The sequence below is a fragment of the Trichosurus vulpecula genome, chromosome 4 (genome assembly GCF_011100635.1).
Source record: "Trichosurus vulpecula isolate mTriVul1 chromosome 4, mTriVul1.pri, whole genome shotgun sequence".
Lineage (NCBI taxonomy): Eukaryota > Metazoa > Chordata > Mammalia > Diprotodontia > Phalangeridae > Trichosurus > Trichosurus vulpecula.
The window spans coordinates 282839200-282911288 of record NC_050576.1 but is presented as its reverse complement, the minus strand read 5'-3'; the positions used below and the strand labels follow the sequence as shown (position 1 = coordinate 282911288).

General features: G+C 39.7%; 1 long non-coding RNA gene across 7 annotated transcripts; it reads left to right on the top strand.

Annotated features, from left to right (window-relative positions):
* The first annotated feature begins 28555 nt into the window (after nt 1-28555).
* On the top strand, nt 28556-62559 carry LOC118848194. 7 transcript variants are annotated; one of them, XR_005010246.1, is made up of 6 exons: nt 28556-28968; nt 43416-43601; nt 53010-53086; nt 57319-57400; nt 58486-58879; nt 61142-62559. It is a non-coding gene; the product is annotated as an uncharacterized LOC118848194 (long non-coding RNA). The 7 variants fall into 7 exon arrangements; XR_005010243.1 differs by lacking the exon at nt 43416-43601 and having other exon boundaries at nt 58826-58879; XR_005010241.1 differs by lacking the exon at nt 43416-43601.
* The last annotated feature ends 9530 nt before the right edge of the window (nt 62560-72089 follow it).

The following is a 72089-nucleotide window of genomic DNA, read 5'->3' as shown; positions in this document are numbered from 1 at the left end:
TTTGCATGCCCGCATGTGCATAATCTAAACCAAATTGCTGGCTAACTCAGAGAGGAGAGAGGCAAAGGAAGGAAGGAGGGAGAGAATTTGGAACTCATTTTTTTCAATGAATGTTAAAACTGTTTTTACATGTAATTGGAAAAAATAAAATATTTTTTAAAAATGAGCAGGATGGTTTCAGAAAACCTAGGAAGACTCACATGAACTGATACAGAGTGAAATGAGCAGACCCAGGAGAACATTGTGCACAATAACAACAATATTGTATACTGATCAAGTGTGAATAACTTTTCTCAGCAATCCAAAACAATTCTGAAGGGCCTATGAAAATTGCAATCCATCTCCAGAGAAAGAACTAATGGCATGTGAATGCAGATAGAAGCATACTTTTTACATTCTTTATTTATTCTTTTTTTTTTCTTTTTTTGGTCTGTTTTTTCTTTTGCAACATGGCTAATAGGGAAATGTTTTGCATGACTATATATATATATATATATATATATATATATACATATATATAATCTGCATCAAATTCCTTACCTTCTCAAGTGGGGGAGGAGGTGAAGAGGAAGAGAATTTGAAACTCAATTTTTTAAATGAATGTTAGAATTTTTTGTTTACATGTTATTGAGAAAAATAAAATCAAAATTAAGTAAAAAAATACTATACATGTTTGTTTTTCTCCTGTTCTTGATTGAAGGCAGGGAGTGGGTAGGGGGTACAAATTGAGTTGGGAAGATGAGAAGTTAGATCTTGACTGATTAAAAAAAATGAAATCCTCTTTTTCTAAAAAAAGAAATTGTATGCAACCATTCTGGAAAACAATTAAATTATAAACAAACAGCATACCCTTTCACCCAGCTATACCACTGCTAGGCCTATACTCAAAAGGGATCAAAGAAATAAGGCAAGGTCCTATATGTGCAAGAATATTTATAGCAGTTATTTTCCCATTTGGGAAGAAAATGTAAAGTAATGGGATGCCCATTAATTGAGAAATGGTTGAGTGTTATATAATAGTGATGCTGGTGACGATGATGATAACTAGCACTTACGCAAGGTGTCCCAAAACTTAATTTTAACCTCTACTGCACCAAAAATTTTGGAAAACCTAGTACAGAATTTTGAGGTTTACAAATCCCTTTAGATATGTTATATCATTTGATCCTCCCAACAATCCTGTAAAGTAGATATGATGGGTGTTACTATCAAAGCCTTGCCTCCTGCGGGAAGCCTTTCCTGATTCTCCTTAATTCTAGCGTGTTCCCAAGTGATTATGTCCACCTTATCCTATAAATAGCTTCTTTGTACATAGTGGCTTCTAGGTTGTCTCCCCCATTAGACTGTGAGCTCCTTGAGCTTATGGACTGCCTTTTGTCTCTTTTTGTATCTCCAGTTCTTAGTACAGGGCCTACCACATAGTAAGTTTTCAGTAAATGTTTGTTGATTGAGTAGGCGTTTGCTCACTAGTGTTTAACAGGATAACGATGAGTATCCCGTATTACCAGGAGCAGACACCTGCTTCTTCCCTTTTTCATAAGCCATCTTGCTTGTTCAGAGATACCCCAAGACATTAACAGAACTAAAATGGATCCCCACCGTAATGGAGAAAAGAATAGCTCAGCCTCAAAAAAGACTATCGAAAGAAGGAAAAACATGGAAAGCTTCTTGAAGAAAACTCAGGCTAGATCTGGGACTGGTCGAGTAGATCTGAACACAGTGCCTGTATGAGATTTTCTTTTTAAACATTTAAAGCATGTGGACACTCTTTACACAAGAAACATGAGCATCATGGGAAAAAAGAGACAGTCAGCTTCTTTGCCAATTTTTAAAGGTTTTTCTCCCCTCCCTACTATTTTCTCACTTCATTGCTATAGGACTGGAGATTTATGTGGAAAGATATCTGGAAGCCTCCACCAACACCTTCTAGGGGAGGTTTGCTGGGAGTCTGGCTTCATCAAGCTTCAGAACAAAGTTTCTGAAAGGGCAGAGTAGTTACTAGAGGAACATCCATTACCCCGCTATGGTGCCTGGGACTTATGTTCATTTGTTGTAAAGATGCTACATTCTTTGTTCTATTGAATAGGAGGATAGAATTCTGCATTCATATCCTGAAGATCAACTTAGTGGACACTCACTTCTCCCACAGCTGATAAATAGTGAGTTCTCTTTGATGAAGGCCAATACATGTTGGGTATGGGCAGCTAGGTAGCACTGGATAGAGCATCAGGAAGATATGAGTTCAAATCCAGAGTCAGACACTGTGTGACCCTGGACAAGTCACTTAACCCTGTTTGCCTCAATTCTTCATCTGCAAAATGAGCTGGAGAAGGAAATGGCAAACCACTCCAGTATCTTTGCCAAGAAAACCCCAAATGGGGTCACAAAGAGTTGGACACAAGTGAACAACAACAACAAAATATATTACTTTTCCTGCCCCAGTCATGAGGCTTCCTGAATTTTTCTGGAAAGCCAGAAACTTCTGGAGTTTTTTTTGTTTGTTTTGTTTTGTTTTTTAATAGTTGCTTCTAAAACAAACACATGAATCATGTCTATATTATCAGCGTTACATTTGAGGGATTGGACAAATTTAAGATGGTGACCTTGTGGTCACAAACTGTCACAGAACCCCCTTGAGCCAGTTTTCTTTGGCCAGAATGGCAGTTGATGAAGACAGCCCTCAACTCTGCTATATAATCAGCCACAAAAAGAGAAAGGAAAGCAATGACCTGCAAATACAGACTCTCATGGAGGTTGCCTTGGTCTGCCAGCCTTCATTTGGACTTTGGTGCTGTTTAGATCTGACTCCAACATTTTAAATCTTCCTCATCCCACCCCACTGACATCTCTGGAACTCAGATGATCAGTTGCCTGTTTAGGGTCCACAATCAATACACATTGGATGGCTACCCCTCCTAGATCTGTTGGATTCACCTCAATTCCTGCCTTTGTTTGCATTTTCTAAACCAATTTCACTCTAAGACTAACTATATCTATTTAAACAAATAACTGAAAGTGGAAAGTAAATCACTCTTTGTCAAATCCTTCAGAGATGCCTGTGTTTAGGTCCAGTGCACCAGAGTCCTAGGAGAATTAGCATTGGTTTGCTGCTTTTAACTTTCTTGGACAAAGGCTTCATGAATAGGTTGCATCTTTTCTGTGCTGGACACACTGAATGTTCATTGTTTTTGTTTCTTGCCTTCCTTTTCCCTCCTCATCCACTCATTAATGCTGAAATAAATGAAAGTTATTAATTTAGTGGGGGAAAAGCAAAGAAAGTAAGAAAGACACTAGAATTGGGATCAGGAGAACTGGGTTCAGAACTTATTAACTTGATAGTACCCTCCAACCTTCAGTTTCCTCATCTGTAAGTCAGAGATAACAATCTTTTTACCATCTACTTCAGGGAGTATTTGTGAGAAAAGCACTTTGAGTGCTTGTTATTAAATCAAACACGAGGAAAAATGTGGACTTTTTTCTTTGAGTATAATGACCTTTGAGGAGATGACCGGCTCCTCGTGAAAAAGAACCTTGTCAACTCCTCTTTAGGGACAGATGCTGGGAGCAAACTGGGGGCTCAGAGTCTCCTGGTTGGGGCCCAGCTGATAAAATAAAAGGAGCTCTTTAAATGGGTCAGAGAATAATGAAGCCATTGTGATGCCTTGGTGTCTGGGGACTTCCTCTGACAATCTTAGGAGCAGACTACATTCCTCCTCTTAGAGCCTAATCCATCATCAGGAGCCTAGGCAGCCATGACATCAGAAGGGTCTTCTGTTGGCCAAGAGGAACTGGGGTGGAGGGGTAGGGAGGAGGGGGAATTGTCGAAGAGGGAGATGCTCTTACCGTCCCACATTGCCCTCTCCCCACCCTCGCCCTGTGTCATTAGATCTGTGCTCCTGACAAGATGACAAGCCCATTTGTAGACTCATCTTTTCTCTTTTTCTGTCCATTGGGAGAGTGTATGGCAGGTCAGAATTTCTCCAACCTTCATTTGTCTCTTGGCTTTGGGGAAAGGGAGAAGTTTCCTAGGCCTTGAGGCAATGATGATACTGAAGCATTGTTGATGGAAAAGCACTCTTGGCCTTCTCATCTGCCAGAACTTGACATTCCTTTACCACAGAATTAAATATCTTAGGTTCCAAGGACTGCCAAGCACCCGCACCCACAAGTGCCTAGATGTTTAATAAATACTTTTTAAATAAATGCATGAATAAATTTCCTTCATCTTCCTGACATCCAGAGCATTTAAGTGATCATACCACATACACTTGGGAATTTCCTGCTTTTGCTCAAACATTCAAATGTCTCCCCATTGCCCATCACATAAAGTAAATCCTTCTTATTCTGGCATTCAAGATATTCTGCAATGTGGTCCCAGGGTTAACTCATATTAATCTCCCAATACTCTTTGCCCCCCAATTTATAATCCAGCCAACCTGAACTACTAGCCATCATCCCAAAACATGCTAGGCTTTCCCCTCTCCAGTTCTCTGTCCACAGGAGTAGCTCTCTCCTCACCCCCCATTTCCTGGGCCCACTCTCACTCAGGATCTAAAATCCCCTAAACAAACCTTTCCACAAGTTCTAATAACCTTAGCCTGCTTTAAGTGAGACATAATGTTCTAAATGAGGAAAAACGTGGGCAGACTGCATTTATGGTCCGGGGTTCATTTGGGGTTCTTCATTTTAGGAAGGATGTCTTGATGAGCTGAAAAATATCCAGAAAAGGGAGAATAATGTCTTTCAGAATCATGTTATATGAGGACCAGCTGAAGGAACTGATGATGTTTAACCTGGAGAAGAGAAGATTTGGTGTCAGGAGAGGCATAATAACTGTCTTCAAGTATCTGTAAAAAGGGGTTTTCGTGTTGTAAGAAGGAGACCAGACACATATTCTGTCTGGCTTGAGAGCAGGGGTTCCCAGCTTTGGGTTCATTAACTTATTTTTTAATACTTTGATGACAGTATTACAGTATAACTGGTTTCCTTTAAAATCCTGTATATCTTATTTTGAATATTTAAACAAAATTTTAGGAAGATTCAACAGTTTTCACCTGATAGTCAGTGGGGTCCATGACACACACAAAAGTTTCAGAACCTCTGCTCTAGAGGAAAAATCTAGAAACAATAGGCAGAAATTGTAAAAGAGGCAGGTGTCGGCTTGAGATGGGGAAAAACTCCTTAAAGCAGAATATTGTGCTGAGGGAATTCATAGGATTGTAGGATTATAAATCTAGAGTTAGAAGGGCACTTGTTTTTCACCTAATCCAACCTTGTCATTTTATATATAAGAAAACTAGAAACTAGAAAACTTAAGTGGCTTTGAGTAACTTGCCTAATGTCACACAGATAATAACATGATAAATTTTCTCATCATTATTATCTCCAGGCAAAGGCTCAATGACCACTGTTTGGTTACACTATATGGCAGTAGTGTCAAACTCAAAGAGAAATGGGGGCCACTAAATGGTACATACAGATCCCTACTTGCCAAATACTAACTTAGAAAACCATCTATTCTCATTGCCTATGTTCTATTGTACTATTGTTTATTTTGTAAAGTACTACCCAATTACATTTTAATCTGGTTCGTCCACGGGGGTGTTTTGGTCCTTGAGTTTGACATCTGTACTGTAGGGGATGGAAGCCCTGAAAGCCCTTCTTCCAACTCAGATATTCTATGACTGGAATATCTCACCCTTGGGTATAGAGGAGAAACTGTCCTCTTTTTTTCCTGCCCCAGATCAATCAATCAGGTTCAGTGAGAATTCCTTTACTAAGCAAACAAATGGGTACTATTACAGGAGGACAGATGGATTTTGAAAATACTACATACAAGCTGAGCTTAAATACCAGCTGTCCTTGACACTTCTGTCAGTATGGGCTTTTCCTCCCCCACCTCATACAGCAAATATGCAATACCTCTTTGCATGTGCCTCTGTAATGTAATTCTACCTATCCATGTTGGTGTTACATCTTAATATTGCTCCTTATTGATCCTGTTGTCTTAATATAATATTCAGTGATTGCCTACAAAAAAAGTCCAATTACTTCCCCGCGATGTTTCTCCACACTAATCTTCAAGACATATCTCACATTCATTTGTGTCTCATTCCTTTGTTGTCGTTGAGTTGTTTCAGTCACATCTGACTCTCTGTGACCCCATTTGGGGTTTTCTTGGTGAAGATACTGGAGTGATTTGCCATTTCCTTGTCCAGCTTATTTTACAAATGAGAAACTACGGTAAATGGGGTTAAGTGATTTACCTGTGGTCATACAGCTAGTAAGTGTCTGAGGCTGGCTTTGAAGTCATGAGGATGAGTCTTCCTAATTCCAAGCCCAGTGCTCTATCCACTGCACCACCAAGCTGCCCTCTTATTCCCTTAGTAGCCTATGAATTTGTTGAGGGCAAGGACAGAATCTTATCTAAACTTTGAATTTCCTTCTATGTCCCTAGTAGGTAAGTCATACATTTTTGATAAATTGAATCTAACCCATCCCTGAATCTTTGATACAGAGGACAATCTTTCATTTCTGTAATCACTTTTGGGAGCATTGATCAGGCACAATTAATACAACTACAAAAAATAGAGGGATATGTTTTTTTGAAAGTGTACTAGTACTTCCAAGTTTCAAGGATGCCTTGGAGCATAACCTATTCTAGGAGATCCGGAATGAAAACAGATAGGCAACATTGCTTAGAGGCTAATGTGCTGGTCTTAGAATCAGGAAGATACGAGTTTGAATTCTGCCTTGGACTCCTGGGTAAGTAACTTAGCCTCTTTCAGCCTCGGCCTCCTCATTGTAAAATGAGGTTAATAATGTCTGCATCATAAGGTTGTTGTGAAGATCAAATGAGATGATAGTTACAAAGTGCTTTGCAAATCTCAAAGTGATATATAAATGTGAGGATACAAGATAGGGATTGGATTGGTCAATGGATCACTGGACCAGGAATTAGGAACACCCTGGTATGTGTACTAATGAACCAGCTCAATGGGCTGGCAACAAGTGACATGTTGTGGTCTGGATGGTAGACATTTTTCATGCTTTTCATTTTCCAGTATAGATTGTTAAGTCTTTTAAATAATTCAAATTATTTAATTAAATTAATTATTTAATTTATTATTACAATTATTATATAATGTAATAATAAACTATTAATTTAATTATTTAATTAGTTTAAATAATTATGAATCTCATTGATGAGAGTCAGCCGAACTCTGAGCTTTGGCACATAATATAATAATATGGCAGGTCACAAAGCTCTTTTTATGAATGAACAATATACACAAAATGTATTCATACAATCAACTCAAATAATTACCTGCTTTAACAATTTGTAAATGGTGCCTCGTAATTAAATACAAAAGCACCTTTATTTAAAGTGGCCAAACATATTTATAACACTTAGTTCTGCTGAGTCTTTGAGGGCCTCTTAGCTGTCACCCACCAGCCCTGGAAGTTTAGGAGTTGAGTGATTTACAAGTCTAGATACACTGAATTCACATAATTATAGGATTTAGAGCTGGAGGAACTTTACTCACATTTATGATACCAAGAGTTAATTTTGTTGTTTGTTGGTGTTGTTCTGAGCCTGTGTTTGATTAGTAAAGGGAATTCCAAATGAGAAGACTTCCTCCACCAATGCAAATCCACATCTGCTCTGCTAATTATACTTCAACTTTCCTGGGAGGTACTGAGAGGTTGGGTGACTTGCTCAAAATAGCAATATATTTCAGAGGTGCCACTTGTACCAAGGTCTACTTGATTCTGAGGCCAGCTCTCTACCCATTATGTCATGCAGATGCTCTTAATGCTTATAGATGGGTCCAAAACCTTGGTGATTTATTCTTTGCCACAATCCTAACATCATTATTTTAGAAGAAAAAGTTGGGGGAAAGGGAAGAAATGAGAGCCATTTTGTATTTTTCTGTTTCTTGAGTTTCCATAGAATATAATTTTGTAAGTTGCCTCATAGACATATTGTATATATCATTTTGCCATACAAATAATTTCATAGATAAAATGAGCTAGTCCTTTTTATAGGGGAGGGAAAATAGCTCTAGAATAATAGAATTTGGAATGAGGCCTCTATCTTATTTGGGAAGAGGACTCATCTGAGACTTGGTCACACAACTCGTTCATTAATTGTGAAAGACAGTCGATTGAGGGTCAGGAAACTGAGACAGACACTTATCACACTTTGGAACAAAGGAGTAGTTGCGGTCAGGTAGTGCATGTTACTAACGTCCTATGCTCCCAATTCCACACCCTGGTTGGAGTGTTGGGTAATTTTAGTTTTCTCATGGATTTGGTTTTTAGCTTGGACTTTGGAGGAACTAATACCTATGGATCTCACCCAACTGCTGCCTGGTCCTCATTCCTGGAATCTGATTCAGTAGGGGTTAAAGAGTTGTGGGATTTTTTAGGGGGGAGTTCCCTCCCACCAAGGCTGGATGAAAATCCACACCAAACCTAAAACTGGAACCTACAAGCCTGATTGCCAAAGTCCTACCCTTCTTAATGTGTATGCAACTCCCTGTGAAGTCAACGGGATTTTTGCATGAGTGATTGTGGGTGGATTTGGCCAGCAACAGCAAGCTATTTTTAGTATTGCCCTTCCAGGATTTGCTTGCTTTTCCCTAGGTTGCCTGTGCCTGGAACTTTGTCACATCCCCTAAATGTGAAATGAAAGTCAGGGTTCAACAGAGGAAATTGAAATGGATCATTAATACTCATAATAATGAGGTAACAGAATTCCAGAGGTCATCCCATCCATTCCCCTGCCTCAACACAGGTCAGCCTCTCATTATTTAAAAGCCATGGTGATCAGTGGGGTGTAAACCTGATGTCATTTCTATGCAGGAAAATGCTTTTTAATTGCCTTATAATGGCCCTGCATAAACCTTGAGCTGAGCAATGATTGATACTGCATCTTTTTCCTTTCAACTCTGTCTGGTCTGGCACAAATTTCATTGCCCTCTTCTCTAGCCCAGATCATATTAAGAAGACAAAGAGAAATCCTCAACCTCCCCACCCTAAATACACCCCTCTGGCTATCCTTGCCAATTATCTTTTGCCCACTGGGTTAGGGAGGAATTGAGGAAGGAGGTATAGAGGGAGGAGAGAGGAGGAAAGAAGCTTCTTCGAAGCTGTGTGTGTTTTCTCAACACTTGAAATTATAGTGAAGTAGTACCCTTCTGACTCTATCCCGATCTCTCCCAGCTGACTCTAATTATTCTATCTTTATCAAAGGATGTGAGGGTAGTAAGGATGGATGACATACACGGTTAATTCCCAGGTATTGTTTGGCTACTCCATACCTTTCACCAGCAGTGCTGATAAATGTATAAGTAGGAGTTTATTCCTCTCTCTCCTCCTCTTGGCAGCCCTCTCGTGGAATGGCTCCAGATTCAATTCAGTTCAACAACAAACATTTATTAAATACCTGGAAAGTGCAAATTACTACATCTAAAGACAGTGAAGGGGAAGAAGGGACAGTCTACATTCTGAATTTCTGAATTTCTACATTCTGAAATTCCTGACAGCCTACGTTCTGACCCCAAATAATAGAAAATCGGCCATAGGTGTCACATCTGTTATCTCCTCTGTCCATCACTATCTATTAATTTATTCATTTCACAGATATTTATTGAGCATCTCTAATGTGTAAGATAAAATACCAGGAATTTAAAGTTGAAAAAAGACAGAATTTCAGAGACCTCACAATCTAGTAGGAGAGATAAGCCAGGGATATGCATAATTATAATACAAGACAGAATGGAATACAAAAATGGATAAACAAAGAACCCTAGGAGAGAAGGGGCAGATTAGGATCCTTGCTTCTTGAATGAAGTGGAACATCCTTCTTAAAGATGTGGAAAGATGGTCAATTTGGAAGGTTAAATGAAAGGCCTCCGTCTATATGTTAAACTATGTAAAAAGACATGGACAAGAGAATCACATAATATAGTCAGGCATAGACTTACTGGGTTCTTCATTTTTGGAGAGGAAAACCCACATTGATAAAAAACAAAAGTGTATTAGAGAAAAAAATAGAGAGGAGATGAGCACATCCTGCTTGGTCAAGATAACAAAGACAAAAAAACTAAATGTAATCATTACATAGGTGAATATCTGTACCAAATTAGGATAGATTAACCAGGCCCCATGCCTAAATACAATTGTTGGGGGTAGGAAGTGGGCCATTATGAGTTGTGCAGAAAAGAGTATTAAGCAGAAATCTTAGGGAAATATGATATAATCATTAAAATCAAAGCCTGGAGATTCCAAAGACATGGACTTAAGTCGCATTTTCTGGCATTTACCTGCTGTGTGCAATCTCATTTCACCATTCTAAGCCTCAGTTTCTTCATCTGTAAGATGAAGAATTGTGATCTCCATCATCTCTTTCAGCTCTAAGAATCTGTGTTTCTATGTGTTAAATGAGTGAAGAAAAGGAAATCTTGGAGAAAAGCCAGAAATATAAAAGAAGATGATTTGATATTGGGGAATGAGTCTTTGGAATCCAGAACAATGATCACCAAATGTCTAGAGTAAACTAGCCAGAAAAATGCTTAGAAGGAAGCATTTTATTGATGGGAGAGTGTCCAAATGTAAAGACACAGAAATTCTGGAGAAAAAAAAGATGAAGAAGGAAGAGGAAGAGGAGGAGGATAAAAAGGAGGAGAAGGAGGAGGAGGAGAAGGAGGAAGAGGAAGAAGAGAAGGAGAAGAAGAAAGAGAAGGAAGAGAAGGAGGAGGAGGAGGAGAAGAGGAGGAGAAGGAGAAGAAGAAGAAGAAAGAGAAGGAGGAGAAGGAGGAGGAGAAGAAGGAGAAAAGAAGAAGTGGGAAGAATCCAGTAGAGAATTAAAACCCAGTTAGCAGGCATTCAGGTGACTACGGAGAGGGTGATTTTAATATAGAACAGAGAGCTAACAGAAAGCAAAATTTCAATCAGTCAAAAAGAATTTAAGAGCCTACTATGTGCCAGGCACTATGCCAAGTACTTGAGATACAGAGACAAAAATAAAAATTTCTACCCTCATGGAGTTTATAGTCAAATGAGAGAAAAGACATTAAAATACAAAAGTATATATGTAATGTATATGAAATTAATGCAAGGTGGTTTGGGGAGGAAAGGCACCAGCAACTGAGGGATGGGGGTGGTATTCAGAAAAGACTTCATGTAGAAAGCAATGCTTGAGCTGAGTCTTGAAAGAATCCAGGAACTCCAAAAGGCATTAACAAAGAGCAAGTGCATTCTAGGTGAAGAGGATAGTGTGAAGGCCCTAAGATGGAGAGCTGTGTATGTGGAATGGTGAATGAACTATTATGGCCAGACTGTAGAGTTGAGAGGGGCAGGGCAGAGGAGAAAGCAATGTGTAAAAAACTGAAAAGGGGTCAGTTTGTGAATGGCTTTAAACTGAGGAGTACGTGTTGAATCCTGAAGGCAATAGGGAACCTTTGAAGTGTGCTGAATGAAGGAGTGTCATGGGAACTTTTGTGTGCACTAAAGTTGGAAGTTGGAAGTTGGTAATAAATGCTAGCCAGTTGGTCTCTGTTGATATCACTGATTGGTTAGCTCCCTGTCCAGTGGGATATAACTACTCCTATGAATCTAAGAAATAGATTGGGCAGCATAGGGTTGCAGGCTGGCCCTTCTCATTCTCATCTTGATGATCACCTTGACATGGGGGATGGGAGAGTGACAAGATACATCAACACAAATCAGAAATCTATATAACTTCATCTACTGGAAATGTCAATAACCCATGGTACCTTCATTTCATACTTCACCAAAAACATGGCAGTCATTTGCTACGAGTTCCCTTATCCCTTCCTCCTCACCTCACATCACTCAGATGTCTTCCTCCATCTAATTCTTCCCTTTTGTCCTGAAGATGAAGAGGATGAAGAAGCAGCCTTTCCCCTTGTCAACTCCAACCCCTCTACATGCGCTCTGGACACCATCTACCCTCCCATCTTCTAGAGCAGATTGCCACACTATCATTCCAGTCTTTCCATATCTACTTATTCTTTCCCTATTCCCTATACATACACCGTGTATTCTCTATGCTTAAAACGTCCTTTCTTGATCCTACCATCCACACTAGCTATTGTCCTTTAAATTTCCTGTTTTTCATTACTAAAGTCCCTAAGAAAGTTATTTCTGTTCCCTCCACTTCTTCTCAGCTAAGGGCACAGTAGATAGCACACTGGGCCTGGAGTCGGGAAAATTCAAAGTGAAATCTGGCCTCTCAGATACTAGTGGTGGGACCCTGAATAAGTCACTTAAACTCTGTCTAACTCAGTTTCCTCAAGTGCAAAATGAAGGTAATAATAGCACCCACCTCAGTGCTGTTGTGAGGATCAAATGAGATATTTATAAAGCTCTTCATAGAGTGCCTGGAACATAGTAGGTGCTTAACAACACATCTCACTTCCCAAAGCAACAGTAAGACTTGGCAAAAGGTCTTTACTCTTAGATTTGTCAAATGTAATATAAAGTCACTTATATCCTGAACAAAACTTAAACTAGCTAAAACCAATAATATAATTTTAAAAAGCACTGCATAGACAACATCCGTGTGAAATCTAACAAAAGGTCAATGCCAACAAATCAAATAAATTCTGGAACCATGTTGATCTGTTTATAGGAACAGATAGTTATGGTGCTTGACTCAGGCTAGGGTCATTGCCACTAGAAATTGTAGAGAGATAATTCTTACGGAGCCTAGGCTTCAGTATTGATGCAAATTATGCAAGAAATGGTGGAAAATGCAATTTGCAAAATTTTAGCATCTCCTGGGCAGCTATGTGCCTGGAATCAGGAAGATTTGAGTTAAAATCTGGCTTCAGAAAATTACTAGCCATATGACCCTAGACAAACCACTCAAGTTGTCTGCCTTGGTTTACTCATCTGTAGAACAGGGATAGCAATAGTACCTACCTAGCAAGGTTGTTGTGGGAATAAAATGAGATGTATAAATCACTTTGCAAACTGTAAAGTCTTATATAAATGTTAGTTTTGTTGTGGTGATTGTTGTTACCTAGAGAGACACAATCAGGTGTCTATAATTATATACAGAAACTCACTGTCCTTTAAAATGTAACAGATGACAAGTCGCCATTGAAAACATCCTTGAGAATTTAACAAGTAGATTTCACTGGTATCAGAAAATTTTTGCAGAAAGAGCCATTGCCCACAACCACCTGTATGTAACATTAATCCAGAAAGATTTAAGAATAATGTGGGTTTTTTAACTAAATTTATTTTTTTTAGTTAACAAGAACTTACTTTCCCTCCCTTCCACCCCACCCGTACCAAGGGAAAAGATAGAAAAAGGAAAAAAAAAACAAAACCCTTGGAAGAGGTCAGCATAATTATGAAAAACAAATTCCCACATTGACCATGTCCCAAAATGTGTGTCTCATTTTGACTGTTTATCCAATGCCTGTCCATCAGGAGGTGGGCTATGTTCCTGATCATCAGTCCTCTGGAATCATGGGTGACCTTTGTGTTGATTGGAGTTCTTAAGTCTCGGAAAAGTGTTCTTTTTATAATGTTTTTGCTATTGTATGAATTGAATAACAATGTTCTCAAAAGATGTTGCCATATTGAATATTCCTAATTTCCAAACGATGTAGAATGAAAAGCTTTCAGAATACAGACCTAAAAGAAGAAATTAAAACCATGTGGGATCAGGACAAGGCACCTGTCATCACTTCCTTCCTTGTCAGTTGCTAGGGTTATCTCAAAGATTCCTTCAGTGAGTCTTCAAAAGATGAGCTTTCAATTCGATTCTCTTATTCAATTAGACAAAAAAAAGCCATTTTATCCATTTGCACAATCCAAAGATAAGAAAATATAAAAGAATAATAGCAGGTTATTTACTTGTTTTCAGATGATTTCTATCTGAAATCCATCAAAAAGATAAGAAGGATGATGTTAGAAAATAATAATAGACTTTATATAACGCTTGACGGTCTGCACAATACTGTACATATCTTATCTCATTTGATTATTTAAACTCCTAGAAGAAATAGATCGTATTTTCAGTCTGTCTTGTAACTTTCTACAGTTCTTTTTAGGTACAAGGTAATACTTAATCCATATAAAATCCGATAATACTTATTTTATTCAGCAGTGAATATTCATTAAAAGTTTCCTATGTATCTGGCAACATTTCGAGTTCTATGGGTACAAAAGATATCAAGACATCCCTTGCCATTAAAGAAATGACCACTTGCCAGGGAGATGGCCTACCCAAATGAAATTGTGAAAAGAGATAAAATTCTATAGTTTTATCTATGATAAATAAATCTACAATAAAACTTTATAGTTTTATCCATAATAAATGATAAATCAGCATAATCACTTGGAAAATAAGACAGAATATAATTGTAAGCATAATACAGTGGTGGCATATACCAGGCTTAACCAAAGCTAATCCAGTAGCTTAGGTTTGGAACTAGAATGAAATTAGATGCCCATGGATAATATGCAATAAATGGTGGAAACTGCAATTTGCAAAATTTTAGCATCTCCTGGTCAGCTATGTGCCTGGAATCAGGAAGACCTGAGTTAAAATCTGGCTTCAGAAAATTACTAGACATATGACCCTAGACAAACCATATTTAAGAAATTTTAAGAAATATTTATGAAAAAGGAGTTTATTTAATCATAGAAATGAAAGGATACCCAGAAAGAATAAAGTATTGATTCATGTAGATGTGGCCTCCTCATCTATGGAAATACACGTGGTCAGCAGGGTATAGTGGCTTGCCTGGCAATGGGACTTCTGCCAAGGGGACAATAATGGTCTGTTCTCTTTTATGTCAGGGCAATGGCCAAAGTTGCAGTCCCCTGCACCAATCAGGTCTAAGGGATAGCTTCTTTGCTTTTGACTGGGAAGGAGGGGAGAGGGGAAAAGAGATTATATTAACCAGGGTGGAAGAAACACTAGTAGATACTGTTTCAACCATAAAGGGGTATAGACTAAAAGTGCAAAAGACAGAGGTGCCCAAGTTATTGTAGGACTGTTCCTATGACTGTATTTCTGCATACCTTCCCATTTATCATCCCTGAGATTTGACCTCTGCCACCACCACCACCACTGCCTCTATTGCCCTTGTTCTCAAATGATCCTTGAAGGAAGCCCAAATCTCTTAGTAATCTATGGCACATGCGGAAGGTGAGATTTTTTTTTCTTCTCTCTCTTCATATTTTTTATATGGCTTCAGGAAACTTGTAAAAGAGAGAACAAACCTTTCATAGCATGTCTGCCTTACTGTTGATCAACAAGGTGTCAAGGACGCCCAGCCAATGAGAGCCAGCCAAACAATTAAATCAGGAACTGCCCAGGCATTCCATTCTGTGTCAACAACCCAGGGCCCACCCTGGAGATTCTTAGCATTTCAATCTGCAAGTGTAACACTGCTCAACAGGGCTCTTCTCTCTTTCCTTCTCTCTCTCTCTCTCTATCTCATTTAAGCTTCCATCTCTAAGTCCTGGGGATAAGGGAACTGTCACCATCAAAGAATGTCAACAGCGTTGCTCAGGAGTCAGAGGTGCGTTGCTTACACACATACTTCCTTTGTTCTTTCTTTTGGCTCTGCCCTTCAATGGGCATTCCAGAGGGTACTGATTGGTCCCTTGGCATGCTGCCTAGTATGTGTTCAAGAGAGGCAGATAGAATTGTATATCTTTCAGTGTACTTTTTACCTCCTCAAGGGTAACTAGGAGGTAAAAGTTTCTGAAAAGTAAACAACACAGCTTCCCAGTGGCTTCCATCCTCTTCCATCCCTTCTGTTTTCTAAATAAGGACATCAACAGTAGTTGTTGAAATGGTGAAGAATTTTATATTCAATATCACAGCAACCCTGGAAGGTGGGTGCTATTATTATCACCAATTTACAGATGAGGAAATTGAGGCTGAGAGGTTCAATGACTTGCCTGGTGTCATACAGCTATTAAGCATCTGGGGTAAGATGGATGAAAAAATAACCAGATAAGACTAAGTGATCTAAGCAGGGAATTGTCTTAATGACACATCCCTAATGCCCTCCCTTCTCACAAGATCCTCCAAAGTTACTTGTCATTCCTCGATCATGAAGGTTTGGTTCATGGTGTGGTCTGTCTCCTGGGCTGTTCTATGACCCTCTGTGGACATGAACAGGTCCCATGTAATTCTGCCTCTCCATCAGAAGTTAGCCCCATGTGGTTTTAGCTATCTGGGGCTTCTCTGAGCCATCTATTATCCAGAGATTTCCTATGACTATCTGGATAGGAACAGGAGGGAACCAGGGAATTCCTTTCCTGATTAAGGCTTTAAGCAATTAGTCAAGCTTCTAAATCATTTGATGCAGTAGACTGTTGGGTAAATCTTCTCTGGCTCTCAGATTCTTCGTCTTTAAAATGAGAGGACTAAGCAAAATAGCCTCTAAGGTTCCTCCTAACTCTATTAGTTCTTTCATGCTGATCCCACCTAAAAGAGGGCTCCTAGTCTTGAAGCAATGTCACCTCATAACAGAGCCATCATTATTGTTGGATATGTCAGCTGTAACCGAGATCATTACATTCTCTCCATATCTGTTACAGTTTGACCAGGGGTAACTGACAATGACTCATTCTCCTCAATCATGGAGATCTGTATTTCAGTATCATTCTAGCATTCTTTTTGGTCCCCCTCATCTTTTTTACTCTCAAATGTATACGCACACGCGTGCACGTGTGCACACACACACACACACACAAGTGTTATTTTTCAAGCAAATCAATAATAGCTGTCCTTCAGGTGTCTCCTTCATGAGGCCCCAGAAAATTTTCTAAAACTCAATTCCCCCAAGTGGAGGCATTTGTATATTCATAGAACCCAGGAGTGTTAGAACTGGAGGGCACCTTACAGTGTCTTCATGTACTCCAATCCACTCATTACACAAATGAGTTAAATGAAGCCCACTGAAATTAACTGACTTATCTCAAGGTTGCACAGTGAGAAAAGTGACAGAATTGGGGTTCAAAAATGGTTCCCACCATCTTCTGACTCCTTCCAGTCTCCAGATGAATCATTGGCATCATGAGTTTGTCTGAAGATGTGTAGTATTGTGCAGGGAACACTAGATTTGAGGTCAGAAGGCTTAGGTCTGAGGCTGGGCTCCAACATTTATGAACTATGTGGCTTGGGCAAATTACTCAACCTCTCATGGTGACTTGGTTTCCTCATCTGTTAAATATAGATAAAAGTACCTGGTCTGCTGTATTTATATTATTTATATCTAGCTATATCTAGATAGATAGATATACACATATATACATATGTATGTATGTATGTATGTATATATGTATATATCCATGTTATTGTTATTAATATTCATTTGCATGGACACTTTGGTCCCTGGGAACATTGAAGAACCAAGTGGTTACACAAGGCCCCCTCAAGACCCCAATATCCCTACAATGTCTTTGTGAAGTAAAGGAGAAAATAAAGCATTCCTCATCTTCCCTTCCCCCATAATGTTCTTTCCTAAATTACCTCCAAAGTTATTTCCATTTGATCCAGACAGCCCATACATAAGCCAAAGAGATTGTTTTCTTTTTCATAAAAAGGGGAAAGCCATCTATTTAGCCTGTTTGAGACACTTTCAGAAAATGATATATTGAGGCTGCAGTTATGCCACATTTGCAGCTTTACACATAGGCTGGTCCTTAATGAAGACTTAGGATCTGGCTACACGGGTGAATAACAGAATCTGACACAAAGAATCCTGGTAATAGAGACAGTTCAGGCAGCTGCATATGTACAGAGCAAGCTTCTTGTGATCCAAGAACATTGCACAACCCATGAGTTCTCATTTGGAATTTTGCTGTTTTCTTCCTCCTAGTTGGGCAAGGAAATAACATTCCAAAGACGGGCATCACTATAACCTAAAGGTGATGTATTTCTGAACAAAAGAATTAGGAAGTGCAAATGTAAAGGCTGTAAGAGTAATATGAACTCATCCTCTGTGGATAAATGGTATGTAGTCTTTTCCATGAAGAGGCAGCCTATTAAATATAATACCTTAATACATCTGGGATGAGTCATGAGGGTGAGTTAATTGGCAAAAATCTTAGCCTTCGCATTTCCTGATTTAATTTTTTTTTTGGTCTTGCAACCTGGAATCCATGACCCTAACAATTTTTTCCATTTTGCCCAAAGAAAATATTTGGAAATTTCTTAGTCTTTCAGATCTCCCCTAGAGTCAGCATAAGGTTGCTCCATACTTAGAACCTTGTCTCTGGCTTTCTCCCGGATTGATTAAGAACAACTCAACAAAGGCATATTCGGGGCAAGAGCCTCATTCTGACTCTGCAGGAGACACTGATGACCCCTTTGAGGGTACCTATGGGAGCAAAGTCACCATTTGCTTCCCTGTGGCATGAGGACCAAGATGTCCCAATGCTCTCCCTCATGGGTAAATCTGTAAAGATTTCTCTATTTGTTTCTAATCTGCAAGGTGGAGAAATCAGATGGTGCTTTTTTAATGTGTCTGGCATACATGTGATGCCACAGTGAATGTGAGATAAAATTTTTCCTCTTGGAACTTGTATTCTAAAACGGAAAGATACGGAGACTCTTTTTTGTTTGTTTCTCAAAAAGGCCATCTCACGAAGTAGATTGTGATATTTACTCTTAGCTGAGATGGGTATCCATTTGGATCTTTTAGTCACCATCGTTCTCCTTCCAATACCCTGACATTTCATACCTCCTCAGTTATGTAAGGAATGGGTTCATAGGATTTGGACCTATTGGAAGAAACCTTAAAGGTCTTATAGTCCAACTCTTTTGTTCACAAATGAAGAAACTGAGGACCAGGGAGGCTATGTGACTTGTCCAAGGGACACAGAGGTAGCAGGTAGCCCAGGCTAGAGTAAGAAGCAAAGAACACAGTTGTTTTGTTTTGTTTTGTTTTGTCTTACTTCTTTTACTTCAAATCCAATGATGTTTCCATGTTGTGCCTTTCCACTTCATTTCCAGAGTTTGTTGAAGAGGTATAAAATTTAGATCATTCATGTCTCTGCATCCTTGTAATATTGTACTTACCCTACTCAATCAATCAACCTGCCAACAAACATTTAGTGTGTATACACTAGTGTGTATGATAATTCACTGTGACATGTTCTGTGGCTACCAAAACAAAAATGTAGTTGCCTCTAACCTCAGGGAGGTTGTATTCTAGGGTGTGGGGTATAAAGAGGAGAGGAACACGTAAGTAGAAACAAAGTACATATAAACTAAATCTAAGTTAGATGTTTTCCAAACAATTCTCCGTCCTATTCTTAAAACTTCCACAATTAGGGGGGATTCCATAATTCCATTTAAGTTTATTCTTATAGAGCTGCCAATACCATCCCTGCCTTCAAAGGGTTGGGGGGGAGAACACTCCTTTTGACAGAGATGCAGGTGATATGACAAAGTGACTTTCCTAAAGTACAGATCTGACTACATCCCTCCACTATTCAACAAAGTCTGTTGTTATTGTTAAGTCATTTTGGTCATGTCCAGTTCTCCATGACCCCATTTGGGAGCATTTTGGCAAAGATAGTAGAGCAGTTTGCCAATTCCTTCTCATTTTACAGGTGACGAACTGAGGTAAACAGTGTTAAGTGACTTACCTAGAGTCACACAGCTGAGGCTGGATTTGAACTTAGGTCCTCCTGACTCAGGGAGGTGCTTCTATCTACTGTCCCACCTAGCTACCCATCAGACTCTAGTGGTTCCATATTGCCTCTGGGATAAAATACAAATGCTTCTGTTTAGCTTTTAAAGCCCCTCACAACCTGTCCCTTACATATTTTCCTAGTCCCATACATCATCCCACCCCAACCACTCTAGTCTGCATCTCTTTTCCTTATGTGCCATCCTATTGGCTATCCCCCACCCCTAGAGTGTTCTTATCACCTCTTCATCTCTACTTCATACAATTCACTTCCTTCAAGATTCGCCCTTTCACAAAGCCTTTCCTAATCCTCCCAATTGTTAGTACCCTCCTTCACAAACTATCTTGGAATTAATTTTTTTGAATTTAATCACTTTATAGTTATTCTGCATATGCTTGTAGTTGTCACCTTCTCTGCTAGGATATAAGCTTTGTGAATAAGGATTGTTGCATTCATCATTTTTTGTAACCCCAGTGCCTGACACATAGTAGACTCTTAAGAACTTTATTGTGATTGATTGAATGACTCAAACTGTTTGCCTCCTAACATGAACAACCCTTTGGGGTCCTTTGCCTCACACTGAGGTCCCAAGAATGTAGCCTTTTTTTAAATTTCCCATATCTTCCCTCAGTAGTAAATTTTGAGTACAACCAAAATAACTTTACACCAAATAAGAGAATGCATAAGGATACACATTACATTCAGTGATCAGCAATTATAGGTACAGTGAAAAGGTGCAGAGTTTCACTTTGTCCAAGGGACAAGGCCTTAGTCTTGAATGACATTGGTCCTTCTCTAACACCTAGACTTTCATTGATCCAGGTCTCCTGGTATACAAGAAATATGCCTTTTCTACTTTCTTCCACCCTGCTTCTAACCCCTTGCACTAGCTAAACTCTCCATAATCCCCTTGATCATTGAGGCAGTGGGTTCTCTCAGTGGTTCCTTTAGTCTTTCCCCAAGGCCAGGCCAAACCATATGACCAGGTTGCATATCTAACCTGCTATGTCAGCTGCTACAGAAGTCTCCCCTAATCCACCACCTTCTGGCCCACTCTTCCCTCGGGATGCTTGACTTTGTTTTTGTCTTCTGCTTGGTTGAACCTAGAGGGATCTCCAGTAGAATTAATTTTAACCATTTGAGGTGGAAATTTACACATCTAAATCATCATTTACTTGACATTCCTGGAAGGGAGAGGGACTGGAAGTAGAAAGGCGGTGGGCGGGAAGAGTAGCAGTTCCTAGAGACACCATTCCCAATAGGTATCTCAGCCATCTGAGAGCAAGTTTTCCTGGTACACAATGCTGGTCTGTTCTAGAGGCCAGAATGGTTTTCATTTTACTCAGCGTTTGGCAAAGGGAGTTGTGAGGTGGTTATGGATTGGGTGACTTTCCCTCTGCTCAAATAGGCAAGGATGATTTATTTCACAGCTTCCTAGTTTTCCATAGAGAGAAGGGAGGTGAAGGGGCTAGGGCTGGGGGTGAGATGAGTGGGAGGGAGGGGGGAAGGGGAATGGCAAGATTTATATCCAGATGGGAATGCAGAAACTAGGGTGGAGGTTGCCTTCAGGACTCTACAATGGGGGCTATTCATCAAGACGACTGTGAAACGTTCAGGGTTAGAACATATTCCATCTGCTTAATCACTAATAAAGGCTGAGGTCCCAGCAAAGAAGGAGCTAAAGTGGGAGCTGACTCCCAGCTCATATGTCTCCATAGAAAGTCTCCCCATTGTTTGAGCTTCTGACCTCACCTTTCTCTACCCTTTATTGTCTGTGGGAGTGAAGATTCAGTTTCTTTCTCTTTGGGTCTAATAGTAGCAAAGTACTTTTCCAGTTTCTGTATGGTAGACCAGGGTTGCACCACACTGCATTGTCAAAGGGTTAGGATTTGGAATTGAAAGACCTCGGTTTAAACCTCAGCTCATGGCGCTTATCACCTGTGTAACCCTTAGGAGTCACTTTTCCCTCCCTGGGTCTCATTTGCCACAGTTGCAAATTGAGGGATTAGACTAGTTCATATCTAATGTGCCTTGTAGCTCTAGAACCTATGATCTCTAGCATTCATGGCACGTCTCAGTGAGGGAATAAGGAACAGAACTGATATTCCCTCATCTTACAGATGGTGATACCAGAGCCCAAAGAAATGAAATGATTTCCAAAGGCTCGGTCACACAGTGAAGCAATGTTAAAGAAAGAATAAAGACCCAGGTGCTAATAGTTTCCCTCCACCAGGGACAGAGAGAGAGGGAGAGAGAGAGAGAGAGAGAGATAGGGTGAGGGAGAAAGAGAGGGAGAGGGAGAAGGGAGGGCCGGGGGAGAGGAAGAGAGAGGGGGAAGAGGAAGAGAGAGAAAGAAGAAGAAGAAGAAGAAGAAGAAGAAGAAGAAGAAGAAGAAGAAGAAGAAGAAGAAGAAGAAGAAGAAGAAGAAGAAGAAGAAGAGGAAGGAGAAAAGGAAGGAGAGAAAGGGAGAGCAAGAGAACAAACAAAACAAGATGCTACTTCCACTTAATGCACTATCCCTCCATGTTTTGCAGTCATCTGTCAGAGATGTATGAGGTAAGCTGAAACTGACCTCGACCAGCCATTTTGGCCAACTGGTCACCAGAGCTCTTAGAAAATGTCAGTGAGTATGTATCATCATCTCCTATCTTTCTGTTTGTCTTTGTGCTTTACACAAAATGAAGCTGAACCCCCTGCCTTGGGCTTCTTCTCTGCCCACTGGAATCTTTGCTCACTAGTTGTCATGCCTTTTGAACATGGGGTTGTTGTGCCTGAGTGCTCGTTTCTTGCTGGGCAGTGATCAATTCCAAGAAAAACCCATTCTTGTTGAGTTATTTTTGAATGTTATGCAAACATGTCTAAATTATGTTGCAGCCAATTCCACCCTGAGATCTGTTTTTGACCTCACTTTAATTCAGGCAAGAAGGAATAGAGAGGGAGAGAGGGAGAGAGAGAGAGAGAGAGAGAGAGAGAGAGAGAGAGAGAGAGAGAGAGAGAGAGAGAAGAGATGGATGGAGGGAAGGAAGGAAGGAAGGGAGGGAGGGAAGGAGGAAAGAAGGAAGAAGAAGGGAGAGAGGGAAGGAGGGACAGAGAGAGAGGGAAGGAAGGAAGGAAGGGAGGGAGGGAGAGGAGGGGAGGGGAGAACAAGGGAGGGAAGGGGAGGTGAAGGGAAGAGAAGGAAGAATGTACCCTCTTTGTTTCAAAATGCTGAGATTTCACCTCCAATCAGATGAAGGATTTTTTTTCTAAATGGTGTGTACAATGAAAAGGCATCACCTCAGCCCCCTCTGATATTTCTGGATGGTGAAAATAGAACTTTCCATGCAGGATATTTCAGGGCCAAGCTGTTCAGTGCCCTGGACAAGGATGAACAGAATTAACCCAGACAGGCTTTCACTACACCATCACAGATCTGCTGTGAGATGGATAACAGGCTGCCTTCAGGGGACAAGACAGGACTGGCTCCTTTAAAAGCCCTCCCCTGGAGAGGGCCAGAGTTTGGCTATGACTAAACAAGAGAGCTTGGCTCTGTGGGTTCAGAAAATGCCAATTAGGATTCAGGCAACAATCTGAATTTGATTCTTGTCTCTAACAATGATTTTCTGTGCGAGTCACTATATGCCTCTCTAAGTCTTGGTTTCTTCGACTGTTAAATGAATGAAAACAATCTGTAAGAGGGATTTTCAAATCTTGTTACACAAAACTCCTAAATTCCATATGGTATGTCTAGGAGATGGGGTGGGAGGGTTCCTTGAATGTGGAGCCAGGGCAGTTAGTCCTCATCATTTCCCCCTTTCCCTCCTTTCTCTTGCATCCCTCATCCTCTTCCTCTTTCTCCTCATCAAAAACTTTTATAAAGCAATTACTAATGAAAGGTGTTTCTAAATTGGCCTCAGAAATGGGTGACTAAGACAGCTTAGACGCTTACGTTCTTAGGAAGCTCTGTTACGTACAGGCAGAGACATAAAGGTCGCAGTAAGCACCAGAAAAAAAATTGGTTAAAACAAGAATAATTGATGCAGCTAAAATCCATGATCTAGCTAATTTCCACAAAGAGCAGTAAATGAGTGGATTGTGCCTCTGTTGATACTTCTAGTCTCAATCTAATGACTTGTTTATTCCACTGAAGGCTGTTTTATTCATCAAAGGCATTCCATCAGAGACATCGTTGACTCCTTTGTATTTCCTAGCAAGGTAGCAGCTACTGAGAAAGTGCCTTAAACCTCACAGAATAAAATTTAAAAGATATTACAACAAAAAGAACACCTTCAATAAGCCTAAGGATCAAAAGACTAAATGCAAACACAATTCCTCACTCTGCCATACTCCACAGATATTTTTTTGATTTTCAACTTTAGTTTGGGCTTACTTGAAGCAGGGAGAACTGCAGACAGATTTAAAAAGAGAGATGAACACAGTAGGCCAAGTGGGCCAAGGCACCTGCCAGAAGAATGAGGTTGATATATGTAAGGAAACAGGAAGGAAGCCCTCTGAGTCCCTCAGTGGGATACATAGTATAAATACAAGGAGTTATTTGTTACCATTCTCTTGGGTGTATATTATCATTTCAGGCATGGGTACCCAGGCTCTTCTCCTTCCAGCTCAGGATATAAAAAGCTATTTTCAAGTAATGTTAGTAGCAAGCATGGGTATTACACAAGCTGCTGACCTAGTGCCTGCCCTGCGATCACAAGCAGATCCAATTTTGCAAAATGATATTTTTACAGTGACATAACATTTCCACATTGCCCTCCCCCACCCCCACCCCCCACTATAGACCCATGGAAGGTGTGGGCAACATAGCCAGGTTCTGGCCTGTGAAAATATTTTATCTCCTGGGTCCGGCTGGCTGTTGATGTCTCTTTCCTGCGGTTATACAGTACTGGTCAAGATGAATTGTCCTGGATGAAGTGAGTCACTTTGAAATGAAGAAAAGGAGACTGTGGAGGGGAGAGGTTTGAGGAGAGGAAGCTTAAGGGTTTCTTTTATCCTCTTAAGTTTCCAGAAGATTATGGAAGCAGAGAAAAGGAATTTAAAGTGTGGTTCTTGTCATAAAAGACATTGAGTGGAAAACCTATTGTGGGGATCTGCTTTTATCCTCTGCTCTGTCACTTCCAGAAAAGCATGGGTTTAATTTATAAACCCAAAGATAGATGCCACTCCCTGTCAGCTGACCAGAACTAACCTGAATTCCCCAAGCCCAGATGGCCTTATTTTCCAGCCATTCTCCTCTAAGTAACAGAGTTGGTAACACCTAATACCCACCAAGCTCTCTCCTTCATTCTCCATTGGTAGGTTTGTCTATACTCCTCTAAACATTGTTACTGGTACAAAATTCAGCCTTATGTGTGTGCATCTATATGCACATGTGGATGCATAAAAATATGCTGCCAAAGGACAGCATTGATCATTTCCTTTCCCCATTGCCTAGCAAATGGAATCTTAAATTCTCAGAATGACACTGGGGAATCCCTGAGTTCTGGCCCCAGTGGGAATGGCTGCCTGGGGCAATGGAGAGAATACAGGGTCTGAAGTCAGAGGACTCACGGTGAGATCTGGAGGTGCCATTGGAGATATGTGGGGCATAGACCAACTTATTTAAGCTCTCTTATTCTTGGTTTCCTCATGTGTGAAAATGAGAGGACTGGACTAGATGAGAGGCAGCTAGGGTGGAAGAGCAGATAGAATACTGGGCTTAAAATCAGAAAGGTCAGCCTCTTGTCGACTGAATGACAAATCGCTTATTCTCTGCCTCAGTTTCCTCATCTGTTGCTTGTTGTTTGTCCTACTTGACGAGGACCATTACATTAAGGAGGTGATGCCATGACACGCAAGTGAATTGGATTTAAGTGTAAAATGGCTGAGGGAGGGGGAGGGGAAGGAAGGGACTCAATAGCTTTTATGATTTCTTCCAGTTCTAAATCTACATTCCTATGATCTTTCAGTTTATTTCCAGCTCTGAATGTATGAAGGAATGCCTTCTCATTCCTCTGCTACTGTCCCACTACTCTAATACATACTCTCTAATATCATAGTTAAACTTTAAGCTCATTCAGGATGGAAAATCTGTGTTAGTTATCTTGGTATCTTCCCTAATGCCTTGCCCATAATGGGTATTCAATTAATATTTGTTGAATTGATGATTGATCTACTCAAAAATTACCAAAGTTAGAAGAAATCTCAAAAGTTATCCAGTCCAATCCATATATTTTTAAAATAAATTTTATTTCTCACTTATCAAAAAATTGGTTTTCCTTCTTTGTTATTCCCCCCATTGGAGGAAAAAAGGCAGACTCCTTACGACAAATGTGTGTGTGTGTGTATGTGCGTGTGTGTACACGTGTATATACGTGTGTATATATATGTATATATATATATATATGTAAGCAAAACAAGCACAGTGGTCATATCTAAAATACTGTGTTGTTATATTCAATATTCTATTAATATTCTATTAAAATATTTAATCATATACCCTGAGCCCATCAACCCCCAGTCCAGAAGTGGATAGTATGCTTCGTCATTGGTCCTCAGGGATCACAGCTGATCACTAGGTTAATCAGAGTCCTTAAGTCTTTCACAGTGATAATCTTTTTTACGTCATTATTATTATTCTATAAATTGTTCTCCTGATTCTTCTCAGTTAACCATGTATCAGTTCATACAATTCTTCCTAGGTTTCTTTGAAACTGTTCCTCTCATCATTTCTTATAGCACAGTAGTAATCCATTATACTCATATATCATAATTTGTTCAACCATTCTCCATTTGATGGGTACCTCATAAGTTTGCAGTTTTTTGCTAATTATCAAAGGAGCATAGATGGATATAAATAAATAAAGACTGATATCTACAAATCGATATCCATCTTTGTATCTTCATGCCACTATTCCCAGCACTCTATCCACTGTACCATCTAGGTACACACACAAAATAACTAAAAAATTCCAAGCAATTTATAGACCTCACACAGTCTGTCCATAGGCCACTTCACTAGAAACTTGAGAAAATCTCTTTCCTTGTGCTTCTGGGCTCTGAGCATAGAGGTATACTGATAGAGACCATCCTTATCAGCCTATCTCGTCCTTGTCTGCCCGCTGGCTGGCACTTGTCCATCCGTACTGCAGCTACCTATTTTGGGAAAACTAACCCAGTAGCAAGTATTCCCTGATGAGTCGTAAATCACAGCTTGGTGCTTATCATATTTTTGGCAGAGCTCTTTGTTCAAACCAGGCTAGCAAGCCTTCTGAAGGTCAGGAAAAGGGAAACAGTGGAAAAGGGTTGGGAGAACAAAGGCCAAACAGGGCATGAAAGACCCAGGGTGCTAGGCCTCCATGCCTCTTCGCCATATGTTTTAAGGCAAATCTAGGGATTGTGTTTTTGTTTTTGTTTTGCTTTGGGTTTTTTTTTCCTTCTTTTCCCTCAGTTGTGCCTGGGAGAAAATTTATGTGAGAAAACAGGAAGTTGGGAAATAATAAAGCAGCAAAAAGTATTTTATTGAGGGAGCATTGGCAGGGCCATACCATCTTGCTCCATCAGTATGCCTGGTCCATTTGCGTGATGGCTGTTTCATCTCCTGGCTTCTCTTTTAGCCCTGTAAATTCACGCTTTTCAGTTTTTACAGAAGAGTTTATGAGCTGGGAGGCAGGGATGTTAGGGGATCTGTTGTCAGGAAGTACATTGAGCAATGAACTGACCATCAGGTATTTTTCTTTCCTTTGCTCTACGTGTCTAGTAAACCAAATTTCCATATTGGCTGAGAGGTCAGAAAGAGGTCCATAGGGACAAGACGTAGAAGCCGAGAAGGACGGGAATGAAGTCTTCTTGAAAATCTGTGTCTCTGGTCTATTTTGGTTTCAAGGAGAAGGAGACTGCAAGACTCAAGCTGTGGTCCTGGTAGTGCCATTTGGTCCTTTCTAAAGAATGCTCTAGATTTTTTTACCTACATGGGCCTCAGTTTCCTTATGAAAGGATTAGATCAGACAAATGTTAAAACTCCCTTACAGCACTAGCATGCTATAATTCTGTGAGTTTTTTGTGTTAAGATGTAAATAGGAAATCTTTTCTTACTGATGTTTAAAATTTAAGAGTCCATTGAATTGACATTGGTACTCTATAGCAATAGTGCCAAACTCATAGAAATGGGGTCAGTAAATCATACTTCAGGATCCCTGCAGGTCACATATTGACTTAGAAAACCACATATTAAATATTATCTATGTTATATTATATTTTTATTTATTTTGTTTTAAATATCTCCCAATTATATTTTAATCTTATTTATGGTACACTGAGGAGCATTGATAGCTGCATGTTTGATGTCTCTGTTCTGTCCTATAGCTCGACAGTTAATATGCCCAGGATAGGAAAGGGGTAGAAATCACCAGCTGAGTGAATGTTCATATAGGTGATGCTTGGGAGGTGTAATAATAGAACTAATGAATGAATATAAAAGCATATATTAAATAATTGTGATGTATCAGTGACTGTGTTAAATGCTAAATATAGTCCCTACTCTCAAATTGCTTACAGTTCTAATGGGGGAAAGGTAACACATTTGTTGGTTGGTTGTTGTCCTTCATTCTTGAAGGGGACCAAAATGACCTCACTGTCTTGGGGTCAAGCTACAGTGTGTCCAACTGTGCCTGATTAGACTAACATGAGCTCAGAATGTTCTACCACAGGTCAGGCACTAATAGTCCATATGAACATTTGGAAAGGAGGAGGCTCTAAATTTGTGTATCTCACATATCTTCTGTGCTATGTAATTCTGCTTTGCTCATAGAGCACAGTGCCTACTTTGATGCAGATATGGCATGCTGGGCAGTCCTGTGCCGGGGCACTAGGGCAGCCAGAGTTGGAAGGGTAGGAGGCCCAGGAGCAGAGTCTGAATACTGGTATTGAGAGTGCCCACCATTAAGATTTGGAAATGGCTACAAGTGGTAAGATAGTCTGATTCTGGTCAAGATAAGGTGAAATCAAACCTCTCAGAGCCCTGGGTCCCAGGAGTGGGAATCTGAGTTCTTGTGATGGGAAGAGAAGGAGGAGGAGGAAGAGGAGGAGAAGAGTCAGACTTCATGAAAAGGAACTATGAGAACCAGGAGGAAAAGGGAATTGTAAGAAGAAACAAGAGAAAGAAACAGTAACTATTAGAAGGAGCCTGAGTTCTGGAAGAGGAAAAATGAGATGGAAAAGTAGTCAAGAAAATGGGAAAAGGAAGAGAAGATAGGAGAGCCTGGTCTAAGATGGAGAGGCTTAAAGGTGAGTGAAAACAAAAGATTGCCAAGTACTTTAAACAAATAATCTGTTTCATTAGCAATAACATTGAACATGAACAGAATTAAACTTCTTACCTTTTCATCTCCACAAATCAATTCCACTGCATAAAATAACCCTTTAATTCAGTCCTTTGCTCCAAGTCTCCAATCAGATTCTTGGTCCAGCCTTTCTTGTTAACGGCTTTTATGGCTGAGGTGACTTGGCTGAAATCAGAAGTCATCAGGATGATGAGATCTCCAGACCTCACACTGTTGGGAGTTCTACATTGTCCCACCCAACACAGACAATTTCTTCTTCCAAAGCTGTGTTGATGCCTCATCATAGCATGGAGAGGACACTGAAAGAGATTCTCAAATGCTTTGTCAGCAAAAACACAAGGACAAGCAAGTCCTTCTTACCTGGAAAGGTATCGTATTTTCTATTGTGTTGTAATTTTCAAATACAAGCTGAGCAGTATGAACACCATGTACATATAAGCTATGTACCATACAAACAGGAGGTAATCTCAGATGGAAGGCAATAGCCGTGAGAGAGGAGACAGACTGGAAGAGACCACTAGCATTAGGTTAGATTTCAACAGAGTCTTGAAGGAAACCAGAGAAGCCAAAAGTTTGAGGTGAGGGCCGAGAGCATTTCTCTGAGGAACAATGAGGTCATTTTGGACAACAGGGTGCATGGGACCTGTATAGTACCATGCAAGAAGACTGGAAAGGTAAACTGTGGTCAGATAATGAAGGGATTTAAATGCCAAAGCAAGGAATTAATATTGGATGTGGAGGTTATATGGAACCATCAGAGTTTATTGAGGAAAATGATATGGTCATGTTTGTGCTTCAGGAAAATCAGTTTAACCATTGTCTGCAAGGTAAAAAAAAAATCTCTGCCTCATTTTTTTTTCTACATGAAATAAGGGAAATGTGCAACTGCCCCCTACTAAATTAAAAAAAAAAATCTTCAGTTGTCTTCCTTTGCTTTATGTATATTGTACATACTCATAATTTGCACATTTTCTCCTCCACTAAAATGTAACCTGTTTGAAGGCAAAGGGAAAAAATTCCATGAGGACAGAGACCATAGCTTGTACTTCTCTGTCCTTTCCCTAGTACCTACATAGATGGTTTGAACATAATAGGCTCTATAAATCACTTCACTTGGTGAGTCACTGTCTTTCTGGGGAGCCAGTATTAGTTTCTACTAAGTACCAATTACTACCAGCTTCTATACTTTACTAGGTAAAATGGTGAATCAACTTCAAATGGTGTCATTGCTTTCCAAAATGCTGTTGGAGATAGGTGCATTTCCACTGCCAGTGGATGGCAATTCTGGAATTCAATCAGACAAACTAAGTTTTTATGGTGGTTTAATTTAATCAAGAATTATTAAATGAATGGATGGGTAAAATAAAAAAAATCAATGTTGAATAAAATACCTCTCTTGCTAACAGGTTCCAATGCTCCTTTCTGATATTATTTATATCAGCAAGATAAATCTATAAAAATCAATTTCATAAAGATCTCTAGAAAAGGGCCTAAAACTTTCTTTTTATTGCCTATATTAATCTGATTTTAACACATTATAGAAGAATGGACATTAGCCAAGTACATTATAGTCATGTACTATGGAGGCAGAAATCTATTTTTATAACTGAACCACTTTTCTAAATTGACACTGGTGCCTATGAAACCATAGTTCTATTAAAATGTTGCAGCTGTGTGGAGCCACCCTCCTAGTCTCTAAGCAAAATGTTTCCCAATCTTTACATTTGTTTTTGAACAACCACCAGATCATACACCTATCTTTACAGATGTTCTTAATGTATTTCTGCCACATGGAACAGTGGTATTGGTAAGCTCTTGTGCTTTATGAGTCAATCCAATAGAAAATAGAGTTTTGGGGTGTGTGTGTGTGTGTGTGTGTGTGTGTGTGTGTGTGTGCACGTGTGCGTGTGTGTGTGTTTAACAGATAATTTGCTTCTTATTCTCTATAACCATGTGGGCCCACTTGTTACTGTGATAAAAATATTCAATTAATTCATATGGAAGGCCATGCACATCCTCCAAGACCAGTGACTATCAGCCCAGGATTTGTAATACCCCAGAGAATCATCAGTTATCTCAAGGACTATTGGAAAATTCTCAAATCCTCAGAAACAAATGACTAGACTTGAAATTCACTTTAATGTGTACATGATGTACATACATGAGGAATAAGCCCTTTGGCTTGAGGGTTGGAGGTAGAGATCATGGTAAGAAATAGAAGAAAGAATGAAGTTCAAGGGATGCTCATAGATTATTATGACTCCTGAAGGTTTGGGTCCATGATCCAGAAACATAACAGACACTTACTATATGTTTTCTATTGGGTTCATTAGCCTAATACCTCGAAGGCTGAGTTTAAAGGAAATAAATCATCTTGCTCTTAGCGTTTACGTGTCAGTTTCTCATAATATCAACCATTTGAATCAAAAGTGAAAAGTTCAGCCAAATACTTAAAGAAACATGTCAAAATCTCAGAATCTCCAAGTTAGAAGGGACCACAGAAGCCATCAAATCTGATCCAAATTGGAATAAGAATCCCCTCTATAACCTTCCCAAAGAGTGATCATCCGTGCTTTAATATTATGGGAGAGGAGAAGTTGGCCCCTTCCAACTTAGAAATTATGTGACTTTATGACTCTCAACTGCTGTGCTCTGCAAATTAAACCTTTCAAAATGCTGGCTATGATTTCATTAGTTCTTTTGGCTGCCACATCACACCGCTGGCATCTCCCACCTTCCAATTTGTAACTGTGAAGCTGATTTTTAAAACCAGAAAAAGTTAAGATCTAGCCTTATTGTATTTCATCCTATCAGCTCTAGAACAATATTTCAGCCTATTAAGATATTTTTGAATTCTGACTTAGCCATCGTGTATATTAGTGACCATTCTCTTTATTGTATTCCTATTTGATAAGTGTGTCTTCTATTTCTTTATCTAAGTCATTAATAAAAATTCCTAAGACAGGGCCAAACACAGACCTTTGGGTTACTCCACTGGATATGTTCTCAGTTAAAATTGAGCCATTCATGATACCTTTTTGTGTCTGATCATTCAATCATTTCATAATCTTCCTAATTATATTATCACCTAGCCCAGTGATATCAAAATCAAATAGAAATGGATCCCAGAAAGCTTCATGTTGACTTAGAAAAACCATAAATCAATATTATCTACCTTGTATTGTATTTTTATTTATTTTGTTAAACCTTTCTCAATTACATTTTTATCTGATTCAGGCCATACCCGAATGCCACTGAAGGGCCTCACTTTTGGCACCTCTGATCCAGCCTACATCTCTCTATCTTGTTCAGAAGGTTATTATGAATGATTTTATCAAATTCTTTGTTAAGAAACTAGGTAAGCTAGGTCAACAGCACTCCTCTGAATTAAAAGTCTTATAACCCTGTCAAGAAAAAAAAGGGGTTAGTCTGCCATCATGTATCATTAACCTATCCTTAAGGACACCTGGCTCTTGCCATCTGCCCTGCCACAGAATGCTTAGGATTGCCAGGCCTTTGTTCTGCAGCTAGACTCCTGCATTTAGAATGCAAGCTCCTTGAATGCAAAAAAAAACCTGCCTCATTTTCTTTTTCGATTTATCTATAGCATTAAGCAGAGTGCTTGGTACATAGTAAGTACTTAATAATTAATTACTATTATTCATCCATCCATCCATCCATCCATCCATTCATTCATTCAGGAAACTATGCTAAGGGGCTTTTTAATCCCTCTTTCCTGTTCTATATGTTCATTACCCTCTTAATAATACACTCTAGAATTTTTCCGGGAAATAGCATCAACCTCTGGTTCTATATTTGATAGGCTCCTTTCTTTGTCCTTTTAAAAAATTGGAGTAAGAGTCTTGTAGCCTCTCTCCTATTTCCCATGATGGACCATGGTTCAACAATCCCATCTACCAGTTCTTTCAGTACCATAAGATTTTCTTCTTTTTTGGCAAGTAACTTGAATTCATTTACGGCAACTCTCTGCTCTCTTATTTCCTTAAATATTTTGGATCCCACCTCGATATTAACCATTTTCATTCTATTCTTTCCAATGCACAAATCATTCTCCTTGTTGGAGAAAAAGAAGAGACGTATATATAAGCTGAACATTTCTGTCCTTTCTTTTTACAGCGTACATTATTATCCCATTTACCTTGAGCAGGTGCTCTAATCCCTCTTTGATCTTCCTCTTTTTTTCACCAATAAAAGCCTAAAATTCCCTCTGTTATCCTTTACATTCCTTGTTTGCCTTATCTCATTCTGAGTTTCTGAGTTACTGATATTATTCTTACAGGATCATGACACACTTATATTCATCCCAATTCCTGTCATCTATACACATCTATTATAAAATTTAAAATCTCTGTCCTTGTAGTCTCTGTAGTCTCTGTCGACAACTCTCCCTTTTCCTCCTCACTGGAATTTATTCTATTTGCTTTGCTAGAATTTAATTCGTGAGAGCTTCCCATTCTTCCTGAACTGACTTCTAGAATTTAGGTCATTAGATCTTACCCACTCTTTCTTTTCCCTTTGGATTGAGACTTTCAAATATTTGCCCTTTGAAAACTTGATCTCCTAAAATCTAGGGTACATGGCAGGCTTTCATCTTCTCTTCCAAGACGAATTCTAGGATGAAATGGTAACTTCCTCTCCCTCCTGTCACCTAGTTCCCATTATTTGAACTTCAGCAACCAGTCCATCTTCATTAGTCTCACTTCAGTGACCGTTGTGAAGGATGAAATTGTCTTTAAGGAAAACAAAAATGTATTAAATGCTCTGCTTTTATCAGAAAGAGAGAACTCTCACAGATATTCCCATAAATTGTTCCATTCATATTATATTTTGCCTTTGGGACAGGTTTGTGATTGGTTTTCTAACCCCTCACATTCCCTTCTTTATGCAGGTGGTCTGTAGTATATTCTCGTGATACTAGGACTTCTGTTTCTTTTGTTTTTCATTCTGTTGATCACTACCCAAAGGCTCTCTACCATGCTTTCCCCAAGCTGGTTCTTTGTTCCTTCTTCACAAGATTGCGCAATCCCAATTTTCAATGACGTTCAACTTCATCTTCTTTTAGCTGTTCTTTTAATGAAATTTACCTTTCCAAAGCCGTGGCTCTTCCAGTCATGGCTCCCATGACACCAAGTCTCAGTGACACATGTTAAAGGTAAATGACCTTCTTTTCTCTAGGGCCTCTAGTGGACACCCTGCTTGTTGCCAATGTTCTGTTCATTTTTATAGAGACAAATAAGGTCATGGATTTTATTCTTGGCTCCTTTCTTAGATTTTTTTTTCTTATTATAAGTGATTGGTCATCTCTACTGTTATTTTTTTCCCCATTTGCTGTAGTTACTATCAATAATGTCTGCTCTGGTAGATATGTTTCCTTCTTTCCCCACCCTTTTCAATTTTAAACCCCTTTTAAATAGATTTGCAGAATATATATGCACATATAGGTGTGTGTGCCTGTGTACTGTGCATATGTATGTGTGTGTATATATATATATATATATACACACACACACACATACATACAGATATACAAATATACTTTCACACATTTACATGTGTGTATATATGACTGCAAAAGACATATATGTGTATACACAAACACATATAAAACATTCATATTCTATATACATACCTACACATACACATATACATATGTACACATAAACACAAGTACTCCTATGCACAGTCAGTCAATAAACATTTCTTTTGTGTCTACTATGTGCCAGGCGCTATGCTAACCACTGCGGATACCAAAAGAGGCCAAAAACAGTCTACTCCCAAGAAGCCCACAGTCTAATGGCAGAGACAAAAAACAAACAAATATATGCGAATAAGCTTTATACAGGAAAATAGAAACTAATTCAAGGGAAGGTACTAGGATTAAGAGTGGTTTTGAAAGGCTCCCTATAGAAAATGAGATTTGAGTTGGGAATTCAAGAAAGCCAATAGGCAGAGATGAGGAGGGAGGGCATTCTAGGCATGGGGGATAGCCACAGAAAAAAATCTGGAGTCCAGAGATGATGTGTTTTGCTTATGGAACATTAAGGAATGTCATTGGATTGAAGGTGGGGGAATAAGATGTAAGAAGACTGAAAAGGTAGGGGGAGATGGGCTAGGTTATGAAGGACTTTGAACACCAAACATAGGATATGCATACACATACATACATGTACACATGGATATAGTTATGTATATCTGCACATTTATTTACATGGTATATATGGACAGATAGAGGAATAAATGTATTTGTGTGTATTGTATATGTTTGCATATGCATTTGTGTGTCTGTGCATATATGTGTATACAGACATACAAATACAGAACACATATCCACATCTTTCAGTGTGTATCGCAACACAATACACATATGTATGTATATACATTTATATGTGTGTGTGTGTTCTAGATTCTGTGTGGTAGCATTATTTGTACCCAGGCCCATCACCAAAAGCTAGTAGTAGCCATCAGAGTTGACAAGCCTGTCACTTCTTGGATACATGCCTCAGACATGAGATTTCTTTATTATTTTTGGTCAATGTGCTAAACATCATGGCTACTTGAGAACATCTGGATAATCTGCTTCAGTTTCATTTCAGTTTTCATTTCATTTTATATATTTTTTTAATTCTTGTGCTGAAAATTCAGTCTATCAGTTTGGGTGGTCACTGAGTGACTGAGAAAGGTGCCCTATACTCACATGTTGTTGCTGCCCCACCCAGGATCAACAGAGACTATATCTGGGAGGAGCTGGTCCACTCATCTCTGAACTCTCTTGGACTATGGATCTTTCTTTAATTTCCTGAATATTTTCTGCCCTCTTGCTGTGCTCCTGAGACTCCACTCTCCAAAATGGATAATAAGAGGCCATGCCTGAGAGGAGTTAAGTCACTCAGCTCTGAACTCTCTTGGACCATTTTTCCTCGTCTTCGCAGCAGACATTTTTCACCCTGCCACCATGCACCTTTCATTCTTTGCCCCACCACTTGCTAGCTTTTGCTCTGAAAACTATATCCAAACCAACACTACCATTGCCTCTGGAAAGGGAAGGTCAGCAGACTGCCCTATTATTGTGCTCACCACCTTTATGTCTTTTCAGATGAAAACAGCCTTTTGGGGCCACCATTTCCCCCAGTTTCTTATAGGTGTGGTTTTCCATTAGAATATAAAGCTCCTTAATGGTAGGAACTATTCTGCTTTTGTATTCTCACTCCTAACACACTACTTGGCACACAGTAAGCACTTTAAAAATAAATCATTCATCTTTGCCAAGAAAACCTCAGATGGGGTCACAAAGAGTCAGACATGACTGAAATGACTGAACAATAGGCACTTTAAATAACTTATCATTCGTTCATGCATTCATTCATTTTGAAAACATAAAGAGCATCCCTAGAACCCAGGACAGTCTTGTGCATGGTAGGTGATTAATAAATGTTTGATTAAAATGATGACCCAGCCATACTGCTACTAGAACTATATGTGTAAAGAGATCAAAGAGAGAAAGAAGAGGACCCATATGTATACAAATATGCCCAGTAGCTCTTTTCATGGTGGCAAAGAATTGGAAACTGAGCGGGGTGCCCATCAATTGCAGACTGGCTGAGCAAGTTATAGTATCTGAAGGTGCTAGAGTACTATTATGTTGTAAGAAGTTATGAAGGGAAGGATTTCAGTGAAACCTGGGAAGACTTTTATGCACTGATTCAAAGTACAATGAACAGAACCAGAAAAAATTATACAGTAAAAAAATTGTAAAGATAAACAAGTCTGAAAGTGTTAGGAATTCTAATTAACAAAATGACCAACCAAAGTACAGGTCAAAGATATAGCAAGAACACAATCTATAAATATAAACGTATATACACATGTACACACATATATGCATACATGTATGCACACATACACATGTATTTACATATTATATGTATATACATATATTGATATACATGTATGTGTATATATGTGTATATGTGTGCATGTGTTCGTCTATGTGTGTATGTGTATATACATATATGTATATGTGTATATATGTATATACACATACACACATATGTATATACACATTTCCCCCAGCATCTCAGAGGTATAATGTCCCTTATACCACCTTGGTCTATGAGAAGGAAGTGGATTAGGCTCACAGCTTAGTCCAGTTTCTATATACCATTAGTCCCACCAAGTTCAAATCCAAAGCTTGCTATGCCAGCTTCTCCTGAGGTGGCTACAATACCTGGCCCAAATACCTGAACTCTCAGATTCCCATGGCTCATGCCTCCAGGCCAGTTCGGGTACTCAGCTCTCTGTACCTAAAATGGAAAAGAAAGAACAAAAAGTTTAAAGACCCATGGCCAGTTCTCAGGGGGGCCATATGACTTAAGGGGTCAAGAAAAGGAGGTTGCCATAGGGCATTGTCTCCTTACTATGTGGTATAGGTGAAGGAGTTTTTCACCCTCAGACAAAATGCAGCAGAGCACCTCAGATGCTGAGTCAGGCCATTTTAAAGACACCGTCCTTTTCAGCTACTCAGCCAATTCTAAAAGGGCTGCTTTCAACCACATGGTAGACCAACACGTACTCCAATTCTCCAGTATTCCAAAATCATGAGCTTAGCAACTTCCATGTGAATGATTCCATCTTAGGTGGTCTAGGCATGCACCAAACCCTCTGTGAGTAATGGACGATACCTGAATGAGGGACTTCAATCCTCTAAGGAAAAAAGCCAGTTGAGAAAGAAATTCGCATAGAAGATAACCCAGCCAAGAAAACAAGAGGAATGTTGATAGACTATTAACATAAACAAACCAAGGCCTGTGTCTTCAGCCTTTTCTCAGCCTCAAATGCCATCCCATAAAGCAGGCTGTCAGAGGAACAGTACCCAAAAACCACGTGAGTGAGGCAAACAGCCTGACATCACAAGACATAAAACCCAGGCGATTTTATAGAGCTCAGGATGTTTAAAGAAGAAAAAAATGGCCAAGGGGAGATGAGGCCTGGACCATTAATGAAAGTTTGTTTTAAAATATTTTACATTTTTTATTAAAGCAGAATGGGCAGGATATAAGCACTATAAACTTTCTATGCAGAGGATGTTGCTGGCATTCCAATCCTGGGAATTATTGCCTTGTGCAAGGATCCATTCTGGCCTGCTTCACTTTACGGGGGAAGGGTTAGACTGGGTGTTTTTCTTATGTAACCAAAGAAAAGGTGGATGGACTTTTGAAAAGAGTGGACAGATTTTCCTTCCCTCCTCCATGCCTCACACTCCATTCTCTCACCTCTGTTACCTTGCTAGTGGTTGTACCCTGGCGTCCCATCTCTAAATTTATGCTCCAAGATCTCTAAGATAAATAAATAAGATTTATTTCCTGGGTACCGCCTTATTCTGGCAGAGAGAGAAGGTTCAAAATAAGAATAAGCTTCTTCTCTATGGTTCCCTTTCTTTTCTCCCCCTCTCCACTTAATGAAAGACACAATCAGTGTTAATTCCTTTAATACTGAAGAAGTGATTATTAAATAACTAATTGTTAATATTGGGGAGAGACAGGATTTATTGATCTCTGAAATCTTATTCTGCACTAGGCCAAACTAGCATTGAAAGGCATTGAAGATAATGAGATTGGATTAATTTTCTCCTCAATCTTGTTCAGTCCCCACCCAGGTGGGGAAGCCCATTGTGTTCTACTCTGGTTTGAATGAGAATGAATTCTTTTGTTTCTCTCTCTCTCTCTCTCTCTCTCTCTCTCTCTCTCTCTCTCTCTCTCTTTTATTCTTTTTTTTTTTTTGAGGGGGGAAGGCAGGGCAATTGGGGTTAAGTGACTTGCCCAAGGCCACACAGCTAGTAAGAGTGTCAAATGTCTGAGGCCAGATTTGAACTCAGGTCCTCCTGACTTCAGGGCCCATGCTGTACCCACTGCACCGCCTAGCTGCCCCTGAGGACAAATTCTTTAATTAGATTGCCCAAAGCTGGAGGTGGTTTAGAAGAAAATTGTGAGTCAAGGAGGAGGGAAGGAAAGCCTGGCCACTCTTTTCAAAAGCCCAACCACCCTTTCTTTGGTTACATAAGAAAAACACCCAGTGCATGATGGGAGTAAGGTCTCCCAGCCACTCATTAGAATAGGCCCACCTCTCATTATAAAATTCATTATTCGTTAGCCAATCAGGGTTGATTGCCATTCTCAGGAAAACTCACTCTTCCAAGGGTTCATAAGCATTGAGAGGTTTCCATGAGGGGTGTTTGGCATTTGAGAGTGTCACTGGCCCCTTTTATTATTAGTTACGAGCTAGCATGATTAATAAAATGCTTAATTACCCAGAAATTATATCTCTTGAACTTTTTATATGTCACAATACTCAAAAAGATCTGAGGCAGCAGGGTATGATGAAAAGATCAATAGACCTATAATCAAAGAGTATGAGACCAAAATTCAGCTCTGCAACCTATGACCTGTGTGACCTTGGGAAGGGAATAAGTATTTATTAAGCACCTACTATGTGCCAGGCACTTTACAAATATTATCTCATTTGATCCTCACAACCCTGTGAGGTAGGTGCTATTATGATCTCTATTTGGAGAAACTGAGGCAGACAGTGGTTGAAGTCACAGCTAGTAAGTACCTGAGGCCATATTTGAACTCACACCTAAAGTTTTACCCACTATACCACCTAACTGTCCTGGCCAAATGGTCTAACTTTTCTGTGCCTTGGCTTCTTAAAATGAAGGGGTAGAACCACATGGCTCTAAGGTCCCTTCTAGCTCCATTTCTATTTTCTCAGAGTGGACGCTACAGTCCCTTCTCCCACCATTCAGAGGTGCCTGGGCAAGAGTTCATCCTTTGTAGAAAATCCCTGGCCCCCTTTTTGCCTGACCATAGTTGAGACAAATGACCCATATATGTCTATTAGACCAGAGAGGTTGACACAAATCTGGTATAGCCCAGGCTCCAGTGCAGGAAGGAAAGGCTCCTTCTTCCTAACACAGCCTGAAGCTCATCTCACTCAAGGACTGGACTCCTCTCCACTGTCTCCTCAGGTGATTGAACTGCATCCTGGCCCTTCCACTGGCTATGATCTAGTTTTATCCTTGCTTCCTCTTCCCTTGACCCCTAGCTGTCTCAGGTTTAGCCATAAGCCTTTCCTTGTATGAATGAGACTTGTTGAATAAAGGTCTAATGCATTTGGCGACAATGACCAGTCTGCTTCTTCTATGGAAATCCCTAAGTCTCTAAAAGCAGCTGCCACAGACTGGGACAGGCCTATTCAAGTTTAGGTAGGTTGGTCCTTGGAAAACAGATGCAATTTCAATCCATGGGCCCATACTTAGAACCTTTATAGGTTAACAGGATCACAAGATTTAGAGCTTGAAGGGCCTTAAACATAATCTAGTCCAGGGATCCCTAACATTTTCTGTGAGATGGACCCTTTGGCAGTGTAATAAAGCCTATGGACCTCTACTCAAAATAGTATTTTTAAATGGAGGGGGAGGGGAGGAAATAGGATCACCAAAAAAAAATTGTATTGAAATATCATTATAATTTTTTTAATCTAAAGAAAATTTCTCATTTTACAGATGAGAAAACTGAGGCCCAGTGAAGCTAATTGACTTTTTATCCACTGCCATAGCCTTCAAGCACCCAAGGCAATGTCCATGTTGTCATGATCTCAAATGAAATAATATTTATAGAGTGCTTAACACAGTGCCTGGCACATAGTAGATACTTAATAAAAGCTTGCCCCTTTCTTCCACTTCCCCCATGTAACAGTAAGCCATTTATCAGAGGACTCTATTAGAGGAAAAATGTTCATCAGATTTCTACTTTTTTGACATTTCAATTCTACTTCAAGAAATATTACTTGAGTTCTAATTCATAACCTGTGAAAAAAGATGAGAGGGGAAGGGAAGGAGGGAGAGAAAAATGACAGAAAGAATACAGTACCTACTTTGAAGTTGCTTATAGTCTTCTTATGCAGACAAAAGAAAAACACATAGAGTGCAGTCTCTGGGGCTACTATCCTAAAACCCAATTCACAGTAGCAGGTCTCATCCCCAAAGAGTATGATAACCCTTAGGAGCAATCATGAGCATTTAGGGGGCTTTCTCTAGTAATATAGCTCCCAAGCCCCCATGAGTATGTTTCCCCAAATGATGGTCATTGATATTGATTAGTCAGATAGAATTAATTAGATTTTAGAAATAGTTATTTATAAAGATGATAAAGTCAGAGCAGTTGGTATAAAATATTCCCCCAAAAGTCTGGGACATACTGTCTCATACCTAGCCGAAAGGGGACTCAAGCTTAGAGAAAATACATGGCAAAGGGTAAACTTACATCTCTTGGTTGGATAAAAGTTCTTTTGTTCCTCTATGAAGTCTTCCTGAAGTTCCCCTTAGGCAAAGTGGAGATTTCTCCTGGGCTTCTTGTAAGTCCTAAACCTCAGTGAGTCAGATTTGTCTTTGTCTTCTGATGCAAATGCTGCCACCAACTACTGCTCTTCTGAGGATATTGCTGGAACACAAATGAGATGTCCACATCTTCTGGACCTTTTGAAGTTGTCAAGGTCTTTCTTTACAAGAGGAAGGAGACAGGAAGGACAGTGGAAAAGAAGATTTTTCTCCTCCCTTCCTCCCCAAGTGATTCCCTCACAGGGAAGCTATCCATGCTTCTGTGTCTTCTAGGGCAGCCCCTCTGGGTTCTGAACTGGTCTGTTATTTTATCCAAATCCCACAGGATCTGTTTGAGTCTTCTCAACTAATCCCAGTGGCGTTCATCCTTTCCAATTTGACTTCACACATCTAACTTAATGCCTTTGATTATTTGATTGATTACAATACAGCAACTCTCACTTGGTCAAAGCATCCACATACTGCTAGCTACTTTAGATGGGCTGAGATTGGTTGAAGATGGTTGATTGATTCAATTGACCCCGGACCATTACACAGAGAACAAAAGAGTAAAATAATACAATCGAACAAAATCAAGTTTGGTGGACACAATTGAGTCCACCAAAAATCAGGAAAAAGGGCAGAGCCTTACGTAGAAATGTTACCTTAATAAATTCCTAGAAATAGTTTTGGGGTATATAAAGACATATAGAATGAAGGCTGTTGCTGAGTCAGCTATTGTCACCATCATGCCAATCACTGATGATTTTTGTGGGTTTCTTCACTTGATTGTGATGGGAAACTCAATCAACCAGTGACAAAGGATGTAAACATGGAAGGATGATAAGTGGATTCTCCTCTTTCCTCACTCCTTTTATTAACTTCACACAAAAAAGTCTTGGTTCTCCAAATACATAGAGATAACCAGTGGCAGTATTGATTAGCCAGCTGTTCAGTGTCTTCCTCACTCCCTCTCTAGAAACTAGCATATTTGGAAGACGGGGAGTAACAAGAATCAAGGAATGTAGCACCTTCAAGAGACTTTCCCACACCCCATAGATATTGTTACTATGTCTTTAAAGGGTACTAGAATGTTGGGAGAGTGGACTATAAGTTCTCAGGGCTGGCAAGTATGTGTGTGGTATAGAGAAAAAGATCTAAGAAAATTTATTTTCCGAACTCAATAAGTTAATTGCAATACTTGAGAAAAACTGAAGAAATATTTCCTGAGGAAATTCAGTTTAAATCTCTGTCCAGAGAATTCCTAAGAAATGTTGACTGTCATCTTGAGAGCTAAGTGGCAAGACCGTGTTTCCAGAATTGAGGAGTCAGCAACTATTGTTGATGATTGAGGTGACTTTGGATGTGATCTATCTCCCTATGATATATTGTCAAGATATATAAATTTGTTTTTGCATTATTTGTGTGGTACTGATTGATAAACCATATTGCCAGACATATTAATGTTTATTTAAACTTGTGAGACTAGAGGATTTGAGAAACGAAGAGATGAGCAAAAGTTTGAGCTTTAAGAACTAATGGATTAATTGCTGAGAGATGTGCATTCTGTTAACTTTGATAAATTAGCACTCATTTATCATGTTAATATTAAAGTTAAAATTATTATTAATTCATCATAAGTTAATAGAAATGCACATTTCTCATTAATTACAGTACACCCCTTAATTGCCTTAGAATCTTGTATCAGAATTAATATTTTTGACTGGTATAATACACCACATAGACCACCAGACAACAACATAGGCTGAACCTGCTATACCTTCAAACTCTTCTAGGGTGGTTATAGCTCCAGGAAGAGTAGTAATTAGTGTAGAAGAGAAGAATCTTAGAAGGCTTCCTGGGGGAAATCATGTGATGTATATGTTCTGTAGCTGGACAGGATTTTGGAAATCATAGAATTGTAGGGCCATAGGACCACAGATTTAGAGATAGAAGTGAAATTAGAGATCATCTGATCTAACCTCCTAATTTTTCAGATGAGAAAAAATGAGACCCAGAGGTGAAAATTAATTTGGTCAAGGTCTGAACTTATATCTTCAGTTCAAAATTTGAGCCCAACACCAAACTCCAAAGGGCAGAGTCCTTCGCATTCCACCATGCTAATCCTGTGAAGCAGACTATTAAAAGAGACTGAGGTGCTGGTGGAGGAGGAGAAGGGTTGGGTAAGCTATAAACTATTTGAAACCTCTACATCTTCAGTGATTTCTCAGAGAGAAATAAAACTGCCTTCTTCCCTTCTGCCCTGTCAACAGAAACAATGACCAATAGATACACACAGAAGTTTACTTTAAATCACTAGTACTTTTTTATCTACAACACCTGAAAATTCATCGCTTAAGTGGAGTTTTGATCGATGACCAAAATTCATCTTCTTCTCCTTAGATCAGGCCTGAGATTTCCCTGGGAACTCTGAGTCAGAGTTTAATAATTTCCTTAGCTGCTGGAAACTTCATTGATATCCCTTAAATCTCTTCTCCCAGGAAGTCTATTTTGGGTTACCATAAGTTGTTTAAAAATGACTGAGTGGATTCTAACTCATGAGACCTGGCAGACCTCTGACATTCTGTCAGTTGGTTTTGACTCTATTTTCTAACATTTTTCCTAAGAGACAAGCCCAGCCCTCCATCCTATGAAATGTGAATTGTTTATTTTTGTATAATTCATTTGTCACCTAACATTGTATGTGTGTATCTAGATAGATAGATAGATCATGTTATACAATTAAAGCTAAGCTATATGGAATCCTTATGGCTAGTCTTTGTATTTCTTGTACCTGATATGGACTAACACACAGTAGACACTTAATAAATGCTTTTTGAATTTAAATGAATGGAATGGAATTGATTGAAGAATTTTCTACATTGCCTAGACCTATAACCTCCATGTTTCTCTCCCCAAAAATGTTTGCCAAAGCATTTTTTAAAGTTTAGCCATTTTTAATGGAAATCTTTCTAAAATACATTGTTTTCTTGTTTTTAAATAGAGACTGAAACATAATTCAATCCTTTTTAATGACTTGTGTCATCAATATGAATGTTAGTGATTTTATTGTGGTGAAATACAAATAATGCCATATAAACTGACCAAGGTCATAGGACTTTTACCCTGTACTAAATGACTCTAGCTTTGGATCCTTTTTGAGCTCTTCTGTCTTCTCCCTTGCCATCAGAATAAGAATTGTTGTTTCCCATTTCTGTCAGTACCTGTCTTCTAGCACCCCTTCCTTTCCTGTTCATTTCCTGCGTTCCATGGATTGCTGGTTTGAAAATTCCGTACCCAGGCTTTTAAAAACTACAGATAAATGAAGAATAGTTATATATGAGTGAAAGTCTGAGATGTTCTCTAGTGAAATTTATACTTTCTAATCTCAGTGCTCAAAAGTCTTATTTATTTGGTTTTTTGATATCTCTCCACCAAGCTTCCCAAAGTTAAGTGGTCCACCTTATAACAGTAATGCAATAATAACAATATAGATGACAATTGTAAAAATACTTATGTAGTTCTGTTTTGCAAAGTATACGAGACTTTCCAGGTAGAAGGTAAAAGAAGTAAACCATTTATTCATACACCAGAGAACCATATCCCACAAGCCATTTATCCAGTCTATCACAGCAGTAAAACATTCCACACACAATATCACAGCCAGAAGCCTCTCTGTCCCAAATCCTCTCCGACCCCCTACTGGGGTCTTCCCAAAAACAAGCTCACAGTACAGCTAAGTCAGCCTGTTCAGTTCTAACCATCACGAGGGCAGCCATTAGCAGCCATAACTGCTCTCTCTCAGCATTTCCTGTGACATAACTTCCTTTTCCTGTCAGGAAGCTCCTCCCACCATGTAACTTAGACGTCTTGTGACATAAGCAGATCACATGGCCTATTAATGGGTGGGAAAGATCTTCAAATTTAAATTGCTACCACACACCTCAAAAAGTGATGGGTTCCATTGATCAAACACAATACCAGAGAACTAGTGACAAAAACTGCTTTCTACCTCCCAGACCCAGAGTGAAGACTGAGATATTGTTCTGGATATGACCAATGCAGAAGTCATTTTTCCTGCTTTTTTCAGTGAGGAGGTAAGGATGGAGGTGGGAAGGAGAGAAGACAGATCTTCATTTGAAAATAAAATTTAATTAAAAAAGAAAAAGGAGTGGATTCCCCCTCCATGGAAGCTTTTGAGAAGAAACTGAATGACCACTTGGAGAATGTTATGGTGGTGATTTCTTTCATGCACAGACTGCACTGATGTTCATTCCAACTCTCCAGTTATGTAATTGAGACCAAGTCTCACCCACATTTTATGCTTCTAGGCGTCTGTAGTACCTAACACGTAATGCCCTACTCATAACAGTCACTCAGTAAATGTTAATCATTGCTGAAGAAAAGCTCCCATCAGAGATAAGAATGCAAGCATCTTCAGCCTGGCACAACCCTTCCAGATATCACCTCATCCATCCATCCCCATGCCTTCACTTGAGATGGTCCATTCCCCAGTCTAGACATTTGTGGGTCATTTGTTCATTCCACAAGCATTTGATAATCCTCATTCTGCATGTCTAGCACTGTGCTAGGCACCATGGGAGATTCAGAAGGAGCTGATGACATAATACTTGTTGTTAAGAGTTTATAAATCTCCTTGAAGAGATGAGGCCTACGGAATAAAACTACAAGAGAATATCAACAAATAAGATAACAGACCTAACTGTATAAAAATAATGAATGTTTCACTGTTTCTTCAAGATCTCCAAGGAGAAAATTCCACAGCCTCTCCCTATGTCTCCTGTGATGTTCTATTCTACACCCAACACCCTAAAGAAGTTGAGCCTTGATGTTCGCTTATACCAAGCTGGGCCCCTGGGTTTGGTTGGTGGCATGGAGCCTGTGAGAGGAGATGGCAAGCAGAGAGAATGTATCTGTCCTGGTGCTCTTGCCAATCCTGGACAGTTGATGCTTTTAGAAAAGCATGCCAGAGAATCTCAAACATTATTGATAAAGACGTTGCTCATTTTTGAAAGGCTGTAACCAGATAATCTAGGAAAAACAGACTTGTTTCCAAGAGTGCAACTCCAGGTTTGAAGCAGCTAATGGAAGATATGCTGTAGTCTGGCTCCTTTGTAGACCTGTTGTTGATTGGGAGATGATGCCAAAGGAATCAGAATATTATACTAATCTCTCTCTCTCTCTCTTTCTCTCCCTCTCTCTCCCTCTCTCTCTTTCTCTCCACCCCCTCCCCCCCAGAAGCTGGTAAAAGTTGTAGGAAATCGTAAACCTAGCACATACTGAATTAACTTTTCCTACCTGGAGTCCATGACTAACTGATTACTAGAGAACTAAGCCTGAGCTTCCACTGGGGCCCTGGCAAGAGACACAAGTTTGTGTGTGTGTGTGAGTGTGTAGATATTCAAAGTTGGGGGGGGCAGTACTAACACAGAGATTACATTAATTCCTTTCCAGGCATGGAGGACAATGTAAAGTTACTTGGACCTAAAAGGAGATTGTGGAGCCAATAGAGTTAAAGCTTCAAGAGAACAACATCTTCTGGCCTCAGTCCTGATACAGACTTCCAGCCAGCTGAATTTTGCTACTTTTTTAGACATATAAATATTTTAGGAGCTCATTGGGAAAGTTATTCAATACCCATACCCTAATCTTCCCCAAAACTCCTTGCTCAATAAGTCCTCATTTTGCTTAGGTAGCCCCATTCCTGGAGAGCTTAAAGAAGCTCTAATAAGTCGTCTGTACTAGACTTCCAGAAGTCCCCTTCTCCAGCTCACCTCTATAAGTTCTTCTATTGATTTTTCTCACTATTAGGTGGGATATATTAGAGTCACAGAACTACAATCCAAATCATCATCTCCATCTCTCAAATGGAGATTAGAATGGCTCTTCTCCAGGGATAGGCAAGTGAGGAGGTCTTCTTTTAAGGGAATTCTCTCTAGAAAAGGAATTCCCATCTCCAGTGTCTTAGGACTTAGAGCCAGAAGTGATCTTAGAGATCATCTTGTCCAATATTTTCATTTGGCAGTAAGGAAACTGAAGCCCAGAGTGATGACTTATCCAAAGCCGCACAGCTAGAAAGTGGAAGAGCTGAGATTTATACCCATATCCTCTGATCTGGTGCCAAGTCTACTGTTTTTTCCATTTCAAATTTCTGTCTTTTAATGTACTCTGCCACCTTGAAAATTTCAGAGGTGAAATACCCTTCCTGTAATTCCTTAAAGCTCTACTTTGTCCTTTCTTAGAACAATCTTTCAAAGAATAGCTAAATATCTGCTGTCCATTCATTCATTTAACATGTACATATTTGGGACCTACTATGTGCGGGGGGCTGACGATGAAAAGACAACAACTAATGAGTCCTCTCTCTATAAGAAGATTGCTTTTTATCTGCTGGTTGCTAAACATTTACCAGGAACTCAACAAAGCAACATCTATTTGATTAAAGACCTTTTGTGTTCAAGGCACTGTGCTATTGCTCTGAATGAGACAAAAAGTTTAACTAAGACATGGTTCCTGCCCCCAGTGCAGAAAAAGGAGATAAGACACCAATAAAAATAGCTAAAATATGCAATGTTAAAAGAAAATATGATAATACTTGCACTACAAACCTCAGAGGGTTGTTCTGAGGAAAATACTTTGAGAAACTTAAAGCAGATGTGGCATATAGTAGTATTGTTGTCACTGTTGTTATAGGGTACCCTATAATATTTATGTTTTTATAGGTCATCCACACTGGCTATAGTCTTATAGCACTCTTGCCTTTTCTGGGTGAACTTCTTGAGAAGGGCACCTACAAAGGTGTCTCCATTTCCTTTCCTCTCGCTCTCTTCTTAACTCTTTGCAGTCAGGCTTCTGCCCTCATCATTCCACTACAACTGTTCTCTCCAAAGATACTAATGCTCTCAGAAGCCAAATCTACTGACTTTTTCTCTCATTTAAAAAAACAATTCTTTTCAACCTTTGAAACCTTTTCTCCTTGATAGTCTCTTCTCTCTGGGTAATTTTGACACTGGTCCTTCCTGTTTCTCCTCTTACCTATCTGATGATTCTTTCTCTGTCTCCTTTGCTGGATCTTCACCCATGACTCACCTGTTTAGACTGGGAGTCATCCAAAGTTCGGTCCTTGGCCTTCTCCTCTTCTCTCTCTATGCTATGTTACTTGGTCATCTCATCAGTCAGTCAGTCAATAACTATTAAGAACCTACCATGTCCCAAGCTCTGTTCTAAGCACTTGGGATGCAAAGAAAGGTAAAATACAGTCCTCACTTTCTGGGAACTCACAATTTCAATAGGGGAGACAACTATGTACAAATAAGATATATACAGAATAAACTGGAAATGTTCCTCAGAACAAAGGTAGTAGAATTAAAAGGAATCAGGAAAGTCTTCCTGAAGAGGGTAGGATTTTAGCTGAGACTTGAAGGAAGCCAAAAAGCTCAGAAATAAAGAAAGAGAATTCCACGCATGAGGGATAGGCAATGAAAATGCCTGTAGTCAGGAGATGGAGGGTCATATTCGAGGAACAGCAGCAAGGTCAGTTTCACTGGATGGAAGAATAAGTGATGGTGTGTAAGATTTAAGAAGACTAGAAGGGTGTGGGGGTTGAGGTGGGGGACAGGTTTCAATTATCTCTATGCAGATGACTCTCTGTTCTACTTACTTGGCCTTAATCTCTCTCTGTAACTCTAGTCTCCCATCTCCAACTGCCTTTGACACATCTTGAACTCGATATCCCATAGACACCTAAACTCAGCATGTCCAAAACTGAACTCATTATCTTTTCCCCAAAACATTATCTTCTTCCTAACTTCCTTACTACTATCAAGGGCACCACTTCATCTGCTCAGTCACCAGACTCGAAAGCTTAAGGTCACACTAAACTCCTTATTCTCTTTCGTTCCACCCCCTGCCCCCAATATCCAATCTGTTGCCAAGACTTGTCGATTTTACCTTCCTAATACCTCTCACATATACCTCTTTCTTTCCTTCGACACTGTCACCACGCCTGTGTAAGTCCTCATTATCTCATACCATAATTATTGCAATAGTCTACTTGTCTCCCTGCCTGAAGACTCTCCCCATTCCAATCAGCCACAAAATTGATCTCCCTAAAATAGAGGTCTAACCATATCACTCCGCCCCCTTCAATAAGCCCCAGTGATTTCCTATTAACTACAGGATCAAGTATACTTTCTTTGGTCTCACTTTCATAACCCTTCAAAATTTTGCTCCTTCCTACCTTTCTGGTCTTCTGACACCTTCCTCCTCTCCATGTGCTTTGTGAGACATCAACAATACCTGTCCTTCTTGCTGTTTCTCAGACAAGACATTCCTCCATCTCCTGAATTTAGATAGATGGATAGATAGATAGATAGATGGATAGATAGATAGATAGATAGATAGATAGATGGGATGGATATACAGACAGATGGATGGATGGATGGATGGATAGATAGATAGATAGATAGATAGATAGATAGATAGATAGATAGATAGATAGATAGATAGAAAGATAGACAGATGGACAGATAGATAGATAGGATAGATAAACAGATAAGATACATAGAGACACAGAGAAAGCTATATAAATGCTATCTATTTTTTTTTCTTTTCCTCTGTTTCTCTTCATAACTATGGAATCATAAGATCATAAAATATTAGAATTTTAGAGCTAGAAAAACACCCAAGCTCACACAATTATGTTTTTACTACCTACCTCACAAGGTCATTATAAAGATGAAATGAGAAAATGGACTTTTATTAAGCCAAACACTTAATATGTGTCTGGACTCCGACCCAGGCCTTTGAGGCCCAAATCCAGTGTTATTTCTCACTATACTTCAATTAGCAAAGGTAGTAGAAAGTATTTGCCTAATATAGGTAAGGACTAAAGTCTTCGATTTCTAATCTATCCTGAAAATAAAGAACTACTATTAGGAAAGCCATACATTGGGATCATGTTTATACCAATTAATGATTATAATATTAGTTTGTGCTGCTGCATATCTATAGTTTGTTTCGGGCTTTACTATCTATTAGTAATAAATAAGATGACTAAATTTCATGAGGATATGGAAATAACAGTCTTCCTAGCAGATCTGGCTCAATATTTTCACCTAATGAAAGCCAAAGTAAGGTTTTCTTTATCCTAACAAACAATTGTCCTCAACAGAACCCCAAAGAGAAGCCTGATTAAGTCCTTATTTATAACACATATACCTTTCAAAGTTTAAGCATTTGAAGACCCTGGAGGAGGTCAGCATTCTTTGGCTATCCCAGGGAGGTCAAGAAAGTTATCATCTTTTTTCCCTTTTGATCTTTTCTATCTAAAAGAAATATTACTTGACTGTAGAGGGAAAGATGTTGGTCAGAAATGCCAAACTTCTCTCCCCTACCTCCTGTCTCTTTGGCCTTGCATATTTACTCCAGAAGTACAGTTGACGGAATTTCCTTTACTCTATGAACTCAGCCCTTCACCCATGCCTGAACTACCATATAATAATAGTAATAGCTAATATTTAGAATATTATAATATATAGCTAATAATATAATACCAATAGCTAATATTTATATCATGCCTTTTTATATGCCAACAACTATGTAAATCACTTTATAAATATTACCTCATTGGATCCTCACAATAATGCTATTATTAGCTCAATTTCAGCTGAGGAAACTGAGGGTCAAATGACTTGCCCAGGGTCACACTGATAGCAAGTGTCTGAAGCTAGATTTGAACTCAACCCTTCATGACTCCAGGCCCAGAGCTCTATTCTCTATACCACCTAGCTGCCCTATATTATTGCAGCCACCTTCCTCCCCACCCCATTCATCTTCAAGGTCATCACTACTCACATTTGTCTAGCACTTGAAGGCAGTTTCCTCACAACAACCCTGTGAAGTGGGTAGTACCACTATTATCACCTCCATTTTTGAGATGAAGAAACCAAGACTGTAGGTGGATTACATAACATAATCACAGAGCTAGTAAGTGACAGCACTGGGATTTGAACCAAGGTCTCCTGTATCCAGTAAAAAGGCTCTTTCCATTATATCCATGATTATATAATTAGGTGAGAGGAAGTGAGGGAGAGGGTTGAAAGGGTGAAAGAAAACCCCAAAGCCACCCCAAAAAGCAAAAGTTAATTTCCTGTCCAATGGATTCCAAATCCTTGATGCGTTTTATTCAGGGCCTTGAAGGGTCTCTTATGCCTTCCATTCCAGGTCCATAATATTACCCTTCAGTCTCCAGAAACAGAAGTCTTCTGTGTTCCATGGGGCCAAGTTCATCAGCATTTTCAGAGTGATGGAGGGCCTGAAAAAGAGAGTTGTTGGGTGACCCGGAACTCTTCATCAGGTTTCTCCCCACCACCACCCTCTCCTTTCCTCACCCAGATTGGCCACATTCTTCATGGAAAATGTGAAAAAAGATGGCTTCAGAGCACCAGGGGCTAAGAACGCTGGCCAAAAATGAGATCTGAATACTTTTTGCCTAGAGTCTGAGCCCTGGAACCTGTAACCAACAGGAAATAATAGTGCCTGACCTTAGCAAGGCCTGCAAGGTGAGACTCCTGCCTTGCTATCAAGTTACCTTGGCTTGGACTTCGGGTGGGATAAATGGGCAAAAAAATTAAGTCAAAAAAGAGGATTTCCAAAGGTCACCGTAGCTCAGTCTCTTTCCTCTGGTAAAGTCCACCATTGCCAAAACCTCTAAGCAGATCTGATCAATTCAATTCTCCATGATCTCCACCGACAGATTCCTCAATGAAACTTCAGTCCCCTTCCTCAGCATTCCATTATATGCCAGCTAAAGCTCTTTATAAGGACAACATTATATTATATTTGTTTCAACATTGTTCTGGAAAAGTTAGCAATCCAAGGTTATGTAGCTTTGTAGATGACTAACTTTTCTCCCATGACTTGGGTAAACTAATGACTTAGTATGTTTTTTTCATTAAAATTCTCCACAATTGCTGAATTAAAGAGCTTTCTACCAGTTCATATTTTGTCCTCACTTGTAACACCTCTCATGACTAATTTGTGAAATGGGATACCTATGGAGACACAAGTGTTCTTGGGTTCCGAACATATTACGAAAATAGATGGATAAAATAAAGTATTCTGGTTCCTTTTATTAAAAGTAATGAAAACAACTTTGTTCCAATTTTTTAAAAAATGTGTAATCAATCAATCAACAACCATTTATTGTCTACTCTGTGCCAGACGCTGAGTAGTAAAGGCTTAACCCCTTTAAGATGCAAGTTTGGAAGGAACTGGGAGTCTGCTGGATAATTCATAGGCAATCCTACGCAAACCCCTTTTATACCAAAGCTGGGTTCAAAGGACAGGGAATTTGGCCAGAAAAGCCTCTGATTTTTATACAGAGAGAATCACAGGAGTTTATGCAGACCCAGAGACAGTACACGATATTCTGCTTCCAAGCATATATGAGCTCGACAGTCTGTTTACTAGTTGAAACCAAGCCATTGCAAAAAGAGCTGACATTTATGTAATGTATTAAGGTTTGCAAAGTACTTTACATACATCACCTTGTTTGATCTTCACCACAGGTCTGGAAGGGATGAAATATAGAGAACATGTAGAAATTGACACTCATAAAAATGAAGTCACCTACGGTCACCCAGAGGTAAGATTTGAACTCTGGTCCCCATCTGATTCCAAGCCCCTGTTGCACAGCTGAGGAGCAGATAAAACATTTCTGCCTATGCAAATAAGATGTAGAGAAGGTTGGAATGAGAAAGGAGTATTCAGAAGACAAATAGTGGCTTCTTTCTGTAAGCTGTAAGGATTCTTTTGAAACAAGAAAGGATCCCTGTTATGACTCTGGGTAATAGCACCATATCTGTGAAACCTTTTGACACACAAGAGAAAGACAATTCCTGTGCTGAGATTGATCATCACAAACTTATAATTATCGTACTGAAATCCCACCTATTTGTTTTGGGCGCTGGAGTTGGTACTTTTGTCTGACCTTTATTTCTAACAGACCCTTGAACCCTACATCATGCCCATGAATGTAGACCCCATCCATACTTGTATACTATATTGCTGCTTAGTTATGGCCTCTGTATACTAACTTCTGACCTTTTCACCCTTAAAACTGAACCTCTGAAAACTGAACCTTTTCCTTCCCACTGAACCTTGCAAAATAGCCTCCAAATTGTCCTAAGACCTCAAGTTTGCTCTAGTGACTCACAGTAACCATGCATCCCTTTCCTAAGGAAACTCTTTAACATTATCTCTAGCATGCATATTATCCTAAATTCTGGCCTTTACTTACTGACCATGTCTTTTTACAACCCACAACCCAGAATAAAAACAGATTTTTAAACATCAGAGTAAAATCACTAAAGCAGACTGCCTGATGCCCCCGAAGTACTGGTCAAACCTGGAGCTTCGTAAAAGTCTAGAGAACTATTTGACTGTCTGTAATTAATGAGAATAAACTAGTTATTCAATCTATAAGGCAGAAACTGAGTCAAATTAAACAGACTAATTACAATTTAAGTTTAGTCATGAAGGTCCCAAATTGTACTTAGATGTCTTTATTACTTGATCTCTTATTCTAAACGATATCTTTCCTTTAGAGTTCTTAAATTATAATGAATAGTTAATATTCATAACTGTTACTATAATGGATGAATAATAAAGATCTAAAAACAATAGCTAGCACTTATGTAGTACCTACTATGTGCCAGGCTCTATGCTAGTTGCTTTAGAAATATTTCATTTGCTCTAGTATTTCCTTATTGTGGAAAAACTCCTTCCACCAACAGAGATTACAGATTTCCTAGGCACTGAATGATCAATTAATTAAATAATTGATTTCCCGAGCCTCTGAATGATTAATTTACTTGTTCAGGGTTATATAGTAAGTGTCAAAAGGCAAGATTTGAACCTATCTTCTTAATTTCAAGTCTAGCACTGATTCTTAAAAGGTAATAGTTTGTTTTGTAAATACTAATTATAATAATAATAATAATAACAACCAATAACATTTAAGGTTTAGTAATCACTTTACATATATTATTTCATTTGTTCCTTACAAGAACCTTATGAAGATGGTGCCATTATTAACCTCTTGTTACAGATGAGGAAACTGAGCTGGAGAGTTTTAAGAGGTTTGCCCAGAGTAGCATAACTAGCAAGAGTCTGAGGTAGAATTTGAACCCAATTCTACCTGATTCCAACTGTCTCTTTTATAGTAACAAGGAGTTATTTTATACAGAAAAAACTTAGAATGGAAAAAGATTCTAGGAGAAGCAGTTGCTCATGCCCAAGGAAATCCTCCATGGTTAGTCCACACAGCCTTATCTAAGAACCAAAATTAACCTGGTGGCAGCTACATGAATTAGAAGCATAGTCCCTAGGAAGAAATGGAGAGTCTGTACAGGGGGGCCTTCGCTTGAAGACTATAAAGTGATAGCAAACGTCCAATCTAGCTGAACTCCCTGTTGCTGCAATTTGAACCCATTTCCTGTTCTATGGAGATACAATACAATTCACCAACATCCCTGGGCATCCTGCCACGGATTTAAAGATTGGTATCTTACATTCTCCAGCACCACCATCCACTCTCATTTACTCATGTGCAGGATAAACTGTAATTCCTTTTGCCTCTCCTCATAGGCTCTCTGTTCTTCCTCTTTCATAATCAGTTTCTGCTTAGCTGTAAGGCAGGTCTCTCCTTAACTACATATTTCTTAAGGTACAAATATACAAAGTAAAAGGGGTCAGCCTCGGTGAAAGGGTGAAGGTGGTGAAAGTTATCCTAGGGTTTAAGTGCACATAGTAAGGACTAAGTAAATGCGTTCAGCTGCCCAGTATCCTCTTATAAAAGGATGAGAATTGGGTAGTACTAGGACCTTATGTAGACCTGAAGTCAGGAAGACTTATACACACATACACTGCCACATATATGTGGAAATAGATACATGTGTGTATATGCATGTGTACATATGTATATACATGTGGGTGGATGCTTGCAAAAGTTTATGTATATACCTGCATTTATATGGATATGGATACATATATATGTGTGTATGCATGGATGATAACCTAGTTGAGAGAAACTAGTCCTCTTGCAGAAGGCAACATTTGAGTTGAGTCATGAAGGCAGAGATTCTAAGGGGCAGAGGTGAGGAAGGAGAGCATTCCAGACATGGGAGAAAGCCAGTGAAAAAGTCAGCTGATGGGAGATGGAGTTTTTTGTGCAAGAAAGAGCATGGAGATCACCAGTACGGCTGGTTCAGTGCAATGCCGATAGAATCGCAGAATAATGCGGAGCATCTTATGGGACTTCACGGTTCGCACCAAGCAGTAACCATAGTGGAGAGAGGATGCAGCACTAATAGGATGCCCTCTTCTCTAACTTGCTCTAGCAAGAAGTGAGACCCTCCTAACATTCCTCCACCCTCTGGCAAGGCAAATCTTGACCTTGTTCATTTAACAGCCTGGAATTAAGGTAAAATGCTCTCCTGAGCACTTTGCATATTTTATCAGGTGCTTAAGAAGGGCTTTACAACAAATCCTCCTCTTCCTTCTTGCCTCTGTGCTGGGCTCTAACTGTACAATTCTAGGATCGTATTATCTTCTATCATATGAGGAACATATTAAGCAGGTAAAGTCACTCCTGTTTCTGCAGTCATACACTTCTTACATTGGCAGCTGTTATATGCAACATACAAGACCTCTCCCCTTCCCCTTCCCCTTCCCCTTCCCCTTCCCCTTCCCCTTCCCCTTCTCCTTCCCCTTCCGCTTCCCCCTTCCCCTTCCCCTTCTCCTTCCCCTTCCCCTTCCATGGGATTGTATACTTTATTCCTTTTATATGTGTGTGTGTGTGTATTTATATATACATACACATATACATGAAGGTTATATACAGTATATATAATATATGAATTTTATATATAATACGTATATATTATATACATTCATATACACATACACACACACATATATATATACATACATATATACACAAAATACTGGTGATAAGCAATACTGAGTGAAGCAAATGAAGGGTGTCTCTCAATATACAGAATCTTCTCTCACCAATAAGCTTCTGCTGAAAGGAGAGGAGCTAATGTAGACCAGTAAAGGATTCCAGAAAGGCATTCCTCTGCCCAGGCTCACAAGAGATCTCTTCTATTAATATCACAAGTTTTCTCTTTAATCTACTTTAAGTTAGAAATCTCTGTTTATGGCTTCTCCTGATTGTTACCTTGATCTGTCTATGGAATCCTATAGAAGAGCCATTCCACCAGGTTTAGGATTTTCCAGGGAAGACATCCGTACCCTGCTGCTTTATCCTCTGCCTTCATCCAGATTGCCTTTCACCCAGACCTCTATGGTTAAAATCAAACATGAAATAGTGGTTAGCACCTTCTAATTCCTTTTAAATAAAAGGGAATAAAGTATATGATCCCATGGAAGGGGAAGGGGAAAGGTAGAGAGGTCCCATGTGTTGGAGATAATAGCAGCCAATCTAAGAAGTGTATGACTGCAGAAACAGGAGTAACTTTACCTGCTTAATATGTTCCTCATGTGATAGAAGACAACTCGATCCTAGAATTGTACAATTAGATCCCAACTCAGAGGCAAGAGGGAAGAAGAGGAGTGGGTGTCACTAATCATTACTCACTCAATCTACATCAGTCTTTCACCTTAGGAAAAAACCTCACCTGCTTCTCCAGGAGAAGATGCCCAGTAGCCACTAAACAACCATGCCAGAATCTTTGCAGTGAGAAGCAGGAAGTTCAAGTGATTAACTCTGGAGAGTCAATCTGGCATCAAGATACATGATGAACTTTGAACTCTCTACCTCTTGACCCAGCTACTTCTCCTCCTTTCTCCTAGTATTCTCTACAAACGGTCCTAGAATCTGAGTCCCAAAGCACCAGTAGCTGATGGACTTTGGAAGAGCATCTCCATCTCCATGGTAATTCAGACACAGTGTTACTTTTAAACTATAATTCAAGGTAAATCACAAATTGCATCAGTCAGCAAGTACCCACACTACCCATTTCCTAAAGCTATTACATCCTCAGACTTATGTTCTAGTGGGGAGCTCTGGTCTTGACTCCTGACTCACTACTCTGGGCTTCTCTTGTAATTCCCACCACACAGCAGGAACATAATACATTATCATCTGTAACAGGATATTGAGTGACTGTCTGTAACAGCAGCAGGAGGAGTGTGAGGCCTTACAGCGTGGCATTACAGGTTACAGGTACTCATGGCAGTTTGCCAGCAGAGAAACCAGGGAGTTTTGTAGGGAGCATTGTTGCTTCCTGGCACAGCAGTGAGACAAACAAGATGTCAGAGCCAGTTCCCAGCCACCACTTCTTCCTTGTCTTCCTTCCCAGAACTACTGCCCAGACTCAAGCCTGATTTATTTTCCTATTGTGAGACATCCTCTTTTCAAACTGGTATGCCAAAAGTTGCTGAGCTCCATGCATAGGTTTCTGGGAGATACAGTTCCCAAAGAGAGCATGTGGTAAATGGCCTTTCCCATCTCCTCTTACACCCTAAATCAGAAAATATCACAATAATAATGTAAATGAATCAAAGGCTGGGAAGTCACAAAAGATAATGAACCCTTAGTTATAGAAACATTAAGACCACACACATTGGTGAGCCTGGCTTCCCAATCATCACCCAGGGGGTCACAGCCACATGTCCAAATGCCCCAGCTAGATGTCCGCCAGAATTTGAATGATTCCTGAAGGATTAAAATGTTCTGGTAACACATCATGTGGCTAATGTTAGCCAGGATTACTTTCTCAACCCAGCTCTTTGCCAACACCCCAAGGGAATGAGACAAAAAACACAAAAGTCAGGTAAAAGGGAAGAGAACGGAGGTGGGGTGCATTAAGGTAAAGAAATTAGGGGATCCAAAACTCTGGGGCACTGTCCAAGCTTGGGTTGCCACGGCCCTTGGAGGAAGAGACACATTATTATAGGGGAAGGAACCATTGAAAATTTACTTTGACTTCTTAGTTTTTTGGTTTTTATTTTCCTAAGGATCATTTCCTGAGTAGAATCAAACAAGGCTCATCACTTTAAGTCACTCTGGGCAAGATTCTACTGCTCCTCAAATTCCCAGACATCTGTTGTAACTACATCTGGATGGAAGTTGGAACTAAATGGTCTCAAGAAGTCATCTCTTCACTTAGGCCAGCACAAATTATAGGGGCCTTTCAGGGTTTTCTTATGGTTTAGAGTTAGTCCTCAAAGGGATGTATATAAAGCAGAACTTTTTTTAAATGATGGAAGTCAGAGGGAAAGCATGAAGGGTACAATGGTCAACCAAAGTCTGCTTGGATTGTCATATTAATTATGTTTTTCTCTTTCCCAATATAAGAATTCAAAGATTCACAGAACTTCAGAATTGGAAGAGGCCTCAACAGCCATTCAGGTTAATCCATTTTTAGAAAAAAAAACCTTTTATAACACATCTGGCAAATGGTCATCTAGCTTCTCCTTGAAGACCTTCAATGAAGGGGAACCCTCCACCTTCCAAGGCAGCCCATTCCAAACTATTAGAAAATCTGTTTTGACATGTATCAAGCTTTTTTATCCAGTGTTTCTAATTCTTCCCTCTGAGGCTAACCAGGGTTGAATCCTCTTTCCCCCATCACTCTTCAAAAACTCAAAGACAATGCTAGCTTTCCTATGGGGAGGCTGTACCAAAGAGTTAATGACTCCATACAATAAGGTTTTCCCTAGGATGGGCCAGTATAGACAAAACCTCACTTAAATTCGGGCTTCTCATCAGTCTGAAAGTTACAAGGTTCCATAAGACTGTATGAGGGGAGGAAGGGATACCTCTGTGGAACAATCCCTAGCCAATAATAGTTCCTGAGAGGTCAACCCAAGACCATGGAAGGGCTTTTCAGCCATTTGAAAGGGGTGGTTTCTAGGATTATGTGACTACAGCTAAGCCCCCTTTCTGACACTTAAGTTTCCTTGTTTTTAAAATGTGGCATTTTCACATGTTCGAGTGACCACTTAGTTCTTCCATTCTGAGCTTCATGCACTCTTTTCTGTGTGATGGACTCCTCTGGTACTCTGGTGAAGCCCATGGACCCCTTCTTAAAATAATGCTTTTAAAGACATAAGATAAAATATACAGGATTATGAAGGAAACCAATTCTATTCCAATACAGTTATATAGTTTTTAAAAAAGCTCATGTTTCTCTATTTAGAAACTCCTTGCTAAAAAAAATAAGATTAACTAAAACTAAACCCTGGCAGAGGAAGAGCAAGAGAGAGAAGGAAAGTAGCACATCATTTATTGAATGGGAAAAGCTAGGCTGCTAAATTGTGATGGAGTAAAACTGGATAAAGTACCTTCTAGCCTAAACAAACAGCTCTGTATTTGTTAAGGGGAAGAAAAGATTTATAAGGAATTCTCTTAATTTCAGAAGTTCACAATCAAGCAACCCTGGAAAGATTCTTCCATTTAATAATAACTCACATTGATATGTTACTCTAAGGTTTACAATGCACGTTATACTCATTTTCTTACTTGACACCTAGAACAACCCTGTCAGGTAATAGGAATGATATCTCACATTAATATACTGCTTTAAGATTTGGAAAGTGTGAAAACTTTATCCCATTTGATGCTTAAACCTCGGGGAGGTAGGTGCTATTGCTATCTTCATTTTGTACATGAAATTGAGTCTCAGAGAGGTTTACTAACTTGTCCAAGATCTCACAACTGGTAATGATCTGAGGCATCTACTACCTCATGTAACCTCATTGGAAATCATAGCAGTAAGTCTAAATGAAAAGAAGGCATGCTATTCTTTAACACATAAACACCCCTTTTATCAGCATTGAGTTATACAGTTACTGCCAAGATCGCTGTGGACTAGACTGATCTAGAAAGTTTTTGTGGTGGACATATGTGGTGGACTGTTGGGGCAAAAAAAACCTGAGAAGTAGAGAAAAAGAAGAGATTAGGAAGAGGTAGGAAGAATATGTAAGAACTATATAAGAAAGATATTAACCTCACCAATAATCACGATGGTGTGGTTACATATCTAAAGCCAGATATCCTGGAGAATGAAGTGGGCCTTAGGAAGCATTGCTAACAATAAGGCTACTGGAGGTGATGAAATTCCAGCCAAGCTATTTAAATCCTGAAAGATGATTCTGTTAATGTACTGCACTCAGTAAGTCAGTAAATTCAGAAAACCTACCAGTGGCCACTGGATTGGAAAAGATCAGTTTACATCCCAATCCTAAAGAAGGGCAATGCAACGAATCCCATGCCAGCATGCTTATGCTTAACATACAGCAAGTGAGGCTTCAGCAATATGTGAATTGAAAATTACCACAAGAGCAGGCACATTTTCAAAGAAGCAGTGGAACTAAAGATCAAATTGCCAACATGCACTATATTATGGACAAAGTAAGGGAGTTTCAGAAAAACATCTACTTATGCTTCATTGCCTACACTAAAGCTTCTGACTGTGTAAATCATAACAAAATATGGCGAGTCCTCAAAGAGATAAGAGTGATAGACCATCTTACTTGTCTTCTGAGGAGTCTGTACATAGGGCAAGAAACAACACATAGAACCAAACATAGAACAACTGATTGGTTTAAGAATGGAAAAAGAGTACGACAAGGCTGTACATTGTCACCTTTTTATTTAATTTATATGTAGAGTACATCACACGAAATGCCAGCCTGGTGAATCAGAAGCCAGAATTAAGGTTTCCAGAAGAAATACACACAAGAAGATGGTGGCACAGTGAGTGGGGTGTTAGAAAGTTGAAGAATGCTAGCATCTTAAAAATAAGGTAAAGAAACAAGAAAGATTTAAAAAAACAATATTCAGGGGTCAGGAAGAGACTAGTCTGAAATGAAAAAGAGTAGAAGGAGATAAGTTGGAGTCAAACTATTGGGGAGGGGGAGTTGTGCATAAAACAGAATGTTTTAAAAATGGGAGGGCAGTGAGAATGACCCAGAGGAAGGTGTCAGGCTAAAGGGTGTGAACTTTATCATATAGGCAAGTTATGCAGATTTCGGCAAGGCATCTAACTTCTCTGAACTTTAGTCCCCCTATCTACAAAATGGGATTGATACTGGCCATGCCAACCTCATGGAGACAGTTATAAAGATCAAATGAAAATGAATGTGAAATAGCTTTGTAACCTTATGTCATTCTTTGAATATAGTTTATCTTCATCAACTTCAAATAAGCTGTCATCACCATTATTATATCAACACTATTATTGGACTTATATCTAGATGCCCATATCAGTGTCCATCCAAAGGACTTGAATGTCTATGTGTTGAGGAAATTTTACCTTCTTCCTACCAAACACAAATTCAGAGACTGAATCTACTGGAGAATCGCCATCACACATTCTGGGGTCTCCGGTCTCATATCAGCTACCTCCCTTCATTGCCAGAGGTCTCTAGTTGTCTCTCCTGCCGTGAGGAAGCCCAGTACCCTGTGATTAGGATGTCTCAAGACAGATACCTCTGGCCCCTGGGGAAGAGTCAGGACGATGACAGAGAGGCCCTGTTTACAGAAGGCAGGGGTCGAACGCTGCTCAAGGACTTTGTTTAAAATTCTTTTTGTAACCACATAGCTCTGTGTTTGGGTTTGCTGTTCTCATTAAATAAACAGCTGGAGAGTCCTCATGGATCATCCCAGATGTGAGTGAGTAGCATTTGGGAGGATAATTAACATCGTGCTCTGGCCAAACCAGAAGATTCCCAAGGATGATGCTGTGAGGGCATATATGGATGGCCAAGGAGGATGAAAGGTCAATCAACCACAGTGTCAAATATTCACAAGCAGGCCCAGAAGCAGTGACCCTTCACATCTTCTCTTCTTGCAAAATTATCTGCCCTACGCACAGATTTCCACACATTACTTGTGAAAGAGGTCTACGTCAGTGAGAGAAGTTAGATCCAAAGGAAGAGAGAAAAGAAAAAGCTTTAGAGGTTCTGACGTGGAGGGAGGAGTTGGATATAGAAAGAGAATAAGAACATGTTATCTTAAACTTGTCTAAGAATCAGTAAGTCAGGTTACGACAATTATGTGCAGATACCTGTGTCCTCTTGCATTTCTTTCAGAGATCTAAATACGGCACTGAAGAAAATTAGGGAGGTACTGTTCTATAATCTCTCTAAGGTGAGTGCCTCAAGCCTAGGAAATCAAGGGAAAAGATGGTCTGCACTCGTGGGAACATCTGTGAAACCCCATGAAGACACTGATGGATTTGCTGAGTAACAGCAAACAAAGTTAGAAGCGAATAGTGGTGGAAAAGAGGGAGAATTTGGACTAAATCACTGTTTGACTACCAGGTTTATTAATTAAGATAGCCAGCTGGCTGGATGTTTGAGGGAAGTTGGGATACTGAAATGTGGGATGGGACAAAGAGACCCATGGAAAAGGAATGTGCAAGGTGAAAACAGCAAGGTTAATGGAGTGGATCGGGGAAGCCTAAACCAACCTGGGTTCAAATTGCAGGAGAAGAATGTCCTTAATCTTCTCAGCTCCAATGACCCTCTCCCCCTTCTCTACCCCACTTCAGCTATACACTACCATGATGATACAACTTTGACCTGGCCAGTTAATGAAGGCATGCCTGTTCCAAGCCCTGGAACTTCCAAATTTCTCTTTGATCCCTCTACCTCTCCCACTCTCTCCCTTTCAACCCTTGTCATAACCTTTGACACATTAACCTATTCCTGCTCTCCCAGCAAACCTCTTCTCTAGTTTCATTTGGTTGTTTCATTAGCTGTTCTCCCAGAATCCATAATTTCCCAATGACCTACCCATCCTCGTCTCTTATTCTTAGACCAGTGCTCTTTTGACTGGAAGTTGCTTCAGTTTGTGAGTCTCCAAGCTTCAGGGGAGTTGCTCAGATGCTTTCCATTGCTGGAGCTGGAAGAGCCTTCTCCCACCTTTCTCTTCCAGCAGCTTCAGTGTAACTTCTGATTAGCTTCTTGAGGACAGAGACTGTGTTCATTTGGCATCCCCAGGCCCTAATGCCTAGAACATTGCAGGGTTTAGAAAAATACTTGTTGAATTAAACTGAGTCCCACCTTCTCTACCTCCCCCAAGATTGTATGCTCCTTATGGACATCTTACTTGTCTTTGTAACTCCCTCAGAGCCTGGTACAATGCTTTGGACATGGCCAATCAACTTAGTTGATCAGAACAAATGAATAGGCCAAGCTTTGTGGAATAAACTGAATGGTGGGTTTGAATACAGCTTGAGCCAATACTTTTGTGCCACTGATAGTCTAAACTTTAGGACTAAAGGAACTATGTCTTTGGACCTGTCACCCTCTGTTCACCTCAGTAAAAAGACCAGGAGCTTGATTCAATAATTGGATTCATTTAAGGTGTGTGTGTGTGTGTGAGAGAGAGAGAGAGAGAAGGGGGGGGGGAGGGAGAGAGCATGAAGGGGGAGGTACGTACTGGAAAGAGATAGAGAAAACACATACCTTTCCTTGACCAGAACACACAACAAGTACATCTATGATTTCATGATGTTCTTTCTTTGACTGGGCTTCTTTTGCTATTCTGGGAAGAGAGACATGACCCCTACCAATCCTCTAGGACACTGTTGTATGGTCACTGACTGGATTGGAAAGGAGCATTGCCTAAAGAGCAGTGCATTGAAGTCAGAAGACCTGGGTTTGAATTCTGGTTCTATACTGTGTGACCTTGGCCACCTCTCCAGACCTCCTGTTTCCTCACCTATAAAATAAAGGGTTCAGTCTCAATCAGAAGTGTCAAACACACTACTGGCTTATGGTCTGCCATTATCCTTAGTGTGGCCCAACCAGATTAAAATGTAATTGGGAAAGATTTAATGAAATAATCAAAAATACAGTAGAACATAGACAATGTTAATATGTAGTTTTCTAAGTCAATATACTCTCAAGGAATCCTTATCTAAAGTTTACTGGTGCCCATTTCTATTTGAGTTTGACACCACTTGTCTAGATGACACCACTTGTCTAAAGGTTTCTTCCAACTCTAAAATGCTATGTTCTTATGCAAGTGAGTGGATGGGAGCTGCTAACTGGTCTCCCTGACATAAAGTCTCTCCCCACTCCAATCCATTTTCTACTCAGCTGTCAAACTGATCTTCCTAAAATCTAGGTCTGACCTTGCCTATTCAATGGTTATTGAATTCCCTATTTAATCCACTGATTCCCTATTACTTCCAGGATCAGATATAAATTCCTGTTTGACTTTTAAAAGTTTTTCATAAACTGGCCCTTTTCTACCTTTCCAGACTTCTTATACCTTGCTGCCCCCTATGGATGCCATGGCACTGACCTCCTTACTGTTTCTTGCATGTGACATCCCATCTATTGTGTTTTTACTGACTGTTTCCAGGCCTAAACTCTCTCCTTTTTCATATCTGCCTTCTCTCCCACCTTCTCCAAGAAGCCTTTCCCATCCTCCTTAATTTTAGTGTTTTCCTCTGAGACTACCCTCAATGTATTATCTATATACATATACAATATATATTTACATCATATAATATAGGCATATGTAGGTATATATGTGTGCGTGTATATATACATGTATGTTTCTGTATGTATAGATATAACTATATGTATATATACATATATATGTATGTATGTTTGTGTATATATCTATGTCAATACCTTATTTGCACATAGTTTTTGGCACATTCCTCCCCCTATTAGGCTGTTAGCTCCTTGAGAGCAGGGAGTCTTTTGCCTTTCTTTGTATCCCCAGCACTTAGCAACCCTGCCTTATCCCATAATAGGTACTTAATGTTGTTCTTCAAAGGCAACCAAGAACAGCAAAGGGTGATGTCTTGATTTCCTCCTGAATCAGATTTCAGGGAGGCAGAGTCTCACAAAATCATCAGCCTCATGTTCTCTTCCAGATTTACCAAAGTCCGTTGGCAAGTCAAAAGTCAAGATGACTGGCCATGGCCCAGGATGCAGTGGATGACCTTGGTATCTTTGGTGTCCAATCAAGCTCTAAGCACTCTATAGTGCCTGCTTCGGCCACCTTCATCACCATTGGAACAAGTTGTTCCTATCTGTTCATTCCGCCAGAGGGGAAGTCTTCACATTCTTGGGGTAGACATCCCCCTAACTCAGCAATAAGTTTGAGGCCCATTGGTTATTCTTCGTCTGGTTTAGTCCATCTGCCAAGATGTTTTTACCAGAGTGTGGCTACTGCCTATGCTATAGCTTCTTGGAGCCACAGGTGAGAGTTGGTGCCAGATGGACACCAAAGATGTATGAGCATCCCTAAAAGGGGCTTAGAAAACCCTCACACCAGAGGTGGTAGTCCTCCCTTGAACACAGCATACACCCCACTTAATAAATGCTAGATGATTAACCAACAGACCAAAGTGGTAGAAATTGTTGAATTGAGGGCAGAGCCTACTACTTCCCAATATCAAACCATCCCCTGGACATCTGACCCTCATAACTAAGTTCCTTACATTTTCAAAGCATCCTCTGTCCTGTCCCCACCCTATCTTTTAAAATTTAAATACTCCTGGGGGAGATCCTACCTTAAATCCTTTTCATCTAAAGCCTTAAAACCCCCTAAGTACTCTCTTTAGGATTAGTTGATGATCAGCTGGGACAAGAAGGGGACATAATACAGGTGCCAGTAATAGGTAAGGGACCAGGGACAAATTTTAAAAGGTCACCTACCTTAAAATTTTGCCTGGGACTGGCCTAGGGTAGACCCTGTCTGCTACCTAGGCATAGATCTAATTACAGTAAAACAAAGTCTTTCTGTGCCCCACCCTACCCCACCTCCCCTAAAGACTTCTAATTTTTAAAGCCCCCACCCATCTATTGCAATATTAAAACTATTTATAGAAAACAAAAACAGATCCAAATCTCAGATCAAAATCACAGGTGGCATGAAGCCAAAACGTTCTTGTGGTTTGGGAAGAGGGAGGAGGAAGAAAGAAAAAGGTTTTATTTCCAAACAGCCACCACCCCCTGCCATCTCCTCAGTCAGGAGAGAGCACACAAAGAGGGCAGCCAGACTGGGTCAGAAAACCGAAATGTCTCTGGGGCACTTGAAAGCAAATGATCAGCTCATGCGTGCCCCAGAGAAAGACCTTGGGGACAAAGCAGGTGAGGGCAGAGGTGGGGAGAGGAAGCAGAATGAAGAGGAGGTACATAGCTCCCTCCAGCCCCTGGGCTCTGGGCACACACTGTGTGTCATTGCAAACAAACAAAGACCCGGAGTCATGCCAGGGGAATGAATGGCTCTGGGAAATGACAAGGTTCTTTGTTGGTTTTGGAGGCCTGACGAGGCTCATCTCCGAGCCACACAAAGCCCTTGACAGAGCATGTTCCCCCACCTTTGGGACAGCGCCCTTGGAGAAGAGCAAACGATGACCCAGAGGCAGTCGGAGGTGCACAGGCTCAGTCTTACCTGGGTTTCCAAGCTAATTACCCAAAAGCCTTAACTAAGTACTAGCAGGCTGGGGACCTGCCCCACCCATCCCTCCCCCAAATGCTGTGAGTAAGCCACTATGGCTTTAATTTGCTCTACAATCACCTTCCTGGTTGCACTCTAAAGAGATAAATTAATACCATTATCATTCCTGTGTTCAGGATCAGGAAATGGAGAAAGAAAGAGGGCCTGTGGTATTCTTGAGGACACCCAGCAAGTTCCAGGCAGAAACAGGTTTAAAACTCAGGTTGGTTGTTTTGCTCACTCTCTCTCCCCTTCCGTCTCCCTCTCCCTCTCCCCCTCCCTCTCCCTCTCCCCTTCCCCTTCCTCTTCCTTTACTCCATTTCCCCTCCCATTCTCACTCTCCTTCCCTTGCTGGTCTCTTCCAAACTCTGAGTCCAGTGGCTTCTTCATGGACACTCGAAAGTCCTTTTGTCTTTAAAACAGACCATAGGGAGGGGAACTAAGTCCATCTGACAAGTTGGATGCAGGAAAAAAACCCATCTTCATTTTCACTAACATCAAACTGAAATTGATTGTCTCCTTTAATTATGAATATAGGCAACAAATTGTTCCGACAAGGGGTTCATAAGCTTCACCAGATCACCAAAGTTCCATGATACGAGCAAGGTTGAGACTTTTTGTACCTATGATTTTTTTCTACATTATCTGGGATGAGACCCAGCAACCCAACATCCAAAGACTGGCATGGTAAAGCCAAGCTCATTCAGACTTTTTAATCATTCAACCTTGCCTGGACCAAATTGCCTTTATAATATCTAAGAAAATTATTAGTGAAAATAAGATGGTTGAGGGAAGGGTGGCATTCAGCCTAATTAAAGGGAACCAACTATTTTTAAAGGGCCTCAGCAGATTGTAGGCAAATACTAGTTATAAATGACTCTTCTACTAACGGATTTTAAAGCAGTTTTGTCTATACGCTGAAACCAGTTCATGCAACTTAAAAATAACAAAAGTATGTTTCTTTGAAGCTGTTCTGTAGTTCTGACTTGACTGTGCCCCACTCACTCTCCTTTCTTACACAATTAGTGAGCTTGGTCTGTACTTGGCAGTGGATAAACTCAGTTATGCACCTACAAATATGCCTGCCCTCGGCCACCATTGGCCTCAGCCTTGCCCTGAAAAGCCAGCCACTGAATGGTAAAGAGGAGGAGGCCCCAATCCTAATGAATAAACCACAAAATGAGCAAGCCACTTGGGGGTTATAGTGTTGATAGTATCTGACTTGATAAATTAATTGCGCCACATGTTTGGGGTTTTATTGGTTAATCTATTTTGTACTATTATGTGCCCAGAGACCTAGCAAATAGACACATACTCAGACAAATTTTTATAGATTTCAAGAGGAAATGAGAAATATAAAATGAATTCCTCCATTGGGTGTGCTCCTACAGAAATCTAATTTAATTCTCTGAGACTTATGTATGGGGTACATTGAGTGCCTTAAGTATATTTAACTAGCCAACTCCAAAGACAACTGTACGCCCTGAAACAAACAGCATTTAAACTAGAGAGCATTCATGCACCAAAAACAACCAACCTGCTGGGCAGATTCCTATCTTTAGGATACAGACATTTCAAATGGCCCATTGTGTTTATGTTGGCCCAGGCCACTGGGCTCATAGTTACCCAAGTCATGGATGTTGGGTCTGTCCAGATATCCCAATGGAAGGAACTACGAATTTAAAGTGGAAAGACTTCAGTTCAAATCCTGATTCTGACACTTCATATCTGTGTTGTGACCTTCAGCAAATCAGTTGACCTGTTTATTTCATTAGTAATATAAGGAGATTGGATCAAAAGATCTCTCAGGTCCCTTCCATCTCTGAATCTATGATCCTATGATCATTCTAACCCCCTCTTCCTATACTCTTTGCTCAAGGAAACCCAAAGTCTGCCACAAACAAACTCACAGTACTCAAATAAATAATACCAGGAGACCTCTCAGGTCGCTTCCAACTCAAAATTCTGTAATGTAAATGTGAAGGCAGTTCTGCGTGTGTGTGTGTGTGTGTGTGTGTGTGTGTGTGTGTGTGTGTGTGTGTGTTTTAAAGGGGAACCTTCTAACATGTATCTAATCCCCACACCTGGCTTAACATCTTTCAAGCCCCAACCCACATAGCTGGACTAAGCCTGGAGATGTGCTTAATCATGCATTTATGCCTGTGAGCTTTCTCTGTTTTTAAATAAAACCAAAACCATCATCACTCAGTCAGTCTCAGTTCCAAATTGTGAGATCAGTAAATTTCATCTTCAGTACCCTGACCTTCTTTCTCTGGATCATTTTTTCCCCAAGTGGTTCCTGTTTTGGTCTTTGCCTCTAGGTAGTTAGTTATATTTCTTATCCTCTATCCAGGCACCAAGCACCCACTTTTTCCCTCCCTCCCTGACTGTGGATAGAGTGCTGGATTTGGAGACAGGGAAACTAGGTTGGCATCCTGGGCTCTAACAGGTGGCCATTGACACTCTCCTGTGTGGTCTGAACTTGATTAAAATGTAATTGGGAAATAATTTTAAAATTAAATGAAAATACAATAAAACATAGATAAGGATAATTTATGGTTTTCCAAATCAATAGGCAACCTGCAGGAATTTATTTCTATTTGAATTTGATTGGTTGTTGTCCTTCATTCTTTTTTTCCCTTTTTTATTAAGATTTTTTTTTATTTTTAGTTTACAACACTCTGTTCCGCATGTTTTTGAGTTCCAGATTTTCTTCTCCTCCCTCCCCTTTCACTTCTCCCCCCAAGATGGCATGAAGTCCAATATATGTTCTACATATACCTTTGATTTAGCTTATTTACACAATAGGCAAATTGTAAAGAAGAATTATGACCAATGGAATGAATCATGAGAAAGAAGAAACAAAATCAAGAAAAAAAGAGAAAAAAAAAGAGCAAATAGTTTGCCTCAATCCGCATTCAGACTCTATAGTTCTTTCTTTGGATGTAGATAGCTCTTTCCATCATGAGTCCTTTGGAGTTGTCTTTGAATCTTGTATTGTGGAGAAGAGCCAAGTCTATCAAAGTTAGTCATCACAGAAGCAATGTGTCTGTGGTTGTGTAGGTTGTTCTCCTGGTTCTGCTCCACTCACTCAGCATCATATCATGTAGGTCTTTCCAGGTTATTATAAAGTCTGTATCTTCCCCATTTCTCATAGTACAATTGTATTCCATTACATTCATATATCACAGATTGTTTAGCCATTCCCTGACTGATGGGCATCCCCTTGATTTCCAATTCTTTGCTACCATGAAAAAAGCTGCTATAAATATTTTTTGTACATACAGGTCCCTTTCCCACTTATGTGATCTCTTTGGGATACAGCCCTAGAAGTGGTATTGCTGGGTCAAAGGGTATGAACATTTTTATAGCCCTTTGGGCATAGTTCCAAATTACTCTCCAGAATGGCTGGATCAATTCACAACTCCACCAACAATGTAACAGTCTTAAAGAGACCAACATGACATCACTATGGTGGCATGTCTTTTGGAGTGGTGTGTTTGTGGCTAATCAGACTCGATACAAGCTGTGAAGGCTTTACTATAGGTGAGTGCAAATAGTCTACATAAACATTTCAAGTAAAGATGTCTCCAAATTTGCAGGCTAATGCCTGACCTGGCCAGCCTAAGGAAAGCCTACCTGGCCCACTGGCCTTCCAATCTCCCCTGGGGCACACGCAGGATGCAGTGTGGGGAGTGGGGGCGAAGTCTGGACTAGATGACCACTTAAATATCTTCTAACTCTAAATCTATGATCTTACATCTGGTTTCCAGGAAAAGGATTAAACAAATGTATTCATTTGGTAAATAACTATATGGCTCAATATATTTTCTTCCCTATAAGGATCTGCATTTAACCTGGAGAAGGAAACAGCAAACCATACCAAGATCTTTGGCAAGATATGTATCATATTATATTATATTATATTATATTATATTATATATTATGTTATGTTGTGTTGTGTTGTGTTATGTCGTGTTGTGTTGTATCGTGTCATATCATATCATGTCTATGTCATGTCATGTTGTGTTGTGTTGTGTTACATTGTGTTATGTTGTGTTGTATCATATGTATCGTATCATATCATATTATGTTATGTTATGTTGTGTTATACTGTGTTATGTTGTATTCTGTTGGGTTATGTTGTGTTGTGTTGTGTCATGTCATGTTATATTGTATCATATCATATATTATATTATGTCATATCATATCATATCATCTTGTATCACATTTTGTCATATTATATTAGATTATAATGTTATATTATTATAACAGGGGTCAATGCATTCTTGAAGTAGTGAATGACGGAAATGCCATGGGATCCCCATGTCCTAGTGAAAAATTGAGGGAGTTTTGGGTCTGTGCCTAGAAGGCTATGGGGAAGAGGTAGCCTTCCAAGAAGGACTTGAAATCTGCAAAGAGCCATGTTTCCTGCCCATAAGCCAGAAGAGGAACAGAATTTTAATGGGGTTTGCTTAGCCCATAAGCCAAGTCCCATCATCAAGGAGCATGATTACTATATACAATGCTCTCTTGAATCTGCTCATTTCACTCTTCATTATTTCATGCAGACCTTTCCATATTTTTTCTAAGATCATTGAGGTCATCATTACCTATAACACCGTAGTATTCCATTACAATTATATCACAACTTGTTCAGCCATTCCCCAATCGATGAGCATCCCTGCAATTTCCAGTTCTTTGCCACCACAAAGACAACTGCTATAAACACTTTTGAACATGTAGGTTCTTTTTCCTTTTTCCCTAATCATCTTTGGAAATAAACCTAGTAGTGGTATTGCTGGGACAAAGGGCATAGGCAATTTAATAACTCTTTGGCCATAATTCTATGTTGTGCTCCAAAATGGTTGGATCAGTTCACAGTTCTCTCAGGGAACATTGAAAGGAAGATAGAGTGTTCATTTCAAGGGAGGCTCTGGTTGAACAGAATTGGAGCAAAGGTGGTCCTAGTGACTTCCTGTGAATCTACTTCAGCCTCTTCATTTGATAGCTGAGGAAACTGAGAAACAAAGAAGTTAAGTGACATGCTAAGTTCACACTAGGTAGTTATTCTCTGGCTCTGAAGCCAATGCTCTTTCCAGTGTGCCACAAGATGAATTAATTGACTGATTAAAAATAATTTAGT